The sequence below is a fragment of the Bolinopsis microptera genome, chromosome 3 (assembly GCF_026151205.1).
Source record: "Bolinopsis microptera isolate Bmic1 chromosome 3, MBARI_Bmic_1.0, whole genome shotgun sequence".
Lineage (NCBI taxonomy): Eukaryota > Metazoa > Ctenophora > Tentaculata > Lobata > Bolinopsidae > Bolinopsis > Bolinopsis microptera.
In genome coordinates, this window is record NC_087074.1 from 11,917,914 (window position 1) to 11,989,850 (window position 71,937).

At 39.3% G+C, this 71,937-nt stretch overlaps 4 protein-coding genes and 1 long non-coding RNA gene across 8 annotated transcripts in view; 2 read left to right on the top strand and 3 right to left on the bottom strand.

Annotated features, from left to right (window-relative positions):
- Nucleotides 1-2,232: 2,232 nt before the first annotated feature.
- On the top strand, nt 2,233-31,873 carry LOC134813074 (ATP-binding cassette sub-family C member 9-like). 2 transcript variants are annotated; one of them, XM_063820749.1, is made up of 31 exons: nt 2,233-2,478; nt 3,285-3,445; nt 3,553-3,739; nt 3,868-4,047; nt 4,231-4,398; nt 4,769-4,915; nt 5,087-5,183; nt 5,769-5,853; nt 6,059-6,166; nt 6,323-6,401; nt 6,621-6,777; nt 14,867-15,012; nt 15,270-15,444; nt 15,871-15,999; nt 16,175-16,275; nt 16,753-16,986; nt 17,175-17,302; nt 17,985-18,066; nt 18,226-18,410; nt 18,638-18,690; nt 19,105-19,262; nt 19,666-19,765; nt 25,285-25,439; nt 25,651-25,741; nt 25,980-26,081; nt 26,329-26,562; nt 27,521-27,636; nt 29,606-29,734; nt 30,709-30,824; nt 31,003-31,133; nt 31,251-31,873. In XM_063820749.1, the coding sequence occupies exons 1-23, from the start codon at nt 2,302-2,304 to the stop codon at nt 25,380-25,382; spliced, it is 3,135 nt and encodes a 1,044-aa protein (XP_063676819.1). In that variant the 5' UTR covers nt 2,233-2,301; the 3' UTR covers nt 25,383-25,439; nt 25,651-25,741; nt 25,980-26,081; nt 26,329-26,562; nt 27,521-27,636; nt 29,606-29,734; nt 30,709-30,824; nt 31,003-31,133; nt 31,251-31,873. The 2 variants fall into 2 exon arrangements, with proteins under 2 accessions (XP_063676819.1, XP_063676820.1); XM_063820750.1 differs by having other exon boundaries at nt 16,768-16,986.
- On the top strand, nt 26,335-31,448 carry LOC134813193 (uncharacterized). The gene is made up of 6 exons (XM_063820880.1): nt 26,335-26,562; nt 27,521-27,636; nt 29,606-29,734; nt 30,709-30,824; nt 31,003-31,133; nt 31,251-31,448. The coding sequence occupies exons 1-6, from the start codon at nt 26,335-26,337 to the stop codon at nt 31,446-31,448; spliced, it is 918 nt and encodes a 305-aa protein (XP_063676950.1).
- On the bottom strand, nt 31,710-34,466 carry LOC134813080 (uridine diphosphate glucose pyrophosphatase NUDT14-like). The gene is made up of 5 exons (XM_063820758.1): nt 34,274-34,466; nt 33,687-33,834; nt 33,461-33,540; nt 32,821-32,917; nt 31,710-32,621 (listed from the first exon to the last, which is right to left on the bottom strand). Exons 1-5 carry the CDS (start codon nt 34,445-34,447, stop codon nt 32,464-32,466), a joined length of 657 nt encoding a protein of 218 aa, XP_063676828.1. The 5' UTR covers nt 34,448-34,466; the 3' UTR covers nt 31,710-32,463.
- A 281-nt stretch (nt 34,467-34,747) lies between these two features.
- Nucleotides 34,748-52,994, bottom strand: LOC134813077 (palmitoyltransferase ZDHHC14-like). Of its 2 annotated transcripts, XM_063820755.1 has the most exons (10): nt 52,836-52,994; nt 46,963-47,074; nt 40,791-40,954; nt 40,436-40,597; nt 38,316-38,453; nt 37,731-37,888; nt 37,296-37,520; nt 37,079-37,118; nt 36,605-36,677; nt 34,757-35,954 (listed from the first exon to the last, which is right to left on the bottom strand). In XM_063820755.1, the coding sequence occupies exons 1-9, from the start codon at nt 52,864-52,866 to the stop codon at nt 36,649-36,651; spliced, it is 1,059 nt and encodes a 352-aa protein (XP_063676825.1). In that variant the 5' UTR covers nt 52,867-52,994; the 3' UTR covers nt 34,757-35,954; nt 36,605-36,648. The 2 variants fall into 2 exon arrangements, with proteins under 2 accessions (XP_063676824.1, XP_063676825.1); XM_063820754.1 differs by lacking the exon at nt 37,079-37,118 and having other exon boundaries at nt 34,748-35,954.
- A 10,672-nt stretch (nt 52,995-63,666) lies between these two features.
- The window catches only part of LOC134812976 (uncharacterized), a 9,259-nt gene continuing 988 nt past the window's right edge, over nt 63,667-71,937 (bottom strand). Inside the window, exons 1-4 of one of the 2 annotated variants that reach the window (XR_010159984.1) lie at nt 70,957-71,015; nt 70,706-70,812; nt 63,878-63,995; nt 63,667-63,716 (exon numbers count right to left, since the gene is read on the bottom strand). This is a non-coding gene — a long non-coding RNA (uncharacterized LOC134812976). Of the gene's footprint in view, nt 63,717-63,877; nt 63,996-70,705; nt 70,813-70,956; nt 71,016-71,937 lie in introns of those variants that run through there. The other variant, XR_010159983.1, reaches the window with a different exon arrangement.

Here is a 71,937-nt window from a genome sequence, read left to right on the forward strand (position 1 = left end):
CCGCCGCGCACAAAGTGCGCGGCTCCCCCTGTATCGTCAGGACGATAGTGAAACGACCGTGGAGGTTGCAACGTGATACAACATCAAATATGGCACCTAGGCGAAACTCACTGATCTTTCCAAAAAGGTATGACAAATTTGGTACTGTGAAAATTCTCACATTCTCTAAAAAACAACGGTACAAAAATTTTAAAAATCCGAGCAAGTTTATTTTGATCGTGCACCCCCTATTCTTAACAAATCAAATCTGAAATGTGTTCTGATATGATTTGTGACCTGACTGTCTCAGAGACACAATCTCAGATCTATTAACAATTTACAGAGCGGTCCCATACTTCACCTAGCCATGAGTCTACGCATACTGCGTGACACGCTTGTTTCACCTCCTGTGCCGCCTTCGGCGGTCGCGCGCTACCGCAAGCGAGAGGGCTCTGGATAGAGCAAGTCCCATACCTCAAGAAGTTGTGAAGACTTGAGAAACGAAGGATCTTTTCTCTGATGGAAGTACTCTCTCTTCATACAAATCTTTTTCATGCTATGCTCACTGTAGATCTTATTTAGTGGTTTAAATGTATTGCAGTTGAGAAATACTAAAATGGACCCAACCAGGTCTAGTTATTGGCTAGGGTTAGGGTTAGGGTTAGGGTTAGGCAATCAAAGTAACCGGTGACATTTGAAGTGGGATAGATCGACATGGGCTTGCTATAGTGGCACCCATTACAGTTAGGATGTGTTTTCTTTCAAAGGGTGCATACAATCTTCCAGCTGCAACATCAAGACGGGCTTCATTTTGGGTGTAGGTCTTTCTTGAGAATGAGCTTGGTTCACAGGAGGAGCAAAGTGCAAAGAAACTGCTACTAACTGCTACTAACTGCTACAAACTGCTACAAACTGCTACAAACTGCCACTAACTGCTACTAACTGCCACTAACTGCTACTAACTGCTACTAACTGCTACTAACTGCTGCAATCGCGCCCACGCATTCGCGCGCCGTTTGCAGCAGTTTGTAGCAGTTAGTAGCAGTTTCTTTGCACTTTGCTCCTCCTGTGGGTTGGACAGTCAGGAGTGCTGGTTCTATCCTTACATCTTTAGACTTTGCTTCTTTTAAAATGCTAAGTTCAAGCTGGAGCATTAACCAATTGAGTATGTCGTCAAAGTCAGCCATCAATCTTTTAAATAAATATCCTGCGTAGTTAAAATCTCAAAGAGTATTAATGGGATATACCCAAACCTTTTCAAAAAGGCCAGAAATGCTGCACCTCTCAGAATTACGACTATTGAACATTTTTAAACGTTTACAATATATATAATACAATATATATAATAAGTTGGAACATTGTTATAGCATTATTCAAATCAGAGAGGACATATTTCAGAGTTTTATGTCTTTATATAATGATATGCAAATTGTGGTGTATTGTAATTTTGATTGTACGACAGAGACGGCTCGTGGGAGGTGGCTGGCAGTTTTGTTGGGTGTCCAATCGACGGACTGGGGAGGGGAGGGGGTGGGGGGACTTGGGGCCGGCCCAAGCTCCCACCAAACTACCGATTACATTACACACAGGGCCTCATGTATGTAATGTGTCACACTTCACAGACGACAGCAAACAAAAACAAAAACTTATAATGTGGTTGAAACAAGACACCACACGGGTACGATCTCAGCCACGCAGTATGCTAGCAGCCGATAGTTCAAATTGCAAGGAGCAAATCATATAGATTACCTGTAGTAGATGCGCTTGATGTGCTTTGTACCCGTTTACAATTAACTATGTGTTAAAACTGCGCGGCTTAGTCGTCCAAAGTCCAAACGTAGGATTGGACGACCAACAACACAAAATTTCACAAAGATCATGCGTGCGCTTTCATTCGAACGTTTGAGTGAATAAAGAGCTTTATATTACGATTAAATATTTCCAAACACTATTACCAAGCACTATTTCTATTTTTAAGCACCAGCCACCAGATGATAATTTTAGGACGCCTGGACGCCCTCAATAGCCGCCTCTGTTGTATGATGGTGGATTTTAGTAGTGGTAAAGTGAACTGTGAAAGATAATTGAATTGCCAGCCAGTATCTCGTATTTATTGTAACATGTCCCAATCGAGATTGGAGAAGCTTCAAGTAAACTGATAACTGTTGTGAAACTTTATAAAGTTCAAACTTTATAATCATCCTTAACTTTTCTCTACATCCCTCCATCAAATCTTACTCACTGACATACCTCAGGATGTGAACTCTACCAGGATGATGAGTCGAACAGCCAAGAAGTCACGTGAATACTCTTGAGAATACAATGCTTAAATTCTGTGAATTTCCCAACATAAATGGGCTTGTATCCCTGTGTACAGGAGAACTGGTGTCGGTTGTGAGTAACATCTACCTGGTGGTTCTGACATTTACTGCTATTATTCTCGTTCGAACTCAGAAGAAATGCAACAACAGAAAATGGTCCTGCCATACTCTAATCTGGGTTCGTATGTTTGCTTTGGTCATGTACTTTTTGAGCACATAATATACCTTACAAGACATTTTTGTGGCGAACCAATTTGCGACGACTGAAATTTTGGCGGTCCGAAAATATGGCGAAATTGAACAAAAACCGTCACATTTCGGACGTCACAGAAAATAAGGGTATTTTTCATCATTTTGTTTTCTGACACAAAGGAAATTCAAAATTTTCTAAAAATCGGTAAAATCATGTTGAAACAAAATGAAACTTATAAATCGATTTCTTCATCTTCCTCTAACGGGTCCGGCTCGACTCTTTCAGTTTCACTTATTGAGTTTGGTATTAAATTGTTTATCTTGACTTAGTCTCTTATAAGACGTTTATGTTAGCACATAAATGTAATTTATTGTAAATTTAAAACGTATTACTTGACATTAAATTCATCATGGAATATTGTGTTTATTTGTCCCACCATCATATCACTAACTTTTCAAGAACAAAATGAATCGATGAAGCCACAATTATTGGAATAAGCTAAAAATAATGCGACGGATTCTATTACGACGACCGAAATTTTGGCGGTCCGAAAATATAATACGAAAATAGAAGGCGGTAACCATGTGAAGGGGACAAAAATTCTGCGCCAAAAACTAAGATAACTCTGAGAATATTTAAAGCATATCAGAGCATAAGTCATATATAATCATAAACATGGCTTTTGTGAACTTTCTGCAAGTCAAGCTAGCTCCAAATTTTAAAGATAAATCTGTGTCACCTCCCCATGGTTACCATCATCTATCATAACACTAGTCAACACAACATTTCAGGTGCTAATGATACTGAATTGTATTAGTATACTACTATACTCAACAGCATGGCTAATCATCGCTAAAACAGAGGCTATTGTCGTTTACCAAGTCCTCAACATATTGGCTTTCCTGTGCTTGCCATTATCATTTAACATCTTTGAACAGAGATTCCATCCGAAGTAAGATATTTGCTTTTTTAAAAAATTTGCTTTAGTTTTCAATCCCAATTGAATTGCATGATAAAGTAACTACCATACCTCACTCTACCCTCTATAATTTGTCACAGATTCAACATAGCCCTAACTGCGTACTGTCTACTAAGTGGAATATCTAAGATGCTGATTGTTACCTCCTTCTCCCGCTCCTTGGTCACATGGTCCTGGGTTTCAGGGGTTGACGTGCGCTTTGTGTGCGCTGTCGTTCAAGCTACTGTCCTACTTTTCCTTACTTTCATCACTTTCTATAACTTCTGGGTTAGTTAACACTTTTTCTTGTAACTGTGCACTTAATTTATAAGAATATTCCATCGGATTTTAACTACTGTATATATTAACAGTTAACACTCTGCATTCCAATTTTCTTAAAAACTGTTTGTCTCCAGATGCACTTGAGGAATGATTTCTCTGAGATCCCCAGTGATGACACAACAAGGAGACCACTGCGCAGTCTCTCCAGAGCGCTCTATTTGTGGTGCTGGGAGTTATTGGTAAAAGCAAGGAGCAAAACTCTGCAACTCAGTGATTGCTTCCTCTTGCCAGATGAAGACTGTGCTGATTTCGAGGTTTGATTTTAGATGTTCTTGGTTTTAAATCTTATCACGTGTTATGAAATTCATTGCTTGTTATCAGTGCGATTACTGAAAATAAATGCCAACCAATGCTTTCATATGCGTAATTCATATGTTGCATATTGACTGTGCAACACATGAAGATATTCATAACGACAAAAACTTCACACTCTACAGAAAACAGCGTCTTCTCTATTCATGCTGGTCCTTAAAGAACACGCCAAGCAACTCCTTCTTAGTGGTATGATGTACTTGGTATCTCTGGCATTAGAGTTTGTGCCTATATACATCACCTTCTGTATTCTCAGTAACTTTGCCTCCCCAAACATCACTGATACTAACCAGGTTTGTTGTTGGATTTTAGATGTTTTTATTTCTTCATCCTGAATTGTATTCCCGGAAATTCGGGAACAAGTTTACTTAGCTTCATACTGATGATAGCAATAAAGATTGTTTACTTGTCATTGTGGAAAAATATAAAATCTCTGGACTCTGACAATAATCATAGAGGGCCTCACGGTATTTCCACAAATTGGGAATTTCGGACATACTGTAATAAACATATTTTTGACCGTACTATAATCGATTAAAAGTGGTCCGGTAATGTGATAAAATTGATTTTTACGTGTATTTTGATTGGCTGACCTTACTGTATTTACAATTTATTAAAAACCACCAATTCTAAATCATTGCAATAAAAACCTCCCCCCTACAGGCACTGTTCAGTATAAAGGATGTATCTCATAATAACTACTGTCTGATAGTCCTCCTATTTATAAGCGAGACAGTAAAGTGTGTCCTACACCAATCTCACAGCTTCATGGCTGCAGAGATGGCTGCAAAAACACAGAAATCTGTGCAGGTACGCGGTCATATCATTCTTATATCAAACTCTGTGTGTATTGTATTACATCCTCCCATTCAGTGTTATGCACAATAGACATTTGTCCAACCTATTATATATCATATACTGATATACCATGCCATATGTTTTGTTACGTTGTATCGTCTATAAGCTACTCGCTGTTTACAGGGTTTGTTGTACTCTAAGCTAGTTAGGGTAGCACAATGGGAGCTGAATGATGGTCTGGTCGATGTCGTTACTCTACAAGTAGATCACGTGACAACAGGTACGTTCCCCTCTCATATATCTCTACTGTTTTACTAACCAGGAATTTATATAACGTTTGCGAACTATCTGCAATAATGCGAGTGATTGTAATGAAAAATGGGGGTCATTACCAGAATGTTGGTTGGAAGGAGGGGGAATATTGGGTTGAGAAATGTAATCACACATCAGAAAACAATGCTTACTCCCCGAGATCCTGTTACAGGGCAATTATTGAATTAAAGATATGTTCTAATGTAGTGCTGTATAACAATCCAATGTGGTACATTCGGGAAACACACAGGGTTCACAAATATCTGGATTTAGTGAGCCGGGGGACACAGGGGCGACTGAGACTGGGGCGGCTGTGTCCTTGACATCAGACGTTTATGAGAGTTTCATAGCGCTCAACGACATTCATTCTACACACACGGCTGCAGAAAGTAGTGACTGCGTTATAATATCCCCATATTCTGTGGAAATGTAGTTCATTCACATTTCATTCTGAGATCAATATTTAATATGTACGGAATGTTTATTTGTGGTTTAAAAAATATTTCAAAGGTAATTTTTACGCTATATTAATTTGACAGATAAATAATTTCAGGTTTACAGATGATCCATAACGTTTGGAAAATTCCCCTGCAGTTTACATTATGTCTTATTTTTATGGAGATGCTCATTGGCTTAAGGTAATGAAATCAGCTTACATAAATTACATAAGTTTTCGTCAAACCTTTAACAGTTGTTCTTTACTCCGAGAAGTAAGAATTTTGTTAATCTATTTTAATTAGTTTTAAACAAAGGCACGAGTCAGTAAGGCACGAACCAGGTTATTTTCAAGCAAATTGTTTAAAATATTTTGTAATCTTTAAAAACATATTTGCCTTATTTCAGCGCGCTACTGCCAATAGTTGTGCTGATCCTCTGTTTATTATTCACCTCCTGGCTACTTCACAAGCGGTCCTTCCTGGAATCTAAACTTCAAGCCTCAAAACAGTCATGGTAGGATGACTCTACTGACACGTACAGTTTTAAAAACACGACGACTGTTTAATTTCGGTTGAAATTTATTTGAGTCATATTCTTAAAAATTTACATTTTGTCAATAATTTGTCACTAATTTGTCACACCTTTGTCACCAATTTACGTTTTGTTCAGGTACTACTTAGTCCAAGAATTTATCGAGCATATTTGGATCCTGAAGATAAGAAATATTCACACGCTCTTCAAGAAAAAGGTACTTTAGAGATTCGTCATTATTCAAGTATCAAACGTTTTCTTTACCGTTTTACATCATGATAACTAAGTTGTTTCCGCAAAGTTGCACGATTTGAAATCAATCCCTGATTTGCCTTACGCCTCCACCTCCTTAATCGAAGTTTGTCTTTATTTTGTCTTTATTTTGTCTTTATTTTGTCATGTAATGTTATGTATTTCATAGTTTTATTATTCCCAGATTCTAGAAGAGACGAGTAAGATCCCAGAGAGAAAGGTAACAGTACTGTTTGCTCTGATTCAGATTGTAAAACACGGACTACCATCTCTACTTCTCATTCTAATGTTCCTCCTATTTTACCTTGTTGACGGAGATAGACCACTCACAGTTCCAGCAGGTACTATTTAATTTGCATTTTAGCGTATTTGTTATTTTGTTAAAAAGGCTATTTAATTTGGTACAGTATTTAATTATTTAAAAGCAGAAGCTGCTTCCGGAATCCGGACACCTTATAATTGTTATTGTTGCAACATGAAGCTGTCAGATTCGGGAGAATCCTACTAAATTGAATAAAATATAAAATGTAAATCAAGCCACGAATATGTTGTTGTTTAAAGTTTATTTGACATAAATTTATACTAAAAAAGTAAACATTAGTAACATTACTAGTTTTCAATATGAAAGAGGACATTTTGTTGGGTTCAAATTGGGCCTACGAAATCAAGATTTAAGTCCAAGAATGTCTAATTTAGAGCTGATTAATGATGCGTCATATTCCTTGTAAATTGGTCATGTGAATCTCGTGACAACAGCAGACTGGCTCTCAGCCCAGCTGGTAGACGACAAGTCGTATTCTCGCATCACTGCCATGCATCCAAACCCAGCTATGATCACAATTAGCTGGAGTAGTCACTTCTTTTTTTGAAAAGAATCTGTGTTGTCCCCAAATATAGTGTTTATTGGAACCTTCCCGAGACGGTTTTCCAGACCAAGAAATTGCATAATCATTGATAAAATTGTTTATCTTTAGCGCTAAATGCATGTTAGATACATCGACACACTGTTCATTAAAGTTAATGTCACTTGGGTAAAATTTGGGATCAATAACGAGATGTATATCAAATGAATCGTCCACATTTTCAAACAGAGCTGTTGATCGTATGATCAATCCGCATTTTTCACCGTCCTGACATTTTTTAGTGTTTGGGTGTTTAAAATAGAACTTTATGTCGTTATCTTGCTGGAAGAACTCTTGTGGACTGTAGTCATCAACTGATACTATTCGGAAGTAGTTCTTGTACGATTTAAACTCGGGGATCGTTTCCATTTTCTCTATCAGGCCCTTTAGACACGAGATATTTTTACTTTTCAGATATCTTGTCAACGTATTCAGCATTTTCAGGAATAATAACTTCGCCACTTCTGAATTTTTCAAAAACCCAATAATAAACTGCATCAAACAAAATGTAGCTATTGTTTACCAATGGAAGACCCGCTAAAAAATCTACCAACTGATTGATATCAGGATAGTCTTTGATGTGTCGGAACTTCAGGAATCTGCAGTTAAGTATTCTTGCATAATTCTGGGAAATTTTAGCTAATGACTTAGAAATGTCAGATTTTTTGTAGAGCATTAACATCAATTCGTAGTCTTCTTTAGAAGGTTTTTTGATAGCCTGTAGGTTTTCAAACATACTCTCATATAATAGCTGGTGGGTTGGATAGTTGGCTGTGAAGTTCACATTTTCAAGTAAATATCGGGTGTTTCTATCCAGGGTATCACTATTTTGTTCAAAATGAAGATTCAGAACTTCCATCAAAACATGTTTCTGCTCCCCAACCATTTCAATAATCACATCAAGCTGTTTTGTAGTATGAGAGGAGAGATTTCTCAAATACTGGGGAACAAAGAACTGGTCACATTTCACTATCTCAGATGAAAACCTCTTTATAACAACCTCCACAAAGTTTCTATTCTTCAGAATTCCCCACATGAACATAGCTTCCTCGAACAGATAGTTTTGCACGCAGTTAATAAATTTATTAAAAAAAAGAAAATGAAAAAAAAGGTTTATTGATAAAAACAAAATATGGAGCACTCTGTGCTTCCAACAGCCTTTCAGACTCGCGCTAAGTTTGTTAGGGACTGATTTAGGATATCGTAGATATTGCTATGCCATGCCATTAGTTTCGATATGTAGTGTTTGTGATTGTTGAAATCAATTAATTACGGTTTGTGCTGATAGGAAAATAGTGATAGTGGGGAATGTGGCAGTGTAAATATGGACCTGGAATTTAGGATGTGTGGCTTATCCATTAATATTAGTTGCCGCTAGTCTGTGATAAGTTTGTTCTGGTTTTTTTGTGTGCAAATATATATTCATAGTTTATTTTTGTAATATCATATAATATATAGTACTTAATAATAACCATATGACTAATAACTGATTTACTAATTAACTAATTAACTAATTCACTAAACTGATATAATGACCGTTGTGTCCAGTAACTTTCAGACACGTTGTGACCTTCTTAGACCTGGAATATTATGTAATAAGAAACTGGGCCACGTGTCATCGTCATTTTCACTCTGCAGGTTCAAGAGCATGCGTTTTGTAGCCGATTTAAAAAGGTTTATGGAAAAAAGTGTGGGTAGGGTGCTTACATTTGCATTTACAGCATAAATTGAGAGTAAAGGTCCTTTGAAAAACATCGAAGATCTGAAATGTGTGGTGTTGTACTCGGCTAACCAGGATGCTGCAGTCACGTGATCTGAGTTTGCAGTGGGTGCATTTTCTGGGATAGTCATACAGATTTGTTGAGGGACTGAGCTGCGGAAATGTTTGATTCGGTGCATGAGAATTAGTGTGTTTTTTACAATAACACTGTGCACCGTGAGTATACCATTGTTATTGAAAAATTGTTTTGTGTGTTCTGGCAGTCGACCGTCTTTGTAAAAGTAATTAATGTGACCTGGCATTACTGCCCTGATACCCTGTTTTTGTCGTGAGAAGAGTGATTCAAATCTTCAAAACTATCCGTGTTCATTTCATCTACCAGATTCTCAAAGTATTCAGAACACCTCTTTACCAGCCAGGCTACCTCGAATACGTTCGACATCTTGTTTGCATCCCTAAAATTTGTTCTAGTTATCTTCTGAAGTTTCCCAGAGTAACAAGATTCTAGGAAGCACTGCACGGCATCCTTGGAGAAGTCATCAACATCAACAGAGGTCTGCATCAAGTCAGTAGTGAGAGATTCTATAACAGGACTATTGTAAGAGATAATCATAGAGTTAGCTGGAATATTTCCTCCTTCTTTTAGACGGAACTTCAGGTTACCGTGTGAAGGAGACCCCAGATACTTCACCCCAAAATCCATGGGTACTTGAACTTGTGGAACCATGATATCCTGTAAAAATGTAAGTTATGCTATAATGAATCATGCGGTCAAATTAAAACGAGAATGAGCGATATTTAACATTAAACTGAAATTCACATTATATCGTAGAAGCATCAAAACTTTGCAAAGTTAACAGGAAACAAATTACACAATATGATGTATATATAATACAATATAATACATGTATGCTAGAAACTTATTAAACACATTCGGCAACATTCGATGAATACTTACGAAAATAATTGAAATTGGGTAAAATATTTGCATTTTAAGTCTTAAATTTATGCTAATTCAGATCCCATTTTGCAAATTTAAAAAAACACACTCACTAGGCTTGACATTGTAATCACACACTATTATTTGATGATGGTATACAAACCCTGCTAATTCAAACTAATTTCTGTATGGGAAATTGCTTCTTTTCAGTTGATGTAGTAAATGACCAGTCTGATCCTAGCGTCAGTTCCGTGAAACCTAAACAGTTTAAAATCGTTTTGTTCAAAAGATCCCTCGCCTTCTTTACTAAACCGGTGATCACCCCAAGCATAATATTTATTTGAACCATCTTTACATGGTTTTCCGTACCATGTAACTGGATAATCATAGTTGCCATTGTTAATCCGAAGGTTTTGTCCAAAAACCCAAATATCTAGAATCTAGATGATCACGGATGGTATTGTGTTTGTTGATCCGAAGTGCAAGGTGCATAGTTGCCACTTTAGTGCACTGGTTATTGAAGTGAATGTCACTGGGATACGATTTGGGATCAATGACGACTTTTATATCAAAAGAATCATCAACATCTTTGAACAAACCCGTTACTCTTACGATGAAGCCACATTTTTCTCCATTCTGACATTTTTCAGTGTTTTGGTGTTTAAAGTAGAACTTTATATCATTATCTTGTTGGAAGAACTCTTGTGGACTGTAGTCATCAACTGATACTATTCGGGAGTAGTTCTTGTACGATGTAAATGCCGGAATCTTTTTGATTTCTGCAATCATGTTTGCCATCCCCGGGCACTGGCTGCCTTTTCCTACTAGATATCTTGCGACTAAGGGTTTCTAACTACGTTCTCTTATCACTCCAGCTAGTTTGTTAGTGATGGGTGTTAAATTCCCGTCGATCGAACCATTGTCACTGTAAGAATTCTGAATGGCCCAACAAAGAATTGCGTCAAAGAAAATGTAACTGTTGTCTACCAATGAAAAAGTGGCCAAAAAGTCTATCAGCGTAATCATGTCAGGACAGTCTTTTATATGGCGGAATTTGAGGAATGATCGGCAGTTTGGTATGGTGATGCATTTTGGAGTATTCTGGATGTGATCCGACAAATATTTGTCAGATTGCTTGAATAGTTCAAGTATTAATACGAAGTCTTCCTTTGATGGACTTTTTAAACCAGAAAGTGTGTAAAATAATTTCCCCTTGTATGATCCCGGGTGATCGGTAGTAAAGTTAGAATTTTGGAGTAGATACCGGGAGTTTTCACTAATGCTGTCTGAGTTTTCCTCAATATCACTTATCAGAACTTCCATCAGAACATGTTTCTGCTCCCCAACCATCTCAATAATCACATCAAGCTGTTTTGTAGTATGAGAGGAGAGATTTCTCAAATACTGGGGAACAAAGAACTGGTCACATTTCACTATCTCAGATGAAAACCTCTTTATAACAACCTCCACAAAGTTTCTATTCTTCAGAGTTCCCCACATGAACATAGCTTCCTCGAACAAATAGTGTTGATCCTCAAAACTATTTGTGTTCATTTCATCTACCAGATTCTCAAAGTATTCAAAACACCTCTTTACCAGCCAGGCTACCTCGAATACGTTCGACATCTTGTTTGCATCCCTAAAATTTGTTCTAGTTATCTTCTGAAGTTTCCCAGAGTAACAAGATTCTAGGAAGCACTGCACGGCATCCTTGGAGAAGTCATCAACATCAACAGAGGTCTGCATCAAGTCAGTAGTGAGAGATTCTATAACAGGACTATTGTAAGAGATAATCATAGAGTTAGCTGGAATATCTCCTCCTTCTTTTAGACGGAACTTCAGGTTACCATGTGAGGGAGACCCCAGGTACTTTACCCCAAAATCCATGGGTACTTGAACTTGTGGAACCATGATATCCTGTAAAAATGTAAGTTATGCTATAATATACAATGAAGCAGTCAAATTAAACGAGAATAAATGATATTTAACATTTAGCTGAAATTTATATTGCGTCGAAGCATTAATTAAAACTTTGTAGCGTTTATAGGCAAGAAAATACACATGATGGATATGTTAATCAAACAAATCTTACGCATTCGGAAAAAATGATACTGGTGAAAATATTTCCAATGAATTTTAACTTTATGTTCATTCATATCCATTTTATAAGTAACAAAATACACAAAATACACTTAATCGGCTTGGAATTGCGACCAAATAATCAAAATTTGATGTTATTCAAATTAATGAAATCCATATCCTGTTATTATATTACAAATTCATTTCTGCAAGGAACAATGTTTATCTTTAGTTGAGGCAGTAAATAATCGGTCTGATCCTAGCATCACTTCCGTGAAACCTAAACAGTTTGTAATCGCTTTTCTTAAAAGATCCCTCGCCTTCTTTACTAAACCGGTGATCACCCCAAACATGGTATTTGTTCGAACCATCTTTACATGGTTTTCCGTACCATGTAACTGGATAATCGCCAGCACCGTTGATCTCCAGTGCAAGGTGCATAGTTGCCACTTTAGTGCATTGGTTATTGAAGTGAATGTCACTGGGATACGATTTGGGATCAATGACGACTTTTATATCAAAAGAATCATCAAAATCTTTAAACAAACCCGTTACTCTTGATCTTACGATGAAGCCACATTTGTCCCCATTCTGACATTTTTCAGTGTTTGGATGTTTTAAGTAAAACTTGACATCTTTATCATGTTGGAAGAACTCTTGTGGACTGTAGTCATCAACTGATACTATTCGGGAGTAGTTCTTGTACGATGTAAAAGCGGGGATTGTTTCCATTTTCTCTATCAGGCCCTTCAGACACGAAAACGCTTTACCTTCGAGATATTTTGCTACTAGAGGTTTCCAACCGCGATTGTATATAATTACGATAAACTTTTCAACGAATTCAGCATTATCAGGAATAATACCTTTGCCACCTCTGAATTTTTGAAAAACCCAACAATAAACTGCGTCAAATAAAATGTAACTGTTGTTTACCAAAGGAAAACATTCTAAAAAATCCATAAGTTGAATGGGATCAGGAAAATGTTTTATACAACTGAACTTCAGGAAACTGCAGTTAGGTATTCTTGTGTAGCTTTGAGAACTTAGAGAGATTAAACAGTTGTCAGCTTGCTTGAAAAGTCTGAGCATCAGTTTATAATCTTCCTTAGATGGTGTTTGTATTGCCTCTAAGTTTTCAAACATCTTCTTGTATACCATTCTATGTGTTGAAGAGCAGCCACTGAAGCTCACATTTTCAAGTAAATATCGGGTGTTTCTATCCAGGGTATCAGTATATTGTTCAAAATGGAGATTCAGAACTTTCATCAGAACATGTTTCTGCTTCCCAACCATTTCAATAATCACATCAAGTTGTTTTGTAGTATGAGAGGAGAGATTTATCAAATACTGGTAAACAAAGAACATTTCACTATCTCAGATGAAAACCTCTTTATAACGACCTCCGCAAAGTTTTTGTTCTTCAGAGTTCCCCAAATGAACATAGCTTCCTCGAACAGATAGTGCTGATCTTCAAAATTCTCTGTGTCCATTTCATCTACCAGATTCTCAAAGTATTCAAAACACCTCTTTACCAGCCAGGCTACCTCGAATACGTTCGACATCTTGTTGGCATCCCTAAAATTTGTTCTAGTTATCTTCTGAAGTTTCCCAGAGTAGCAAGATTCTAGGAAGCACTGCACGGCATCCTTGGAGAATTCATCAACATCAACAGAGGTCTGCATCAAGTCAGTAGTAAGAGATTCTATAACAGGACTATTGTAAGAGATAATCATAGAGTTAGCTGGAATATTTCCTCCTTCTTTTAGACGGAACTTCAGGTTGCCATGTGAGGGAGACCCCAGGTACTTTACCCCAAAATCCATGGGTACTTGAACTTTCCATGGCATGCTATTCATAGTTCTACTAAGGTATTTTACATTTTATGTTGAATAAGGTTCTTAACATTTAAAGTGTTTGATACTTAATTAAGGTGCGGAGGACACGACAGATAGTTTGTTCGTATGGCGACGTTGGTTTAAAAGCTTGTCGGAAATACTATACAATATGACTTGTTAATTTTATATACTTTAGGGCACTATACGCTGCCCTAATATACACTATACGCTGCCCTAAACGTTTAATAATACGAATTATTAAACGTCATTATAGAGTGAAATTTCATTAACAGAAACAGGCTTGCTTGTGAGGACGAACAATACAGCGTACTAATAAAATAAGGCTACGGATCACGATGTAAAAATGAACTTTCACTAGTAAAAAAGACTAAAGAACAAACTATTAACTACCCTTTTAAACTATTCATACACTGGTACAAATCGTTATAAACTTTTATAGCCTTTTTGTGTGCCAGTCAACGAAATTTCTCGTGGTTTTGACTGCTTTTGAGCGAATGATTAGCACGTTGAAATGACTAGAAGTCTAAATTAGACACAGCAACAATTGACTGTTAAATTGAGTCGTGATAAAAAATCACAAAAAATGAAAAAAAAGTATAGAAAATATGCTAACCAACAGGGAAGTTCGTGATATTGATTTTTCAAATACCTTAATGGTTCACCGAGTTTAAAATCAGTGTACCATCATATTCAACACAGCGAGTGGGCAAACGCGCAATAATATACAACTTATGACCCTTTTTAATATTGAACCATTTTATCAGTGCGTTCTTATCTTATATTTTTAACCTGTCCAGTTTCAAATTTCACCGAACAGACGGTGCTTTTCACAGTATCACAAAACATTGCAATCGCAAAACATGTTGTCTATTTTATATTATACTAATGTTATTTGGTTGATAAGAACATCCTCATAACCTATCTTATGACCAGGTGTGGGCGCGGTACTGCTGTTGAACATGGTTAGGATCCAGCTCAGCACAGCACAGACCTTCTGTAAACAGATTCTTCTCATGGCTGAGGCGCTTGCAGACATTTCCAATACTCTCGCAAAGGACGAAATCGAACTACCGAATTCGGTAAATCCTTTTTTTTCTTGGGACTGATCTTACATTTTTCAATGTTTCTTTAATTATCTCGAGTTATTTTCGGTAATTTTATTTCCATAGCTCACAAGTTTACAATATGTCTATAATCCCACCTGTTCACTTTCCCTAGCACTTATGATATAACCAAAATACCATACTTTTACATGGTAGTTAATTGTAGTTTTGATACAAACCTGTTGATTGTTTGATTTCGCGGTAAAGTTTACATTACCCCGCCGTCTCCTCAGAATATCTACCAAGACGTAGAACTAGTGGGTGAAGCTTCGACCTCAGCTCAAGAAGAGGAAACAGTAGCTAAGATATCTAATGGTACCTTCACGTGGGGAACTGAGCGCATGTCACCTAAAGTTCTGAGTGATGTTAACATTAAGATACCTAAAGGGAAGCTTACTATCATCGTCGGTAAGTGACCGTTCTTTTTACTATTTCAAACGTTAATTTGTGAATAAAATGTTTAAAACACTATAAAATATCTGGATTATAATATTTCTTAGTTGAGATTTACAACTGCAACACTATTACCCCGTTACACTATTACCCCGTAACACTGTCACACTGTTACACTGTTACACTATTACCCCGTAACACTGTTACCCTGTTACACTGTTTCACTGTTACATTGCCACACTGTCACACTGTTACACTGCCACACTGTAACACTGTTACATTGCCACACTGTTACACTGTGACACTGCCACACTGTTACACTGTTACACTGTTACACTGTTACACTGTTACACTGTTACACTGTTACACTGTTACACTGTTACACTGTTACACTGTCACACTGTTACACTGTTACACTGTTACACTGTTACACTATTACAGGTAGACCGGGTTCAGGGAAGACGTCCCTACTCTCAGCACTTCTCTGTGAGATGCACAACATGGTGGGGGAGGTTATCTGGGCCCCCGATACAAAAGTAGCAGTAGCTGCTCAGCAACCCGTCATATTCGGTAATAAGCCTACTTTTTAGTGTAGTTTACTGATATCTCTTAGTGTAGTGCTGTTTCTCAGTTGGTAACATACGGGTCAAATTGTCGTATAATATAAGCCTTCAAGGTCAACATTTACGATCCTCATTTTAATGCGACCTTTAAATTTTTGAGTTTTATAAGTATATTCCGTCAGGTGGAACAGTAAAAGAGAACGTGTTATTTGGAAAGGTGTACGATGTGGAACGTTACCTGAAGATAATCACTCTCTGTAACCTCAAGGAACACACTCTCAATGTAATGATGTAGTCATGTAGTGCCACTCTAACTGTTATATTTTGTAACTGTAACTGTTACTGTTACTGTTACTGTTACTGTTACTGTTACTGTTACTGTTACTGTTACTGTTACTGTTACTGTTACTGTTACTGTTACTGTTACTGTTACTGTTACTGTTACTGTTACTGTTACTGTTACTGTTACTGTTACTGTTACTGTTACTGTTACTGTTACTGTTACTGTTACTGTTACTGTTACTGTTACTCGTATATTTTATATCTGCAAATGCTTTATTTCACAACTTGTGGTTTACTAGTGGTGCTATTAATCTATTAACTAATATCTTCTGTTCCTCACAAAGTTTTCATATCAGTATATTTTAGGTAGTCACACTGTCTATTTATGATAAATTCCAGAACACTCGCCTACGATACTGAAACTGTAAACTATACATTTCACCTCCTCCCGAGAAAGTGACCATTAACCATAGCCCAGTATCGATATTTCCAGATCCAGGAGAGTAAGAGCAACAGCTACCACCCCATCTCCCTGGCACGAGCCCTGTACTCCTCCTCCCCGGTACTTATCCTGGACAACCCCCTGGCTGGGCTGGATACCCAGTCACGTGAACAGTTCTTCTTTGAGAGCGTGGTCTTGTTTGCGGCTGAGGAAAACAGGACTGTTGTCATGACTACTGATAATCCTGAGCTCGTGGAACATGCACATCAGGTAGGGAGTTTGGAATACTTGTTAAAGGATCGGAGGATTTGAGGGAATTTTAGAACTTGTGGCTCATAAACGGCCGGCCCTTCCTTAGGAAGAGGGTGTATTGCTCCTATATCAACCATTGCTCCTATATCAACGTAATACCTGTATTACTTAAGGGTATTAACTTAACAATAACACACAATATCCAGGTTATTCTGTTGGACCAAGGTAAAGTAATGTACGACGGGTCTCCAGCAGAACTGAACAGAGACTGTGACTCCTTCCTAGACCTGCTAGCTTCTCACAATAAAACATTACCTCCTCCCCTTCCTGTTAGGTTGGTTGTCAGGTTATCTTGGATTTTTGTTTAACTCTAGCATTTCTTCTGAATGGGTATAGGACGCAGCGGCGGAAGTCACTGCGGCGGTGTACAGTCCGGCGGAGGACGGTACAGCGGAGGTCGGTAACTTTTTGATTTTCAACAACTCAATATTCTCGATTTACATTGTCTGCAAAGCCCTGAATAAAAAAAATAAACAACTAAACTAACAAGAATTATACAAAATGATAAAGAGAAAATAAAAAATAAAACTTATAATGCGAATCTAGAACAAAACTTAGAAACAAGTTGAATGTGTAAGTTCTGTCTTAGGTACAGTTTCTAGTAGTAGTAGTACCGCCGTACTGTCCAAAGTAAAGTGGGTGTCATGTGATCCGCCGTACCGTCTAACCTTTTTGGAAACTACCGCCGTACCGGCCTCCGCTGTACCGTCCTCCGCCGGACTGTACACCGCCGCAATGACTTCCGCCGCAGTGACCGGTTCCCTTTCACAACGGATTTCATTTCCCTTCATTAAGACACCTGAGTTATAATGTTATTTATCATGTGGCGTTTCTAGGAGAAGGCTGAAAAAGCTGTTTGGTTGGTTCCTATGATTTAATAAACTTGATCATCCATTTTATACTTTCTTTGTGATTTATTGTTTTCTAGTGTAGTCTACTGATGGCTAATTCTATAGGAGAAGGCTTGAAAAAGGCAGAGTTACTGAGCCAGCGGATGAGATTAATATCAAGAGTATTCCCAATACCACATACAAGGAGGTACGATATCACCTTGTGCTTCATTGTAGTATTACTTTAGCTTTGATCGAAGATTAGATCTTCCTCTTCTTTTTTTAATAATAAAGTTAGACCCTATAATCTAAAATCTACCCCAAAAAACGCAACAATTACAGTTAATTAACAATCCCACCATTACAGTGGATTCAGAGTTGTAACACAGTGAAACTAACAATGCTGTTGATATCTCTCTTCTTCACCACCTTCCTCAACGCTATCACCTACTGGTTACTTCTCCGGTGGATTGCCAGTTACACCCCAACTTCCGTCGTACTGGTTCCTGAGAATGAGAATATTGCTTACATTACTAATGATGTCACTCCTAGGTAGTGTGTTTAAATGGGGTTTTCTTACTGACTTATGATTTATTTTACTGCCTATCTAAATTTACTGTTGGGTATCATTGTAAAATGTTGGTCTAATATAACCTAGTTATAGTTTTTTGTGGTGGCACAACTATAAGAGAGTAAAAGTGGGAGTTAATCACACTCATAGCATAGCTGTTCTAGTGTTCGTCCACATTTAAGTTGCTAACAAATAATGGCTTTTTCAGTTCCAACACAAGCTCTGCTAGTCCAGGGGAAGCGGTCCAGTTCTTTATCGCAGGTAACTATTATAATCTAAAAATAGAACTAAGAAACGAAACACCACAAGTACTGTAAGTTACGTGATAACGTCATGGTAAGGTGCACCTTCTAAAACGGATTACTCGGATATTTATATGCCTATATCAGACAAGCCGCTTCTTAAACATGTGGTCACGAATTGTAAACACGTGGGCACGGATTGTAGGGCTATTTGATAAGCCGCGCACTGCTGACCAACTTCACTAATCACACTATTTGAACTCAGCACTATTCGAGGAGCATCAAGCATTACAATTAGTAGATAAAAACCGTTGGAGCTGCTCACATTTCCCACTAACAAATAAAAAGATTCACCGACCTCTAAAGCTCTAAGAACGAATGTTTATCACTGCCCCCCGAGTACTTACATTTTGACTTGTAACTCAACTAACAGGTGGAGGTTTGTCTGCTGGTGGAGATAATAACGGTAATACTAGTGAACGTAGCAGTGGGGTCCGCTTGTTACACACAACTACACGATATGTTACACTCGGTAGCCACCATGTCACTTTACCACTACAACAAGACTTCCCTTCCTTCTGTTCTCGGCAGGTACTTATTGGGGTTATAGAATACCTTACTTACATACGTGGTAATGAACCTCTTTGAAATTTTTTCTCCCACTTTAAAATGTAGCCTCGTTATTTAGTTATTTTAATTTGGATATTGCACAATTTTAATGCTTCCAACGAATGCTTGTCGTCGACTGATGAGCCCTCATTATTTCAGTAGTTTAATTAAAAATACAACGCATATTTAAGCTATAAACCATGTTCAGGCATATCACATCTTATACATGTTATAAATTTGTCTCCGAATGGTCGCCTGACGCCTGTTAGTCTGCATTCGGTTTGAGCAATAATTCGATAAACAATATTACAATAATATGTCCACTATGCGTTACAATCTGTCCAGTATGCGTTACAATCTGTCACACAAGGAACTATTCTGCCAGGTTTACAGTGGATTTGGAGCTGATAGGTCGTCCTCTGATGGATTGCCTGGCAGCTGTCCTGTTTCTAGCTCTACAGATATTAGGGGCACTCATTGTACAGGTATGTGTGTGTGTGTATTGTCACTTGTTAATTAATTACTTTACACCATGTTAATTAATTACCGGCCCCCCACCACACGGGGTTAATGAACCTAATTATTTACATAATATGATGTTTTATGTGTTGCTGGGTTACGCGCCGAGCGTTAAGGTAATGTGCGGGGCATGGTTAAATTGAATAATTCTGAAGGATTGAGTGTCTGCGATAAGTGATCTCCTCTTTTCTCTCCTCCTATCCTCCTCGCAACACACACTATGACATCATGACCATGTTTATTTTGTATTTCACAAGCTCAGACTACAAATTTGACGTGTATTTGTCAAAATATGACGTAGAAGAATGGCGTGATAAGCTCTATTGAGCTGCTCACGATAGACTTAATTCTTGAGCGCCAGCATGCGATATCATAATATCGGCACGGCGCTAGGAGTGTTCTAACAGCTCCTCATAGATCACTCTTAAGTCTCCTAACTTTATAGATGTTTGAGATACTGTGATTTATTGGCCCACGTGACAGGGAAGTTACCACTGTTAGTAGATTTGTGGTTATAATCAATGTAGTTATAAAGAAGGGGTAATTTGCTGGGATTTGCCAAAAATCTTAGGTAAAATGTGCCAAGTTAGAAAAACGAATAATATGAGAGGCGCTAACCGTATACACTATACCTGTGCTAGGGTGCAGAGGGTGCGGGGTAGGGTGTCTGATCCGTAACTTTATATATTTTTGTGTGAGTATTTGAGTACAGAAGTGGCGTTATGATAGCGTTCACTCGTCTAAAATCGGCAGTGAAAATAGTAAGTATTACGTAAACAAACAGCTACAGGTGTCATAGAACTAGGAGTATCAAGATCTAGCATTATGTCACAATAAGTGTTCAGTTTTGTTCACAAATTAAAAGTTATCAAAATCTCACGGCTATCCTTTCCCTGCTTCTCACGAGTATAACGCGTCTCATTGTCCACCTTTCTTCAGAGATAAATGAGTTTTGCTGCCGAACCATCATATAGTATACAGTATACAATGTCATCGAATCGAATATATTATATTTCGTTAAGAAAATCGTGGTTTAAGTAGTGAGAAACTAATGAGGAAGTAGTGATAAAACACACCAGTCTATAAAAAGCAGTGAGAAATCACACAATCCTAGTCTTGGAAACGTGTTGATCGGCAGTTCAGGAAAACAAGCCACATCCACCTGCAGTGACGTGGTCTGTGGTAATGGTTTGGATAATTGTGGTTAAAAACAATTCCCAAGCAGACAGCCATATTATAACGAGTATCATCGTGTGAAATTACTTATTTTGTTGTTTCACTGTTTGCTACAAGATGCAGGAAGAGCTACAGTTTGACGGATTTACAGAATCACGTACTCCTGGCTACTCAAGAGCGAGTTCAAAGAGCTGTTTAATTATGTGAAGTATATTGTGTGCAGTATAAAGCTTTATAATTATGTGAAATATCAAGTTTTATATTATATTATTATTATATTATTTTATATAATATGCAGTTTTATACGATGACTTCTTAATTCTTACTGTCTAATCATGCCAGACACTAAATAGTATGACATATTAAGCTTAAGCTTCACTGCGAGGTCTGATAACATCAAGATAAGTGAGACTGTTAGTGACCATATTTTAAACTCTAGTAAATTCATTTGTGGTAACCATTTTCATAAACATAAAATAGGGGCAGTCCTTAAAAACTATTTCTTTATCACATTATCTCAATCTATGAATAGTCGTATACAGGGTGGCACCAATTCGAATTTTTACGTCAGATTTTTACATTTTCTGACTTATGTTGTACGTTCGAAAAAAATGTACTTTTTGGAATTCACTTTCCATTATCACTATGCATATGAATGTTAATTTTGCACACATAAACTTAAAAATTGACATCAAAATTCCTAAATCGTTCTGCGTGCTATCTTTGTTTGGATGATTAATCTCGTTGAGGTACAACAGATGATTTTTAGTCTAGATAAGGTCCAATAGGCTTAAAACTCATAAACATAGTCTGATAGTGTTTAGAGTGTATATACCGCGAAATAACACCGTGAAATCCTTTTTCTGATCCGGCAACACTAAAACCCCGAATATGGGTTTGTGATGAACGAGCACCTTTTGAAAAACACTTAAGCGGTGTAGATCAAGATTTTCCTGTGCTTGGAGGTTCTTGCAACCACTCTAAGACAAGGGTGTCCGTAAAAATAATATCAAGTCAACGGTAGAATTATGTTGAGTTTGGCGATTGACGCAAACGAGGAGAGAGCGTTCTGTTATCATCCACATGTGAAAAATCTTGCACCAACGCTGCTCAAATGACCTGGGGATCCATTTTTCTACTCCATCAAGACACAGAATCAAGACCACAATTCCAAGTATCAGCAAGATACTCAACGTCAACAGTCTTTGTATGATGGTTCATTTGCAGTAATGGGGCCACTTTTATTGAACACTAATCCATCAGATCTTCACCTCATTGAAGACCCTCTGCTGTTTAAAGCAAACATATCAGCATTACTTAAATCGTTTTCAGATCACCCATCTATGAGCAACTAGAGCTCAACAGCTACCCTAATGGAAATTCTTTGCTGGACTGGAGTATGAAATAGGCAGCAGCGATACTTTTTTTCTTTTTTTTTTAAGAGAGGCTGGGCCTGGTTGGCCCACAAGAGGATAGCATATGGATGCTTTGCCTACCTCTGGGGTGTGGCAGTCCTGTGGGAGGATGCAAGTGGAATCAAGATGTGTAATCAAGGATGATGGTTAGTGTTGTGGGGGTGTGTCATAGATAAACGCTTAAGTGGTGGTTGAGTGTGGAAGAGAGAGGCGAAATAAGACGGCGTTAAAGTAGTCGCTATGTTACACCGCAGCGATGCTGCAAGGGCGGTCGAACTATTCGATGAACTGCAGTAGAGGAATCTACGATTAGTAAGTAATTAGAACCACTACCATCCACACCTTGGTTAACGCACTGTTAGTACACACCTTACTATTAATCATTACTATTAAAATCAACCAATCAACCATCATTACAGAATGGTAACAGGTAAGAACTCGGACTCACCTTACCACAGGAAATTGAAAAATAAGTTCCACCCAAAGCTTGAAAAAGCTTTTAGCTGTGGGTGGGACTCACTTAGAAACTAGGTGTGATATACCATTAGCAATATTGGGCTAGATCAAAGGTGTCCCGGTCCTTAATACCATATAAAACAGTACAGGAACTAGCTCGACAAATCTATTTTAAATTTGTTTTTTCGGGTACGTTCCTGCATCCTAGTCATCCTTTGTCATCTCTACATTTCTACCATGGCAACATCAATAAACTCGGAGTACAAGATTCAGAATGAAAAAGAGCGATTTGTTTGGATCTCCTACTTTCTCCTCGTACTGATATCTTCCCTGGTCGGAGATTGTCTGGTCCTGGTAGCATCAATAAAAAGTGATGCTTTGAAACTGAACAAAATCCTTGTCGTTGTGATAAAGCATATTGCAGTCTGTGATCTGATACGTTCTGCGGGGACTGTAGTTCCAATAGTAGTGTCCCTCAGCTCAAACGGCTGGGTCTTTGGAGATGGTTTGGGTTATGTCCTGTTTGTTTGCGAATCATCCAGTGGGCAGGCATCTAACATTTTTGTTGCTGTTCTTTGCAGCTTTAAGTTACTTCTTTTGAAGTTTCCTATGAAATCCAGGAATTGGACCATGATGAGAGCTCACGTAGTTTGTGCTTGTGTTTGGATCTTTTCCCTCGTTTTTTCCACAATTATCTTTAAGAGAGACATTTTGTTTGACTTTATTCTCTACAAAGTAGTTGTGGAACTACCGCTAAACTGGGTCATTCCAATATTCACATTCTTTCCACTGGCCTCCATTATCATTCCAACTCTTGTTGTGGTCCTAACAACGATCCCAACTCTGTACTATCTGGTGGATGCAAGACGGACTTCTCGGCACATTGGAGGGCGGTTAAGGTGGCAGGGAATCCTCACTGTTGTTGCTACGGCGACAGTTTATTGCATTTGTACACTCCCAGTTATGCTTGTGGCGATGTCAAAAGTATTAGTATTGGAGCTCAAGGATATGGGAACGTATAGCCAATTTATGAGAGCTGCACGATTTTTGAATACTCTTAACATCACGTGCAATTTCTACATCTATTGTTTCACTGTAACGAGCTTTAGACTATTTATTAAAGATTGCCTGTTCCGATGGTATTCTTCGTATCGTTGTAATGTAAGACCAGTTGAAGATACGACAAGAACTATCGATACAGTGCTGAGCAATAACCGGAAGGCTGAAATTATGACAGCTGTTGACGCTGAAGTGTGGACTGGGATAGAAATGGACGAATTGGATTAAGACGTTGGACAATGGACATGAGACTGGACATAGGGGCTGATAAGAAAGGGCAAAGGTGACATAAAGACTGGAGAAAAGAGTAGATGTCATCAAAAATTGAGATCGAGAATTAAATGAAAGACAATTAATGCGATGGAAAACTATTCAGCTGAGTACGTGTTTTAAGGCTTTGACCTAAAATAGTAAAATGGGGATCTAAACGTGAACTCGAGCATCTGGGACTTGTCAAGTATGTTATAAAGGGCGTGTTAGCGTTCTTGTAAATCTAAAAAGCTTTTCAAATGTGTGGTGATAACTGATAACCCTCCTAACACCCCAGGTGATAGTCAGCCCGGGAGCAATAATGGTGATAACACCTCCTAACACCCCAGGTGATAGTCAGCCCGGGAGCAATAATGGTGATAACACCTCCTAACACCCCAGGTGATATTCAGCCCGGGAGCAATAGTGGTGATAACACCTCCTAACACCTCAGGTGATAGTCAGCCCGCGAGCAATAGTGGTGATAACACCTCCTAACACCCTAGGTGATAGTCAGCCCGGGAGCAATAATGGTGATAACACCTCCTAACACCCCAGGTGATATTCAGCCCGGGAGCAATAGTGGTGATAACACCTCCTAACACCTCAGGTGATAGTCAGCCCGGGAGCTGTAGTGGTGATAACACCTCCTAACACCCTAGGTGATGTTCAACCCGGGAGCAATAGTGGTGATAACACCTCCTAACACCCTAGGTGATATTCAGCCCGGGAGCAATAATGGTGATAACACCTCCTAACACCCCAGGTGATATTCAGCCCGGGAGCAATAGTGGTGATAACACCTCCTAACACCTCAGGTGATAGTCAGCCCGCGAGTAATAGTGGTGATAACACCTCCTAACACCCCAGGTGATAGTCAGCCCGGGAGCAATAATGGTGATAACACCTCCTAACACCCCAGGTGATATTCAGCCCGGGAGCAATAGTGGTGATAACACCTCCTAACACCTCAGGTGATAGTCAGCCCGGGAGCTGTAGTAGTGATAACACCTCCTAACACCCTAGGTGATAGTCAGCCCGGGAGCAATAGTGGTGATAACACCTCCTAACACCCTAGGTGATAGTCAGCCCGGGAGCAATAGTGGTGATAACACCTCCTAACACCCCAGGTGATAGTCAGCCCGGGAGCAATAGTGGTGATATTCCCCATGAGTCTGGTGACAGTACTGTGTTACGTGTTCTACAAGCCGTGTTGCCGTGTTATTAGAATACTTCACGCTGATTACAAGCAGAATATTTACCGTCACATTTGTGAGACTGTCAGGTTAGTAATATGATTTGTTGACACAAGTGCATCGGATTTCAAATTTTAAGTTATTTTTAAATGTTGCGTGTTATTTTGATTTTAAATCCAAGGGTTAATCAATACCTAATTGTACTATGAAGTGCTTATCTGAGTTCAGAACAGTTAAATACATAGCACTACATAAATATTTCACATTCTTCCAATCACGTGACATTGTTTCCTCTATTAGTTGTCTGACCCTGATAAGAGGATACGGAGAGCAGGATGAGTACATCTCTCTACTGGCTAATCAGACTAAAAACTTATACTGCATTAACATTGTAAGTTCCTCTTTGTTTTTGTGGTTTTTTAGGGGATTTTAATTCTGAAGTTAGCGCCAAATTTTCTTGTGTAATGCTAACCAAACAACCTAGGTTGAAGCCGCAAAGGTAACGTATCTTAAATGTGGTGAAAAACCACACGGCTTTGTTGACTATTACTAGCAAAAACCGAGTTTCCTCTGTTTATAAAATGTACTCCTCTACATTTATTTACAATGACTGTCTAATGTTTATTCAGGTGTGGGCAGGTATACAGAGATGGTTATCTCTCTACCAAGATACCTGTGTAAATATCATCGTTATGGGATCCTTTATAGCTACTACTTTCGTATCAGACAAGGTTCTTTATACTTTTTGTTTGATATCCGCCAAAAATGTCAATCTTATTTTTTGGGTATTAAGCAGAATTGAATAATGAATAACAATTCAGCATCCTACAATAATTCGAGATACATCTAACGCGAACGGATTGACGAGTTTTTACCAAACATTCGATCAGTGATCTCATCATTACAGATGGACAGCCTCATTTGATTATGACATCTTATCATTCCAAGTCAAATAGTTTTACTAGCACCCTCCTCCAGATAAGAATGGAGCTGTTAGCACTAGCCCTCCTCCTCCTCCTCCTATCCACACAACACTCCCGACTCCTCTGGAACCTTCTCGACTCCTGCGACGTTATCCTGACCTCTATAGACAACTGCGCGAGTCTGGCGTACCACTCCCCGCGCGAGGTGGACAACCCCAGGTTCAAACCTCCTGCGCTGTGGCCTCCTAAGGGAGGGCTGCTTTTCCAGGACGTCTTCGCTAGCATGTCCGTAAGTATTCCTCCACAGAGAGACACGCTCACTGCTCACTGCTCACTGCTCACTGCTCACACACACACACACACACACACACACACACACACACACACACACACACACACACACACACACACACACACACACACACACACACACACACACACACACACACACACACACACACACACACACACACACACACACACACACACACACACACACACACACACACACACACACACACACACACACACACACACACACACACACACACACACACACACACGTACACACACACACACACACACACACACACACACACACACACACACACACACACACACACACACACACACACACACACACACACAACACACACACACACAACACACACACACACACACACAACACACACACACACACACACACACACACACAACACACACACACACACAGATTTGTAAAGACAAACTTTCCCCTAGAAGGACGAACCATCAGCCGATGTCATTTGAACCTCCGAAAGTGTTGAATAGTTATTTTGCAGGATATTTTAGTTCTAATTGCAATGTTGCACGGGGTTTTCACATTATCTAAAAAACAGCTGATTATCGTTCACACAATAAAGATAATATCTACATTGCTTGTTCGCTGTTGCCTGTTGGAGTGCACAATAATAGATACACAAGCAGATAGGAGTGTACAAATATTTGCAAGCACTCTACAGTGTACAGCACACCATTAAATTGCTCCTATATTAGGACATGCCATATATTCGCGGTCTTTTAATCGACTTCCAACATTCTTCACTTATTCCATGATTACATTACTCACAGATTGCATATATTTACTGGTTCACAATGATCTAATGATTAACAAACCAGCGAAAAAATCAACATACCGATCAGGCTAATCATACGTAATGAATTCACATTATTTCAGAGTACTCAAATTTACCAATGTTTCTTTGCAGGTCGATCAGGAGCCGCAACTGAGGAATATTACGTTTAGCGTGAAACCTGGGACTAAGATTGGAGTAGGAAGCTCTCAGAATGGTGGCAAGAACTTCATAGTACCCCTCATTTTTAGGTAAGAAATAACGTCATAGTACCCCTCATTTTTAGGTAAGAAATAACGTCATAGTACCCCTAATTTTTAGGTAGGAAATAACATCATAGTACCCCTCATATTTATGTAAAATATAACATTATAGTACCTCTCATATTCAGGTAGGAAATAACTTCATAGTACCCCTCATATTTAGGTAGGAAATAGTTTCATAGTACCCTTCATAATTCATATCTAGGTAGGAAATAACTTCATAGTAACCCTCATATTAAGGTAAGAAATAACTTCATAGTACCCCTCATATCTATGTAAGAAATAACTTCATAAAACTCTTTATATTTAGGTAGGAAATAACTTCATAGTACCCCTCATATTTAGGTTAAAAACAACATCATTGTAGCCCCTATTATAAATTATAATAGTGACGCGGCAAAACAAAGTTGAATGTACCTTTTTTATCAAACATTATTATCCGCTATTACAGTTTGTTTAATGAATAGTCCCGTGAGAAATGTATAGATACGGTTCAGTTAAAGTTACAGATAGACATGTAGGTAGGTAGGTAGGTAGGTAGGTAGGTAGGTAGGTAGGTAGGTAGGTAGGTAGGTAGGTAGGTAGGTAGGTAGGTAGGTAGGTAGGTAGGTAGGTAGGTAGGTAGGTAGGTAGGTAGGTAGGTAGGTAGGTAGGTAGGTAGGTAGGTAGGTAGGTAGGTAGGTAGGTAGGTAGGTAGGTAGGTAGGTAGGTAGGTAGGTAGGTAGGTAGGTAGGTAGGTAGGTAGGTAGGTAGGTAGGTAGGTAGGTAGGTAGGTAGGTAGGTAGGTAGGTAGGTAGGTAGGTAGGTAGGTAGGTAGGTAGGTAGGTAGGTAGGTAGGTAGGTAGGTAGGTAGGTAGGTAGGTAGGTAGGTAGGTAGGTAGGTAGGTAGGTAGGTAGGTAGATGCCAGGTTTGCTCACCGTTTATCACAACCTAATAACAACATGTTGCCATATCAAGGTGCAGGCCCCGGGTTTGTCCCTGTTGTTAATAAGAAGCAGCTGCTGGTCCGGTGAGATCAGTCAGCGTGTCACTCACAGTGGGACCTAATTTCACCCATTGTACCGCTCCTCTAATGTAACACAGAGCTCAAGTTTGTTGTATCTGGACAAACATGATTATCAACGTGTGCGGTAGCCGGTATGTTGCCCTTAATGTCTGATTCGATACCCTTTTAATTTTTATAATATCCATCCTGCGATAATAATAGGGTATCATTAAATTCACGTAATGGCACCCTTTCCGTAATTGCTCGATGATCAGTACTTTGGCAAGTGGACCTTAAATATTTGGTGGGTCATGGGTATACCCAGACATAATGTTAAAAATAAAAAGGGATATATATACATATTGTTATCAATACAAGGGTTATAATATATTGCTGTAAAATGAGTTGGAATGACAGCAATTGGACTGCAAAGTAAGAAGATAACAATGTTAACTTAATACCTACAACAAGTACCTACCTAATACCGACACACATATTTTACTGAATACCTCTTTCTTCCCTACATGTTGAGCTTAAAATTATTGTAACATTAGTTAATGTATGATACATAATATTATTATAAAAATATTATGTTAAACAAATGCTGCAAAAAGTATTTTTGAAATTATGCTAAGGTTACAACACTAAATTAACCCCGTCGTTACCTTATAATATTAGAGCTAGTGTTTAAAAAGTGATGTAAGGTGAACCAACATCACGTTATACACACCCTCTATTCTCTGCACGCCGAAATATGCCCTGGTTCACGTGTGAAGTGTAACATACCGTCATAGCATAAAGATTCGAATAGGAGCATTTTCTGAGAACATCACATTCCCGACTAAATCTTTCCCTGTCCCCTTGGATGATTTTACCAGTGTTAAAATTCAAATCCACACCTAGAACTTCTCCACACGTAATTAGGTTTTCGTGTCGTGACACATTACAGTGACATTTTAAACATATCACAGGAGCCTGCATGTGCATAACGGTGACATAAAGATAGACGACTGGGACACGCAGTCACTCTCTCTGGAGGATCTGAGGAAATCTATTGGATTTGTTCCTACTGATCCGCCTGTTTTCAAGGGATCAGTCAGGTGAGAATTACTCTACTTTTACCTTGTAATTCTGATTTTGAATTTACTGGAAAACTTTTAATCATGGAGCCAGGAGCGCGCCCAAATATCTTGTGTGATCTTCACTCTTTATATAGGACACCTGGCCATGCCGCCTCCAGTGTTTCAAATGGTGACAATTTGGTCCGAACATTCAAAATTTCATTACGACTGCACGACGTTTAGTTAATTACTGCCAACCAATAATAGGGAAGGGTTTAAAGTATAGTGTTACATTGCAGAAGCCCCGCAGATGATCCTTTAATTGATTTATCAAATTATCCGTACCTGGTTTTAATTTTTTAAAGAAGTTTTTGTTTTCAAGCGAGGCCTTGAAGGCATCGCCTGGAATGGAACACCCTGTGTATTTAGCAACCGCGTTAGATCGTGAAATTTCAGTAAGCATCTATTTATATCGTAATGATTGGCGTGTTTCCAAGATGTGCAGCTGTGCTTCAGAAGTCCCACTTCTGGGTCAGAATCACCAGATTAGAATTACTGGACAGTGGGCAGATTGAATTTTGGAGCGGGATGTATAAAGTGGCAGATTCTTAGCTAAATTTGTATGCATTTTCTTTCTGATTCCCTCAATTATCAAATATCAATTTGTATACTCATTGTGCTTTAAGTCCAAACGAGGTGTTTTAATTGAATTTAATGGCCCCGTCGCATGTTTGAAGCTTCAAGAGATTTTATGGAGTGCGCGGAAATATATTTGCTGTTACTACAGTGTCTTCATCAGCCAGTACACTCGAGCGCCGCGCATATATACTCGTGAGAGTTTACCATGTGCGTTCTGCGTGCTCCAACCTATCGTGGTGTTATTGAAAATGCAGCGGCCAAATAGTCTGCTTGTTCATCTTGGCTCTGGCAATGTTATTCAATATTCGCTCCACTTGTATTCAGATTTACATCACTGTTCATTTTACCCATAATACAAAACTTCAATGATTCAGATACAATTTGGATCCGATAGAAAAGTTTACAGATGAAGAGATATGGGCAGCACTTGAGACTGTATCTTTGAAAGATTACATTACAGAACTTCCTGGTGGATTACAATCTGATGACGGTAATTCCCTTTACACTTTAACGATTTGTGATCCTGTAAAATATGATAATAGATATCCATGATCCACTATTTCGGGCTAATATAAGTTTAAATGATGAAATTGTGATCAATGACATTTTTTAGTGAAAACTAAGAATTCGTAGCGATTAGGGTGACCTGGAAAGTTTTCATATTTCAGTGTACAGTTTTGACCGGGAATCTAGAAGACTACTCTCCCTAGCCATGATGATTCTTAACCACTTTAACATAATTGTTGTCGAGGAACCTAAAGTTATCTCAAATACTGAGCTTCTCAACGCTTTCACTAAGGTTTTTATCTAAGAGATAAGATGAATCCATCTTGCTAGGTGATTATTTGTATCATATTTGAGTTTAAATTTAACTATATTTTGAGGTTTGAGCGGCAATCTAATTTCCCATTTCCAGGTGCTCGACGAAGACCTGTCCAAGACAACTAGAATAGTAATAGGACAGAGATCAGACACCCTCCTCTCCTGTGACACAGTTCTCCTCCTGAACCAGGGCAGAATAGCGTCACTGGGCACTAAGGCTGAGTTGGAGGAGGGCGGCTGCCCGCATTATGGGACTTTGAGGCGGGCCTCAAGACTTGTCAGCTCTTCTTGAGGAAGCACTTTTAGACTTGTTTGCCCTTCTTGAATCTTGAAGGACTTTTATTTTTAATAGAGGACCTACCTACAGACACGGAAAATGTACATCAGTTCCTAAAATTAGCATACATTAACAGTAACACTTATTTAACGTATGAGAGCCTTTTATGCACTCAGGCTTACATTTTTCTTTTAGCCATTTGAAAATTATCTAGGAATATTTATTATGCATCTATCAGCAATCTTTTGATTTTACCAAGTAATCGCAAACGTTTTATCATCATAATATTTCATGATTTATTGACAAGTTTTTAGCTTCAAATAATCTTTTTACGGTTTATACAAACTACCAATAATTTTGTAATGTTTTAATATAAAGCAGTATGTTACATTATAACCGGAATCAATCTATTTATCATGTTCACATGTGATAAAATCTTATTTCTGACTTTATATTTTCTTCTGGTTCCTGTAAATCCAAGCAGATAAACTATTGGTAATGACGCGTTAGTTTAAATGTAGTAATCTGACTACATTTATACTACAGTACTGCCGCGGCCGTGCTCAGACTATAACTATAACTATACGGCCTTAACATAATGTTAAGGCATATACTCAATTCCTTAATATGGCGTATCGAGTGACACCACTTTAGAGTTAGACGGGTTCCTGCTAGTTAAGATAATCCACAAAGAATACATTTTATTTTGTATGTAAAATCCTTTCAAATAACTCATGTCCAGTAATAGCATCTGATATAAAGTTTAGCCTTACAAACATTAAAACGGAAGTATCAAACTTCACTAAATAAATCAATGGATGTCCCGCATATTTGCATAATATTTGCATATTTGCATATTTGACATCATGCACATTGCACGGGTCACGGCACGACAAATATGCGGCCTTAGAAAAAGTCTGAAGCTAAAAATATCGTTTAAAAAAGATAACAAAACGTAACTTAACTAGCACTGAAAATGTTATAAATAATCTTCGAAAAACTCTACTTTCAAATCTAAAGTGTCTGTTAATCACTTGTTCAAATGACTGTGGTTGTTAAGCCACCACATGCAGGCCAACATACAGCCAGGAGGTTTTGGTTTTGTTTCATCAAAAGCGAAAGATTCGATCCCATCTCTTGGTATTTCCACTACTTCCACTATTTCTCCTTCTTCTACCAGTCCACCACCTGAAGTATAAATATTACTTAGACTTGAGTTGGAAAATGGGGATTTCATTCCCTGATGATTTCTAACCTCCTGCTGTTTTGAATTAGAGTTTAAACAAGAGCTTAAATGTAAAGTTCAATGTTTGGGGTCCAGATAGAATTAGGGTTACAACAGACTGTACAGTGTACAATACAATGTACATTGTACAATTGTACACACCTTCAGAAACACGGTCAGTATCCACAACCTCCGTGTAGTACATGTGTTGGAAAGCGCCACTAGTACCAACACCGTTTACAACTTTACTTATCTTTACCTGAAAGTAATGGTAAGTTTCTTACAGACCAGTCGCTTCAAAACAACAATTTTAGATGGGAACAAGAATTGCGCCCGTTGTTTCGTTTTGGCGGACGCTAGATTTCCGTTCACTATATTTATAAATATAAGCTCTAATCAGCTCACTGCATAATAATAATATACACATAGTACATTATACTACGAGTACGCATGCCACGTACAAATTGGGCTCATTACCTAATACTATACATTAATTAATACACTCACGCCGCGCATTTATTGACATGCTAGCTATATACATCATATCTCCGCAAGCAATACTCGCGCGCTGCACTGCGCGCTAGTTGTCATGGTAACTAACGAAAGGACGGACGACATATTTAAACCCACCTATCTCGTTCTCCAAAATCCACGTTTTTCTGCAAAAACGTCCATTCGTAACCTTTCACTATTGTCTTTTTACAAAAGAGTGTGAACGGAAAAAATTACGTAAATAAATGGACTTGTTATCTTTCTACTAGGTCATTAATGCTAAAGTCTCTAATAAGTTAATATAACTTACTAGATCTGTTATTGAAACTTTGTACCCCGTTTCCTCGTAAACTTCAGCTACAGCTATTTCCTCAGGACTGTCATCCCGATCTGAAATTGTGGACTTCATTAGAAATACAAATATAAAGTCAATTTCCATTTCTAATTCAAGAAAAAATAATTTAATTTAGTCCCATGAACAAGCCGGTGGTCACATGATCAGACATTACCATAAACCAGTCTGAAAATACCCTCACCTATGATCCCAGCACAGAGCTCCCAAGTTTTACCCGGATCTGTAGAGTACTCGTTAGTAGGCGGGGTCTCAGGATTCCAGGGTACTGACTTGGCTGCTTCACTCTTACAGAACACTGCCGGTCGGAACTGTCGTACCATTACAAACACCTAGAATACCTGCGTTACGTTATGACAAGGTATAATTCAAGCCGTCAGTTAGTTGTGGAACAAGAAAATTGAGGATAATCTTGTGCGAGGGTAGGGACCCAAATGTCGTTTCTAACCTAAATAAACTTTAAGGAGGCTTCTTATCAGTAGCCGCACCTCCTTACTCGGTTTCTGAACTGGAATTTATATAATCAGAAATAGAGTAGAAGCTAGTAATCTTGTTTACATAAAATGGTTGGTAAAACTATTGCTGGAAATCTGTACCGTTAAGTCACAGGGATGCAACGACTAAATTAATTTGATTTTGACATTAAAACTAAATTATTGTTATTTTTGTAAGGTCATCAAATTTGCAATATGTAATGACCATGGTTATTTTGCGAATTCTTGTCGGTTTTCCAGTCGTTACACCCCCAAATTACAAGAATAAGTCACGAACCTTTCTCTCAGTATTATAGATCATAACTGCCACGCTGTCGAATGTTTTGGCAAGTTCCCAAGTTTTTTCTATTCCGTTCATATTGAACTTCAGAGCGTAGGGTTTGAGGTATTTGGGGTTTTCTAGAGGGCCCAACCAGGCATTCTTGATTAACGCCATGATCCTTCCTCGCATAAAATAGGTAAATGTGTCCTGCGCTATGAATAGACAAAATGTTAATGTGAAAATATTGAATATTTTTTCTTTACAAAGTCTCATTGAATTGTAAGTAAAGAAAAAACTGCTGAAACAGCTATAAAAGCAGTGTTAAAACGCACGGAAAATTAGACACTAACTATAAACACGACTGACTTACATCCGATACTATTGTTATTGTTATAGTTGCGGTCGAGCACAGTACTATAAGAACGATGTATCAAGGTATACATATATAGTAAGAATTTATTAAAATTTGAGACGAAGAAGCAATAAAATGGGAAGTTTTGTGTATTTGAAACATTTTGAATCTAATATTAAAAACAGCAATACAATGGCAAATAACTACAATCTCTATATCACCATCTAGCTTAACCCTCACACTGTATGTCCCCGCTACTTGATAAACGAAAAAAAAAGATATTTATTACTATTTGATATCTGTTTAAGTTAAATCAGTTAATCTAACTCGCACTCTGCAAGTTAAAGTGAACTCAAGATGTTCAATTCAGCAAGTTAAAGCTCTAAACGTCGAGCTGAACTTTTGGGATTTTCAAATTTTACGTAAAAGCCCAAAACACATAAATCATGTTAACATTTATCAAAACTTTTTAAAGAGGTTTACTCAGCAAGTTATTCAACTAATTAGATTGTGGCGTGTGGCCCAGCCAAATTGGCTAGGTCACGTGACTCAATAATCGAGCATACTAAACACTTTCAATGCTAACAGAGACAGTCGATGCAGATCAATATTTACATAATAATTAAAAAAAGTATATCAAACAAACTATTTGCTACGAAAAGAGAAGCGATCACATAATAATACTCATCATAATATTAATTCATTAATTACAATCGGAAACGCTCGCTCGATACAAATCTTACAATTATTATTTCAGCGTGACTTAACTTTAATACAAATAAAAGTAATATTGAGTAGTCGGCATTAGGCAATGTTATTTATAGAAAGTATAGTAAATAGCGGACTAAAACTTAATGCTTGTCATTTTTCTATCAAGTATTAAATTGATAAATGACCCCACAACCTGTTAAATACATCATCAAACTCACCACTAAAATCATACTTATAGAAAGATGACTCAAGGCTAATTATATAACCAGATCAAAGCCATCATGTGCGCGGCTCAAGGCCTTCAACTGAAGACTGTAAAACAAGACAAATGATTATATTAAGATCAACTAAACTGATAATTCCAGCCGATCTGAGGCACATAATGATAAATGTGAGAGAGTCGAGTGTGTGGTGGAACCCAAATAGCAATCAAATATCTGAACATCCTTCCTGCTTATACGCGGACACAAATACAAAACTCATATCATCCACAAACTAACGACAGGCCAGCTTATCGACAGTTTTTTAATCAAATAAATCTGATCTATCATAAGATGACGCCGAGGTGTGTAGCCATGGTAACAGACTTTAGTCACAATCCCCACGTGACCCATCAGGAAGGCGTGGGCGTCCCTGTAACAGGTTCAATATTACAGAGTGTAATTACAAGTTATCGAGGCTAATACCCAACCTTATTTATCTTTATAGTCATTTTAAGAGCGATCCTTAGTAGATTTGTCCTTAAATAGCTTAATTGCTAACATATCGGCTGTACAACGTTAAATCGCAATACACAGTTTGGCAAACACCAGAAAAACTGTGTACACACCAAATACGATGGTTATAAAGTTTTTGTAACTTACTTGGTAACCAAGTTTGGATGTAACTTACTTGGTAACCAAGTTTGGATGTAACTTACTTGGTAACCAAGTTTGGATGTAACTTACTTGGTAACCGAGTTTGGATGTAACTTACTTGGTAACCAAGTTTGGACGTAAGTTACTTGGTAACCAAGTTTGGATGTAACTTACTTGGTAACCGAGTTTGGATGTAACTTACTTGGTAACCAAGTTTGGATGTAACTTACTTGGTAACCGAGTTTGGATGTAACTTACTTGGTAACCAAGTTTGAATGTAACTTACTTGGTAACTGAGTTTGGATGTAACTTATTTGGTAACTGAGTTTGAATGTAACTTATTTGGTAACTGAGTTTGAATGTAACTTACTTGGTAACTGAGTTTGAATGTAATTTACTCGGTAACTGAGTTTGAATGCAACTTACTTGGTAACTGAGTTTGTAGATCTGTGTGGTCCACAGGAATACCATTATGAGGCTGGGAGTTCGTCCAGTGACCCTGACAGATTTATTGTGATTGAAATAGGACTCATAACTTGAAGTTTAAACATAACTTTCATGTTTTCAAGTTAAAACTGTATCGCAAAAGGTTGGCAATGAAAATCTGGCGATAACATAAGAGACAAGATCACAGGATTGTGCCTTTGCAACACTCCAACGATACAAGAATCAAGACATGTACTCAAGGTATGTGTTTCACTACATATTTGAATCAAGAACACCACACGTGACGTTTCCTTTTACGGACAAAACAACGTGCTTCTGTGATGGATCTCAGAAAATATTGCTTCCCCTTATTTCATTCACAATTTGAATTAAAGGATCAAGTATTAAAACTTATAGCAGTTAGTTAATATTTGTGCTATTACACAGCTTTTCAGCCAAACATTGTAACTTTACCGATATAGCCAGAGTTCCAAATTTCACGGTATTTGGGGCTCTAAATTATGGAAGAAAATGTCATTGCCTAGATTTAATGTGCATTAAGGAAATCGTGTTAGGTAGGTTATACCGAAACAGAATAAGTAATTTGTCCCACAATAATTAATTTCGCCCCACAATAATTAATATTTGCGGAAATGAAGGGAATCAAAACAAGATTCGATGAAATAATTACCTGTTCATGGTTGTTATTGTTATTCTGTTGTTCAAACATTAACTTTTCTATCTTTTTCTTAACTTCCTCCATGTCTCGTTTTTCCTTATTTTTATCCTCCCTCAGCCGCAGTAAACTGTGGTAGGAAGGACCGCAGAGAATCTTAGTGAAGTTCCCGCAGCAGTTATTAGTGGTGTAGGGGTTCCGAACAACTTCGCCGTGCCTTTGGGCCCATGACCCTTTAATCTGAATTGAGTTGAGTGTTGCTTGCAGCTTTCAAGTTAAAATGTTAAGTGCTATTACGCGAACGGGTTTCCAAGAATTAACTCAAGAGTCAATTCTCAAGTGTTGTGCGCTAATATTCAAATAATTCTGAGCCACCCATAATATTTATGGAATTAGTGTCATGAAAATGAAATCAAACAAATTAGTACACCAGAATTCCGTTACAATTACCTCTTCATTAGTAGTCTGATTAGTACCAGCCAAGTAGCTGTGGAATCCAGCAAGACCTAACACTGACCAAACAGCAAAGAATGCGATGAGTGCCTCTATAACACTAGCTGGTGTTTCACTCATTGCTGATATCAACGTATTCTCACCATCTCGACTTACTGAGAGAGTTAAAAAGTGTTAGTGAACTTTCGTGGAACTCTGATGATCAAATCATTCCAAGCATGTTCACTATTGTTATCTAATAATTCTATCTAATCAAAATGTTAGTCCTAATTACTGATCTTAAGTTAAGAATCTGGCTTCGTGAGGTCACGAAACCAAAATTCTGTAACTTTCACTTCACAATCGAATTATTATAAATAATGTAACTTCCTCTGCCGGCCCTAAAACGTAACGCGCGTTTCAGATCGCGCGTGGCTGCAAGCGATTTCTCGCCAGATAATTGTCTCCGCGCGTTACGCAAAATATACTGTTCATTACAATTTAGTTACCAGGGCCAACTTGTGACAAACACGTAAAAATCCTTTTTCATGAGAATTAAAATAAAGTCACGATAAAACCCTCAATGAACTAGGAAGTACTTACATAAGACAATATGAGCGATACTGAATGCCAGGATGTATATACAGAGGACAGTTATAGTAACTATCATTAGGTAGAAATATCTGTAGTTTCGTTTTCCAACGCAGTTTCCTACCCACGGACAATGATGATCAAACCGTTCTGAAAAGCAAATTGTTAATTTAAGAAGGTCAAAACCCAAACTTTAGGATTAAAATGGTTGGTTTAAAAATGGGCTGAAATTTAGGGGCTAACTGCGACCGAAAGTGCAGGCATAACTCAGAAACAATATGCAAAGTTCGAGATTTTAAAAGAGTGTGCCATCGTTTTGCCAACATTAAAATGTATAATAATAAAGAATGCCATTATAAATACTTTTCAGTCACCAACAATACAGCTGCCGTATTTTAAACGGGGGTTTAACAATTGTACGTAAATATAGTGTTACACACTGTGCCAAATCGTGATGGTTCGCTATTTCCCTTTTCCACAGAATATGACAATGATCTAATGTACATTGTACTTTATGGGGTTTCAAAAGCAAACCCTGTCATCAACTCAAACATCAAAGCACCATCCGTTGATCTACTCGCAGCTGGCCTCTTTCATTTAAACTGCACCCATATCCAAAAACCCGCATTCTCGCATTCTAAGAATGTAGGAAATTTTTAAAAGTAGGAAATTTTTGACAAAAAGTAGGAAATTCGAGAGCCAACTCTGAGAATTTTCGATAATATTTCAGTAGGAATTTAAGTGAAAGAGCAGACTAAAAGTTGCTGGACCGTTATTTAAATGTCCTCAGTCTGGGATCCACTGATCCAGTCTATCAAATTTCGTTTCACAGACCAAAGTTTGTTGCTATTAGCTACAAAATCTGTGCATCAAGTAACCACTAACCAGATGCTAATTATTGGGGCATTTTCGCGTACACGACATAAATAGTTGTCATTATTACTTTATTAACATTTTACTATCTACTTATCTAGTCTATGAAAAGGGCTTGAAAGCAGAAAGTGATGGTAGTAGATGAGAAAACATTTTTGCCAAAATTATAAACTCTTGATACTTCATGCTGTCTCCTATTTCGTGCTTTAGTTAAGCCAAGTGTTTATGGATTCTAGAATCAAGACAATTTATCCCAATAAAAATTGAAATCAGAAAATAGTATGCTAAAATCGTTCTCTATTGTCAGATTCGTTCCAGGAGGCCAAATCTAGTTTAAATTTCCAAAATTTTCGGGGGCTTCGCCCCCAAAAGTAACCTAGGATTATCTATTAAAAAGCATTCCGGGCCAGGCACGTAGACAGGGGGGGGGGGCTAGGGGGCGGCAGCCCCCCCCCCCCGGAAAAAATCGAACCCCAGAAAAAAGATAAGCCCCCTAGTCCCCATGGTCGCCTGGTAACTGGGCTGTGTTTATGACTGCAGTCAGTCAAAGATTTGAACTGTGGATTAGTAAATATCTGTCATTAAATCCAAGCAAACATTCTAGAAGACTTCTATAAATAGTCAATAGTGTCCCCTAGACCGTAGGAAATGTAAAAATCTTAAGACGATGAGGCCTGAGTATGGAGTAAGTCGTAAATTCTGATTGGAGAATGCAGATTGCTGTTGTGAAGTTACCAAATTTACGTGAGTACTTGATTCTTTTCAATCCCAGTTTATTGCTGTCCTACAAATTTCTTTAATGCCAAATGTCGTCTAAAACACCCTATTTCGCAAAAATTTTCCGGGGGGCTGCGCCCCCCTAGCCCCCGCCAAGGGGCTCCGCCCCTGGACCCCGCTGGGGGCTGCGCCCCCAGACCCCTGCCACAGCTACAGCTTTCTCGCTCCGCTCACTGCGCAGCTGGATTGGACACGTCGGCTCGCTTCGCTCGCCAACAGCCCCCCTCAAAGAAAAATCCTGGCTACGTCCCTGTTCCGGGCCCTAAAAAAGTAAAATTGAGAATCTGGAATCCGCCATGAAAAATCTTTGAACCGCGCGAATACAAAGACTTTTTATGCGAGCGAAGCGAGCGGGCCACAGAAAACGAAAAAATTGAGAATGTAGGAAATTAAAATTTTTTTGGATATGGGAAACTGCAAGCAACACGTGGAATAGAACAGTGATATGGAGGAAGTGATTACCATGAAAAGTTGTTACTCACCAATACAGTTATCACACATTGAGCAATGTGATGCACGTGGCGGCCTGAATATCTTACAAGTAAAGCAGTATTTCAACTTTACTGTTTCCCCGTTCACTTGGACATCTTTAGTTCGCGGTGGGTTGCGGAAATTCGCGGAACTTTGTGTTAAATCCACGTTATCTGGGAAGTAGGGTAACGGTTAAATATTATGACGGTAATATGCAAGTAATCAGTTCGTGAAATGCAAAAGAAATTACGAAAGCAATTAGAGTGTAATTGAAAGACAATTTATGTAATTCTTGGACCATGTCAACGCTTAACTTCGTGCATACAAGAAAACAAATCTTATTTTAGAGCAAAGCTTGGGACTCACTGTCAGCGCCGCGGTCGTTGAAGAGCGCCTCGTCCCCGGTGGCGCGCGGCAAGATGCCGGGATCTGAGAAGGATGTGCGGAAAAGGAAAAGAAGGGTGAAGGCTAGGAGAATTCCCGCTATGACAGGTATCATCCAGTGTATTCTAGCTGACAAAAACTCGGAGCTGAGGAGGGGGAAAGTGTGTAAATGTTATATATGGGCATCACGTGTAAGTGGTCGGTATTTTCATTATGTCGGGAGCAAAAAACATTGAGATACATATTTTGTTTTAGATGTCCTCGAAACATTTGCATGACGGTTACTAGAGTTATACACAAGTGTTATTATGTGATGTAATGGACAAGCTGTTAGCCGCCTGTTACTTGACACAGTGACTTTACCTAGAACAGACGTGTAGAAATTAGTGACGTAACTTATGTCAAAACTTGAAACACTATAACTTTCACACACTTGGTGATGAGTAACTAATTGAGTAACTAATTGGCAACCAATTAGCAGCTACTAAGGGTGCAGCAGATGAAACCAATCAATACTTACAACAGACAACTACATACTAAGTACGTACAACGACACATATCATTAGTTCAGGTACACTGTTCTCACTACACCAACTTGTCACTACTAAGAGTGTACGGGAGAGATATGATTGTAGTGCTAGTCTCCAGATATATCCACTAAATTTACACCATTTGAAGTTCTATCACCTGATTTACACGTGATTTACACGTGATTTACACGTGATTTACACGTGATTTACACGTGATTTGCACCTGATTTACACGTGATTTACACGTGAAGTACTCATCTCTGATCAGGCTGCCCCTTCATATTATGTGGTACTAATTTACTAGATTAATTTGTCTGAACAGTTCAGGGCACACGTGATTTACACGTAATAAACACAGCTACTGCTATTTCTTACAACACGATCAGTAAACACTGAGCACTTGAGCAGCGCCCGTACGTGTAGGAGAGTATTATACCCGTTATTAGGGGACGATAAATAATAATGGAACTTAATTGTGGGGAATAAGTTTCATGAGGTTATTATTAAATATTGTGTTATTGAAAATAAACCTTGCAACTTGTTTATAACATAATGTAAGTTGCTTATCATTGTACTAGCCAGTATAAGAGTTCATGTTACATGTCCCCGGGACACCACGTCCCACAACTTACATATAATACACACAGTGTGTTGCAGCCCAGCTCTTTATATTGTTTTAGATAGTTATGGGGCTTTGTTTTCAGTTAGAAGTTCAGATGTAAACAACACTCAGATCTGGTGTTAAAAAACAAAAACACACGACGAATTCCAGTGTTTCACATTGTAGTGCCACTATTATAGCCTGGTGATTATCATTGTCACTGTTATACACAGCCTCCCTATCATTGCTAAGTAATTTGATGGGAGTGAAAATATTAAATAACACTTGAAAGAGAATACATTTATGATTGAATTTGAATTATAATCTGATACTTTTTCAGTCGTAAATAATCTGCAACATTCTACAGTGTGTATTAAATTACGAGGCTTCGTGAGTTTACGACTTTCGGACATGCATTTGCCAAAAATAAAATTTATTGTTAAGATAAATTTACATCTAAAAAAACGTGCTGTGCCTCAATACTCTTATAACAAACTACACATTTTCTAAAACAATGCTATCTTACATGCCATATATAACTGTACTATACATTCTATACTTCCCAGTAGCTCACTTGACGAGCTTATACAATTTGCACACAGCAGCAAAAAAGAGATTTTCAAGTGTACACCAGAAATACACATTAAAATTGAAAACAGTGCTTTATAATACTCGAATACAGGGATTAAATGTACATTAAATGTATTGTTTGGATCAGCTTGCAGTACACAATGACACGTGGCCTAAGAAAAGTAACATTGTACAATGTACAAAGCGAATTTATCTACTATATTATTATCATTGTACGCAAGATAATGGGCATACAATGTAAAAAGACAGACTAATTATACGTGAATATATCAATTGTGATCAGCTGTAACAATAGGTGTATCACTCTACGTACATAATGGTTCAGGCTGTACTCTTGTACAGCCTGTTGAGATGTTGTATGATGTGATTTTAGCAGACGAGTTACAAGCTGCTAACAGTTCTATATTTAGAAAATTACCTTATCACCATATTCAAACCTGATATAAAATATTCTGAGGAATATAAACGTTTTTACGGTAGAGAATGTTAGGTATTTGTTAAGAAAAGATCTCCGACGCGGTCGAACGACCTGATATGTGCTACATAATATTGTGTAGTGTACTTGCGAATGTGCATTTCCCACTTCTTGATATAATGGAGAATACGGCAGCCAATCAGCTCAGTTCTCCACTAGCACGTGACAAGAAAGAACCAATCAGAGCAGAGCTCTACTTTCTGAGGGAGTGGAACGGGAATGAAAAGGACCAAAATAACGGTTTTATAAAATAACTCTTTATTAGATATTTTTAGAGAACTCTTAAAGCCGTAATGGAATCCATTACAAACTGCAACAAACTGAGGCTATCATTCTATTACATACAGAATAATAGCTCTGAGCTTGCAGCATGAGGATCTAGAACATGTGTCACGTCGTCACTTGATATTTCCTGTTTCCGGACGTTCCACAATTATAACAAACGTCACTACAAATTGGACGAGGGCTTAATTTTCAGTAATCTTAAATCTCATAATTTTACAGCCCACAGGATCAGTTTATGTTTAAATTCCAACTTTCCAGAAGATAACTAATACTGTCGACTACTTACTGAGAGGTATTTAACCCAGGTAGGGTGGGGCTGCGGCCCGCGACAGTGGGAAGGCGGATTGAGGGGTGGGAGAGGTGGAGGGAAGTAGGGTGGGGGAGGCGGAGGGAAGGAAGGGTGCCGGTGGGAGAGGTGGAGGTGGACGGAGGGGTGGGAGAGGTGGAGGCGGAGGGGTGGGGGGAGTAGGGAGGGGTGGGGGAGGCGGTGGGATGGGTGGGTGAGGCGGAGGGAGGGGTAAGAGAGGTGGAGGCGGAGGGTAGGGAAAGCAATTAGCTGTTCTTTACCAACACATAGTTAAAGAGAAGAGACTGCGAATTAATAAGGTGACCTGGTTTCTAAACATCGGGTTGAAACAGTTAAATACAGTGGTAATGGTATTTAATTGAGCATTGCCAGAACAGTTAGATCGTAAAGCTAAATGTGCTGACTTAAATACTTCCTCAATGCCACATGCAGGTTCTATTGTAAAACCAGCGCATTGGGGTGCGATAAATTTAAGTGAACGACATTTAGGTGACATTGAGCCGTGCATATTCGCAAAATATTTCAACATCTTCTCGATCTGTAACCATAATATTATGTCAAGAAATTCGAGAACAATCTTTCGACTTAGCAGCTGTCAAAACAGTTGAAGGGTAGTTATAATAAGGTAGTATAAGGTAGTAACAATGTAGTATAAGGTACAGCTACAGCTCAGGGTGATCAAAAAGTCTGGCCGAGATTTACTTTTTGAATTATTCGAAAACGGTAGGTATAACTTTTCAAGTAAGATAAGGTAAGTCCCGGCCCCCGAACCCCATAAATCCGTAACCTGATTGTCTCGCAGTTTATTTTTAGGCAAGAGAGTGAACATATATTTAAAAATAACGCTGAAAGATTTGTGCTGAATTTAACTTTAAAACAATATTCATTTACACACACCTTGTTTTAATGATTAATTAAATTACTGATGAATCTTACTTCGAAAACTTTCTAAATTTCTACAGTCGCTTACTCACTACCGTAATTACATTTTATGACTCTATGTTTAAGTAATGTGTAACCAAAGGAAAGGAGCTGAGGAAGTTTTAAACTTATTCATAACTATTTCGACTACAAAAAATGTTCCAATTGATTCTATCGAATTAATGTGAGCTGTTTGATCATTATCTTACTATATATAAAGCGAGACGATATATATATATATATATCTGTGCCATTTTACTGACACCACGGCATCAACTTTAACGCAACTTTCCGCAAAAACCGTAAAAGATATACAACTGAAACTTTTTTGACTGGGTTAAATGCTTTAATGGCCTTCAAATCAGCATGAAAAAATAAAAAATTGGCCAAGGAATAATAATTTTAGTGCCCAAAATTTGGACTCCCAAGTGGTGTCAAAAACGCGAATTAAATAGGTAATAATTATTTTAGTCTCTCGAGTCTTGACACCACTTTAGGGTTAGACGGGTTCCTGCTAGTCCGTATAACGCTTTAACCTTTATTTTTTGAACACTTATTAGTTATTTGTTATAAACATTGTAAGAGTACGACTTTATTCCATAATCTCATACCGAATGACTCTTGTACGTAGCTAATAGGTATGTAGTGATGCAATTTAGAGCGAGGGGTCAGAGTATAGGGAAGTTAAGATGTTTCACACTGCACTTCTAGAACTGGGTATTATGAGGAACACAGAAATAAAAAGTTATTAAATTAATTATACATTATCGAATGTTTGCTAATGCCATAATATTATATACAATAAAATATCAATCATAGTTACAATCCCAATAACACCCAGTCTTGTTCTATGTCACGTTAATAAATAAGTCCATAATATTAATTATATCCTAAGTAAAACTTCTGATAATAGCACCAATATTTGTTAGCCGCCGGAGGAGATATCTTCTACAACTTATCATTGTCAAAGTGAAAGGAGAGCTGCTTGAGGGTGATGGTGTTTTCTCCGCTGGTGTAGAGCTATGCTCTCTGCTTCAAATCTGCAAATTATTTGAGTAGTCTCCGAGGCTCTTCTTCTATCTTCTTCATTTTCCTTCTATCAGCTCTCTCTTTGAGAGACCGATCTGGAGACACGAACACCTTCTTGATCTTAGCGCTATGTTTCAATGATTTTGCATATACTAAATCGGTCTTTACAACAAATTGAACTTCTTTCATTTTATGATCATGTCTTAGGATGGTGGGTTTCTGAGGCTTGATCATAGTGTTCTGATAAAATATTTGATTATTCCTCAGTTGCTCAATAGTCACCGCAGCTGACCTCATCACAGATCCACTTCCTCTCATGGCATCTACAAGATTCAGAATAGAATGTGCCAGAACGTCTTTGTTAGCTTCTCTCAGTGATCCCATGTTCAGATCTGATAAACTGGTGTACCCCAATGATCCCAACATGATTTTCAGAACAGTCTCAAAGTTCTTTTCCAAGCTGTACAAGTTGTTGACATTGAAAGTCATGCTGTTCAATATTAGAATACGTACACTATCAAATATACGAAAATGACGATAGAAACCCTTTGATTAACAAGCACAACGAAATAATAGAATTGAACTGAAATATTGATTGGTTTGCCTCTGCAAGCTGACTACCTATCCGCTCCCTCATTCCTCTTCTCTTCCCATAAGGTCACCGGTTTGTTTGCCTAAAATACGGGCCCCATCCAGGGGAGAAAATGTTTCAACCTTCTTTTTACATACAATAAGAACCCTCAAAAGGCTAGTGCCAACGATATTATATCATGTAAGTACTCGTTATAGAACTTGAAGTACTGGTATTGCATCTTAGAAGCCCCACTTGGAGACAATAATCTATATAAAAATGTGCTAAGCTATGTAGAATAGTGCAGCAACATTCGTCTCGTTTATTAAAATGAGCAGTTAAACTGTGATAAAACATCCTTGTAAACATTCCAACTACACGATACTAACAACGGCAACTTTTATTTATTATGTGATAATAAAATCTAGTAATTATTTTCCCTACAACATCATGCATATTATATTCTCTTTAAGAAATTGCTCGTAGGATTTTATTGTGCTTAATTTTCAATTTTTATATTTATGCATGCGATACATCAGTACTGAAAAGTGCAGACTACAATCCAGATTCCATTTTAAAATACATAGTGCATATTATAACTATGATCACGTGACATACAAGTTGGAGTTACTCCAGCGGTTAATTTTATCAGGGTTACTATTAGTATCATTATATATAATAACGAAGTTCAGCATTGTTATGGAGTGGTGAAAGGTTACAATTTACATGCATTTACGTTATTACAACATTACGTGCCTTGCTTCCCCACTAGTATCCACATTTTACATCACATAATATTATAATCAATTAAAATGTTATAAATTAGCTAAATAATTGAACTTACTCGAACACGAAGAACAGAACACAGACCCCAATGAGCAGAACTAGAGTTACGAAGAAGACGTTAATCTGCTTCGCCATTATAATTCGGCCTCCACAAAAGAAGCGATTCTTTCCTGAAACGTAAGAAAGTTCGTTATAATCATGTAAAACGTTTACATTACGGTTTATAATATGGTTTAACGTTTAAATTACGGGTTACATTATATTTTACAGTACGTGTTATGTCTAAACAGTAAACAACGATAATATACATGCTTAGTAAGTGTGTATATTGTCATGACGGATATGTTTATCCGAGACCGATAAAATATAAATCCTTGCATAAATGGTATCAGTATTACGACGAGCCATTTCTCTGCCATTTTGATACAGTTATGTAAAGAATTTATACTGTATATGGTGGTAGGAGTGATTTGTCCGGAAGTTTAAAGCACTATCTACGGAACTCTTAAGCTGACTGGTGACTAAGTGCTTGCAACATTCATAGGATTCATCATGATATAAAGTAACTACCATTTAACTTTTATCACATCCTGTAGTTCAGCATTATTATTAAGCCTAATAGCTGAGGGTCAACATATATATCTAAAAGTTGCAATATAATATGTTATATGTAATACGTATCTACTATATTAAATATTTACAGTAATGTGGATAGCATTCTCATGTCCAGAGAGCAGAAAGGAGCACATATTATTACACACAATGATATATTAAAAACGGACATATCACAAAATTCGTACTTAAGACGGTGTTCAACAATATTATTGATGACTTGTATAAACATATAAGTTGATTTTATCAGATGTTTACTTTTAAAGACCATGGCCAGTTTTGAGCTGAAAGTTTATACCTTATACGCAAAAATGATAACCAAACTTTTGAGAATATCTAAAAACACCTTGGTGCTGAATTTGATCTATTGAAATACCCTCACGTACTGTACTCGAGTCACCAAATAACATCAACTTTTTTCAACTTGTTCACAGCAAATGGGGAGCCAACTTTGAACAGCAAATGGGGAGACAACAAATCTAACTAAAAGAGTGGACCTCTATTGTACTGTTAGGTATGTGAGAGTCGGTGAAAAATAACATATATCTACAGAACCTGTAGGTGTTGTTTGGGTCGACTTATTAAAACATTTGACTGATCACAAATCAGGTAGGTTTCCATACTAGATTAAAATGATAAATTTCAGTACAACTCTAGACCTAACTGCGTTATATATTGTAATTGCAGTTTTTACTAGTACTCTGAAGCGAGGGTAAGTTGTGGTGAAATTTAGCGCGTGTATTGAGTATGACGTACAATTGAGTACTTACTAATTAGTCATTAAAATGTTAGATAGATTTTTCTTTATCTTCAAAGATATGCAGTCAAAGAGTCAAGCTTTTAAGTTAAATATGTAAACCCATGTCCTATAATCATATTACATTCAATCGTCCATGATTGATTGTAAATATTTAACACGAATTTAAACTGAAATCTGAATCCCTCTTCTGATATTATTCGAGATACTAACACAACTAGTTCTACCCAGCTGAGTACTCCTGAGTACTGGTCACTGGTGGGTGCTACTGAGTACTGGTCACTGGTGGGTGCTACTGAGTACTGGTCACTGGTGGGTGCTACTGAGTACTGGTCACTGGTGGGTGCTACTGAGTACTGGTCACTGGTGGGTGCTACTGAGTACTGGTCACTGGTGGGTGCTACTGAGTACTGGTCACTGGTGGGTGCTACTGAGTACTGGTCACTGGTGGGTGCTACTGAGTACTGGTCACTGGTGGGTGCTACTGAGTACTGGTCACTGGTGGGTGCTACTGAGTACTGGTCACTGGTGGGTGCTACTGAGTACTGGTCACTGGTGGGTGCTACTGAGTACTGGTCACTGGTGGGTGCTACTGAGTACTGGTCACTGGTGGGTGCTACTGAGTACTGGTCACTGGTGGGTGCTACTGAGTACTGGTCACTGGTGGGTGCTACTGAGTACTGGTCACTGGTGGGTGCTACTGAGTACTGTCACTGGTGAGTACTCCTGAGTACTGGTCACTGGTGGGTGCTACTGAGTACTGGTCACTGGTGGGTGCTACTGAGTACTGGTCACTGGTGGGTGCTACTGAGTACTGGTCACTGGTGGGTGCTACTGAGTACTGGTCACTGGTGGGTGCTACTGAGTACTGGTCACTGGTGGGTGCTACTGAGTACTGGTCACTGGTGGGTGCTACTGATATCTACGACAGTGTACAGTTTGGTCTAGTTAGATACTTGTAAGAAGTATGTGGAATAACGTACCAACGTGACGTACTACCACTATACAAACACCACCATGTATATATTATACACAAACTACGCCTTGATTATCTCAATACAGGCGAGTGCAGTGTGCACATGGCCCGGTCAGTATACAGCTTGGCCAGTACATGTGGTCCGGTAAGTACATGTGGCCTGATCAGTACAGGGCCCGGTAAGTACATGTGGTCCGGTCAGTACAGGGTCCGGTAAGTACATGTGGTCCGGTTAGTACAGGGTCCGGTAAGTACATGTGGCCTGATCAGTACAGGGTCCGGTAAGTACATGTGGCCTCATAAAGTACATTTCCTGGAATGTCTCATAAAGCTACCTACATTCCTCCACCAACATTCCTCTCCCCTCTCATTAATAGCGCACCTGTCTCATTTAAACTCATTTACAAAGCCTCGCATCACACAACTGGTTTGAGATATTAGAATGTGTATTGCAAGTAATGAACGTGCAATATTTCGGTGTTATTTTCGTGAGGTGCAAGATAATCAGAGCAGCCTGGCTAATTTACTAATTTCCACCCTCGTTAGGGGCACATAATAACCTGTAATGGGGCCAGCTTGGCCTTTTAATCACTTCCGCTATCTCATCATTTGGACCAAGTAGGTATAATCATCTAAACCGAGGAACGCTTAGAGATCTTTCAGAATCCTGACCCGAGATTAGCTTAACTCTAAAACTCTGGCATGTACCCAGGAATTTTGACGGGAACTTGCCACTAAGTAGACGGACAGCTACCATAACACACAGTTAGGGGGTTATGATCTCATGGGGTTCATGGCAAGAGGAATTTAGTAAAACCATTATATAGCAGAGGATTGAGGGAAATTGTGGGATAGCAAAATCAAGCATAGTGGTAATAGTGGTAATAGTGGTAATAGTGGTAATACTGATAATACTGGTAATACTGATAGTGATAATGCTGGTAATACTGGTAATAGTGGTAATAGTGGTAATAGTGGTAATACTGGTAATAGTGGTAATACTGGTAATAGTGGTAACAAAGCTGTATTAATAAACTAGTGACACACCCGCATTATATTTGTTGAGACTGTCTATATCAGTATATCATACACACAGTTAAATCAGCTAAAAGGATTACAGTAGATACACTAAAAACTAACACGATGTGACCAGCTAGAGAGCTAATAGCTTAAAAAACAATAGTGGAATTTGAAGAAGCTCGACTTAAACTGTACATACCATATTCGCTTTCAATTGGCTTCTTCTTAGAGAAGGAAGATTTCTTCGAGAAGAGAGGAAGCATCTCTTTTGATAGAAGCAATGAGTCACGGAGCCAGATCCATTGAAAGTATGAGATTCTACTGATGTATTTAAGTGAAATGACTACTGTTTAAAAGGTTTGCTAGTTAACTATAAAGCTCAAATTCGTGAAGCTCACCAACTAAATTAAACACACAGCTCGATAACAAGATACCATTTAAACATAACAAAGGCCCCGAAACATCGTGGCAATGTGGTAGAAACTGAAGAAAGTCAGCAAACTGAACATGTCCTTAACAATAGTAAAATCCATCTCGTGGAATGTCCAGGTTAAGAACGCACGGAAAGCAGGCGGAGTGCGGCGGAGTGCTGACCTATAATTGCTCATTTGGTCAGGTACAACCGCAGATACGTTGCTCCAGAGAGAAAGAGAGGAGGAGAGGAGAGAGAGCCAGATTAGGGCGGAAAGAGAGCTGGCGATTGGGAGTTTGGTCCTGTGCCTGCTCAGAGACGGGAAGCTAATTATACCTGCAATAATGGACGTAATGATATGTTTCATATGCGGATATAAAGGATTCTGAAGATTCTGGGATGGCAGGGTGTTTCGTCAAAAATTAAATCTTTCAATAGACATTCAATGTTGAAATCAAATCGTCTTATTGGTTCCCGGTTAAACAATTGAAAACCTTCTAAATGTTAAGTTGAACTCTGATATAAAATATCTCTCCTGCAGTTTTTTTAGAAATGCGTATCTATTATCACCGATGCACTCAACATGGCTTTTAGTTTGACCAGTTTTTTATCCGAGAGCGTTATCGCATTCATTCTGTATTTATGAGCGATAACGTAATTCATTTTTCTCAAAAAACGTTTATTCGAAATAAAGCGATGCTAAATTTAACATTTCTCAGAAAAACACAAATTTCATCTTGCTGGCTTTGCACGCTTATTTTGAATCTCATCCAACAAAGAAATTGTCAAAATTTTTCATAAATTGATAACATCGAAAACAACACGTGACTTAAACTATTTGGCAGTTCACTAAGCTTTGGAGGTTGGAGCGAATTTTAAAACCCAAGTTTTCAACATTCGAAAGTCGTCTTGAAAAGAAGAATAGAAGATTTATTCCACACTTCAAGAAAGTGTTATGAGAAGAAGTGGTATTGCAGTGTGTTAATTATACCTTTATACTCAATACTGCACTGGACATCCACTTCTTAGATCTGAGATTTCCAGAATCTATAATAATTTGGTACAGTGAGGCGATATGCATAGAGAGGGGGCGCGGGCGGGGGGCTTGCAAGAGAATTTTAACTACCTTACTCGGGAATATTATAACGGGTTAATTTATGACTGGGAAAATTAATGACTAGACCGGGAAAAATATGGCGGAATTTTCCAAAACCCACCAAGCATCAAAATGTATTACTATTAGTTTACCTTACTCGGGAACATTATAGCGGGTTAATTTATGACTGGGAAAATTAATGACCGGGAAAAATATGGCGGAATTTTCCAAAACCCACCACTTTATCCCAGTCATAATATTCCCGAGTAAGGTACATGCCGGGAAGTTATTTCAAATAAATGACTGAGGAAGAGTGGATTTCGATTTAAAATATTTATTTAAATTTAAATAAATGTGGTCTGTGAACAATATTGCAAGAAACTTACAATCTCATAGGCTGTCACAAAGAGGCAAGTGCCAAACTGTCGATGTAAAAAAGAGCGGAAACATTCCGACAAGGCCCGTGTTACTCTGAATCAAATTTAATGAAGACGATTTTAAATATACCCATGTTATTAACTGTACCTAAGTGGCTAAGTTGACCCAGTTTCACTATGTTTCACTATGTTTCACTATATTTCACCCTAGACACACAGGTGTATAAGTGATACGTGTCTTTATAGTGACAATTCGGGGATAGCGCGACACCATTACACAGTTGTGATAAAGCACAAAGTAAAGCACAAAGTAATCTGTCAGACTGCTAATGATATAAGTACAGACAGTGAATTATTAAGTCGGAATTAAATCTCACAGTGCATAATATATTGTACACCTACACACTACCAGCATGCACTGAAGAAAAGTGGTCAAAGTCAAGATGTCAAATAAGCTAAGAAAAAGTGTAATAGATACAACTGTACTATTTATTTTAAATTTGCAATTCATTTTTACCAAAATAAGACTAATAGTTATATTTTTTTCGCTCTTGTGAGTGCGTCGATCATACATACATATATTTGATAGTTTGGGACGAATTGAGAGTATCCAGTATCCACTCGGTGTATAAAACAAAATATTAGGGAATATTATCGACGTTTCGGCAAAATGCGGCTAACCTGGAAAAACCTGCCATCTCTTTTTTGACATGTTACATGAAACTCTGTCTCTGTTTGCAGCTTGTTTTCCCGGACTGGTGGGTTTAGGCCCTGGTCACGTGACTGCCTGGTAGAATGAACCTCCCGGTACTGATTTATCACTCCATCTCAAATCATCCTACAACAGTTCAACAGTTAATATCACAGTAAATTAAACATTATCATACAATTGTTTACATTTTGCGGCTGCAACAATCATTTCTCATGGGGATATGTACAAAGTACATTATATCATTTAATTCAGGCAGGTCATTTTAATTTGAAATAGTACACCAATTACAATGAAGGGAATCCGCGTGTTGCTATATTATATTTTATATAGTAACTTGTGTATACTGTATTGTAATATCGAACTACTCGCTAAAAGTCTTTGTTTTGAGGAATATTTCTTGGAATTTCAACTGAATATTCATCCACCTGCACCAAGGCACAGGCTAATAATGATTTATCGTCAATGAAACAAATTTATCTAGTATTACTAGTAGTAATGCAAACATCACATCTTGACACATTATAACCTTATAATCACAAATTCAGTTACCGTGATATTTATAAGTTAATTTGTTGTGCAAACAATTTGGCAGCATAATCAAAAACTGCTTTAATAAGTTAATAGCTTCATACTTAGAAACATAGAGTAGCTTATCTCAGAATACCCTCGAGGTAATGACGTTGTGTGCTCATGAATTTACAGGTCCAGTGCAAAAATATAATCCAAATTATGCAATGCTATTTATTTATTACAAAGTGGATCAATTTGATTGTCTTGTAAGTCTATTGATAGGTTTGTGAGATGCCGTGACGAGCTCGTTCCTCCCATCTTCTGTTTCCATCTCTGATGTGATGGAAGTAGCCTTGTTCCATTAGGTAAACCTGAGATAGATTTAAATTACTACAACTACATATTACGATGCAGTAAAACTGCAACACTATAATATGTCTGTTGGTGCAATTGAAGTCTGGTGAAACACTTTAATGGTTAAGTCAAAACTACATTCACATATTTTATACAGTGCAAGATCAAATGTCCAAATCACGAGTCTATTAACCGTTTGCTCTTGTCGGAGTCTATCGAAGAAGTAAAACTTAGACTTGATACCAAACAGGATGAAACCCACAGAAAGCACCCCCCAAACACTGAAATGAATTTTATCGGTTATTGTTTGAATTGATGAGATTGCATAGCCAATAGCCATGGAGGGCCGAATCTTATGTGAAGCTTATCGTTTAAGTATTACATTTCACTTTGAAAAGCAAACAAATTTAGCACACAACTTACTTAGGTTTCAAATGTGGTATAAGTCTCCGGACATCTTTAAAAGGAACCGATGGTGTGACCATACCTGGTCACGTGATCATTATTAGGATTATTAATATACAAATAACACCTAAAATTATATTTAAGCATATTAACGAAACTAGCCAATGCAATCATGATATGAAACAATTATTCAGTTCATATAATTCTTGCAACCATAATAAACTGCCAAATAGGTAACTCCCACTCCTCAACAAATGTGGGAACTCCCACAATAGAAGACCTAAAATCGACCTCAAAATCTAGAAATAACAGAATCAAATACGTAACATGAATCAAATACTGTAACATGAATTATTAGATAATTTTATGAAGAGTATTATTATTGCCCACTTGAAGGGGACGGCTGATCATAAGTTACATTATAATTAACTGATTTAAATTTAATAATAATATCTCAATCCTCAACCATAAAGTTGGTCATAACCTATTTAATGGCCAGTTTATTTTGCAGCTCTCAGCAACCTACAATATGCTAGTCCAGAGCACATATATTCTAAACACATGCAGACAGGAAGCAGATGTATTCATTGCCAAAACTGATGGCTCCATGCCCAACGCTAGAAAGTCGAGAATCCAGCAACCAGGTTCCTAGCAAAATCTTGCCTAAAATAATGTTTGAATCTTCATTTCAACGTTTTCCGATAACTCTGCCACCTCTCACCTCGACTACTTAGATGAATGTCAGAAATCACATTACTTCATACTTGGTAGATACAAATTTAATGGAAATTTTTAGAGCAATTTATTTTAAAAATATCAGCACGCATTCTTCAGACCCTGTGTTGCTGTTCTAAATTTATGTCAAGAGATAAGAGTTATTCAAAAATTTGCTAATAGCGTTATCATATTTTATACATGTGTGCATATATTTATATTTGATTGTAATTAAAGATTTTAAGGCGTTAGTGCTGAGTAATGCCTCCCTTAGTGCTGAGTAATGCCTCCCTTCATCAGCATATCCGAAGGAGCAATTAAGACGGCAGTAAAGGAGTACTTACACGGAATCTATCTTCGTAGATACAGGAACACGGCACTGAGTGAGAAAGGGAAAATCCCACTAACAATCCTACTCACCAAATATAAATACAGGAATCTTGGACTTGCAGGAAATCATCAAAGGTGGCTAACCTGGCTCTTCGCAGGACATAGCCCCCTGGCCTACTTCCAATACAAAGCAAACAATTTCACATCCCCCCGCTGTGAACACTGTCCAGAAGAGGAGGAAACCTCGGAACACGACATGTGTTACTGTATAGGATACATGACCATGAGGTTAAGAATTTTCGGTAATATATTTCTAACCTGGGAAGACATAGTCACAGCTAGAATCAGTACGGTTATAAAATTCATTGAGGCAACCAATAGACTATTAAATGAGGATCTTTTCGAGGATCCTATTAACCACTAACACAATTAGGACAACTTGCAGATTAATAGGGATTGACCGTCCCTGGAAGTCCCTGTCTCCTCATCGTTAACCCGTAAGGGGTTGCACCAGGGGCAACAGAACTTCAAGACTCTCAGAGTCTGTTGTCGATATCTATGTGTAATATAATTATGGGGGGGGGGGGGGGTGACATGTCTCCAATGTCTCCAATGTCTTTTGTCTTTTTTGAAAAGATAGGGTGCAGAGACATGTCCTGGAGACATTGGAGACATTGGAGACACAGCTTTTGGAGACATTGGAGACATTGGAGACATTGGGGACATAAGAGACATTGGAGACAAAGCTTTTGGAGACATTGGAGACATTGGAGAGACTGGAGACGTAGATGTATGATTGGAGAAGGAGGAGGATCTAGGAGGAGGATGACCCAGGAGGAGGACTCAGGAGAAGGAGGAGGATGAGGACTCAGGAGGAGGACTCAGGAAGAGGACTGAGGAGGACTGAGGAGGAGGACTGAGGAGTACTGAGGAGGATGGCTGAGGAGGATGGCTGAGGAGGATGGCTGAGGAGGATGGATGAGGAGGATGACTGAGGAGGAGGACCTAGGAGGAGGAGGACCCAAGAGGAAGAGGACCCAGGAGGAGGACTCAGGAGGAGGAGGAGGAGGACTCAGGAAGAGGACTGAGGAGGACAGAGAAGGAGGAAAACTGAGGAGTACTGAGGAGGATGGCTGAGGAGGATGACTGAGGAGGATGACTGATAGGGAGGAGGAGGAGAAGAAGGACTGAGGAGAAGGAGAAGGAGGAAGACCTAGGAGGATGAGGACCCAGGAGGAGGACTCAGGAGGAAGAGGAGGAGGAGGACTCAGGAGGACTGAAAAGGAAGAGGACTGAGGAGAACTGAGGAGGAGGAGGACTGAATAGGAGGAGGAGGAGGGGGACTGGGGGAGGACTGAGGATGAAGAAGACTGACGAGAAGGATGAGGAGGAGGACTGAGGAGGAGGACTGAGGACTGAGGAGGATGAAGAGGATGAAGACCTAGGAGGAGAACTCAGGAAGAGGACTGAGGAGGACAGAGAAGGAGGAGGACTGAGGAGTACTGAAGAGGATGACTGAGGAGGAGGAGCAGGATGAGAAGGACTGAGGAGGAGAAGGAGAAGGTGGAGGAACTAGGAGGAGGATGAACCAGGAGGAGGACTCAGGAGGAAGAGGAGGAGGACTCAGGAGGAGGACTTAGGAGGAATGAGAAGGAGGAGGACTGAATAGGAAGAGGAGGAGGAAGACTGAATAGGAGGAGGAGGAGGGGGACTGGGGAGGACTGAGGAGGAGGAGGACTGACGAGAAGGATGAGGAGGAGGACTGAGGACTGAGGAGGAAGAGGAGGAGGATGAAGAGGACCCAGGAGGAGGAGGACTGAAGAGGAGGACTGAGGATGAGGACTGACATGAGGAGGAGGAGGAGGACTGAGGAGGACTGAGGAGATTGGCTGAGGAGGATGACTGACAGGGAGGAGGAGGAGGACTGAGGAGGAGGAGGAGAAGGACTGAGGAGGAGAAGGAGGAGGACCTAGGAGGAGGAGGATCCAGGAGGAGGACTCAGGAGGAGGAGGAGGACTCAGGAGGAGGACTCAGGAAAACTGAGGAGGAGGAGGAGGAGTGAATAGGAGGAGGAGGGGGGGGGGACTGGGGGAGGACTGAGGATGAAGAAGACTGACGAGAAGGATGAGGAGGAGGACTGAGGAGGAGGACTGAGGACTGAGGAGGATGAAGAGGAGGAAGACCTAGGAGGAGAACTCAGGAAGAGGACTGAGGAGGACAGAGAAGGAGGAGGACTGAGGAGTACTGAAGAGGATGACTGAGGAGGAGCAGGATGAGAAGGACTGAGGAGGAGAAGGAGAAGGTGGAGGAACTAGGAAGAGGATGAACCAGGAGGAGGACTCAGGAGGAAGAGGAGGAGGACTCAGGAGGAGGACTTAGGAGGAATGAGAAGGAGGAGGACTGAATAGGAAGAGGAGGAGGAAGACTGAATAGGAGGAGGAGGAGGGGGACTGGGGAGGACTGAGGAGGAGGAGGACTGACGAGAAGGATGAGGAGGAGGACTGAGGACTGAGGAGGAAGAGGAGGAGGATGAAGAGGACCCAGGAGGAGGAGGACTGAAGAGGAGGACTGAGGATGAGGACTGACATGAGGAGGAGGAGGAGGACTGAGGAGATTGGCTGAGGAGGATGACTGACAGGGAGGAGGAGGAGGACTGAGGAGGAGGAGGAGAAGGACTGAGGAGGAGAAGGAGGAGGACCTAGGAGGAGGAGGACCCAGGAGGAGGACTCAGGAGGAGGAGGAGGACTCAGGAGGAGGACTCAGGAAAACTGAGGAGGAGGAGGAGGAGTGAATAGGAGGAGGAGGGGGACTGGGGAGGACTGAGGAGGAGGAGGACTAAGGAGAAGGATGAGGAGGAGGACTGAGGAGGAGGATGAGGACTGAGGAGGAGTACTGAGGATGATGGCTGAGGAGGATGGCTGAGGAGGATGGCTGAGGAGGATGGCTGAGGAGGATGGCTGAGGAGGATGGCTGAGGAGGATGGCTGAGGAGGATGGCTGAGAAGGATGACTGAGGAGGATGACTGAGAGGGAGGAGGAGGAGGAGGAGAAGGAGGAGGACCTAGGAGGAGGAGGACTCAGGAAGAGGAGGAGGATTCAGGAGGAGGACTCAGGAAGAGGACTCAGGAGGAGGACTGAGAAGGAGGAGGACTGAGGAGAACTGAGGAGGAGGAGGAGGAGGACTGAATAGGAGGAGGGGGACTGGGGGAGGACTGAGGAGGAGGGGGACTTGGGGAGGACTGAGGAGGAGGAGGACTGACGAGAAGGATGAGGAGGAGGATTGAGGAGGACTGATGATTGAGGAGGAAGAGGAGGAGGATGAAGAGGAGGAGGACCCAGGAGGAGGAGGACCCAGGAAGTCCGGAGGAGGACCCAGGAGGAGGACCCAGGAGGAGGACCCAGGTCCCAGGAGGAGGACTCAGGAGGAGGAGGAGAACGACTGAGGAGGACTGAGGAGGACTGAGGAGGAGGAGGAGGAGGAGGAGGAGGATCAGGAGGAGGAGGAGGAGTCTCCAAAAGCTGTGTCTCCAATGTCTCCAATGCCCCTAATATCCATTTTATGTCCCTAATGTCCCCAATGTCTCCAATGTCCCCAATGTCCCCAATGTCTCCAAAAGCTGTGTCTCTAATGTCCCTAATGTCCCCAATGTCTCCAATGTCTTTGTCTTTTTCGAAAAGATAAGGTGCGGGAGACATTGGAGACATGTCACCCCCCCCCCCCCCCCCCCCCCCCCCCCCCCCCCCCCCCATTATGGTATATAACTTGGGAGTCTCTCTCTCTAGCAGCGCGAGTTGGAGAATGGGGACGCGTTGTGAAAGCCACCGCAAGGTCAATCAACGTAACAACCCTCTCAATCAGATGAAAATCCCCTGTTGTAGCCATTCATTTTACGTTTTCACTATCATATTATATCACAATTAGTCATTATTATACAATTAGTCATCATTATACAGAAGTCATTTACAAAAGTCAGTCATACAGTCTATACTAGGTGGATCTCTAATTATGTCAGCATATATAAAAGGATGTTTGACAATGTTTGATTGAATTGATTGAAATAAATTTTCGTGCACATACAGAATGAATGGTTAATAATTTAATATATATGTAGACCAAGCTCTGTGCACGGGATGCTTCCTGGAAGAATCCAGTTCTTTTAGCGGGGCACCCTACCTAAAGCCAAATTGAGATATAATAATCATATTCCTAGGGAAATAATCAGAAATCGAATACCAATCAAATAATATGATATATAGGAGTAGTAACCATATTTACTATGCAAAATGCCCCAACCACATAGTGTAAATTTATATAAAATTCAAATTCCATATCATCATTGTCAATATAATAGCCCAAGCAAAATTAAATAACTTCTTACATACCTTACTGTCATACTACAAATTAATTAAACATTTGAAATCTGTTAACCAGAGAATAAATTTCTAAACCTAATGCGAGTGAAGTAATTTAGATTCAATAATGAATGCCTAATGTGAGTATCATCTGTCAATGTCCTTGTAAAACAGTCTGTACAAGAGATATGAGTAACTAATATAGAAAGAAAAAAACAGGAAGTTGTCGTCTGTTGGAAAATAAATAAAATATCTAGTATATAAATTAGAATATAAAATAACATTCAGTCAATGTGTCGTCAATAAACTGTACAATTATCAAATGTTAAAACTGGGTGATACGGTCACCAAAAATAAATACTAAGTATAATAAGTTAATAAATTAAATGTGGTCTGTAAAACTACCACTAGGTATAATAGGTCAATAGATTAAAAGAGGTTTATAAAACTACCACTGTGCGAACCCCACTGTGCAGCAGCTTAAACTATAAATGGTACAGAAATACTGCCAATAACACTACTGACTGATGAAAACTACCAGTGAATATTAACAGGATAATGTAAATGCAATAACCAAAGTGGTTATCTCCCTTGATCTTAATCTAGTCTGACTCAAACAAACGGGTTTAATTAAAGCTGTAAATTCGATCATAAGTTATTCTAATTAAGATGATTAAACTGACATATAAATGTAATATTTCTCAACTATAAATAAAGTACAAATAAAACAGTAAATGTACCTAAACGTAATGTCCTAATCTAGAGTCTCTAAACATAAAAAATTAGCCTTTTTTTTTAAATAAAATTATTCAAACAATATACACATAATATAGCAATGACCCTATATAAAATCTACCCTTTAAGAATTAAAAAAGTTTCCTAAACAATCAAAAATTACCCTTGGCCTTGTGGCTCCAAGTTAAGATCTAGACTGTTTATATCAACAATGTTTTTTCTCGCACCTCTGTCTCCACGGAGAGAAATCCCTGTTGTTCTTAGGATTTCAAAGCGAAGGCGCTTTCTAATGTATCCTACAGCATCCGAGTACCTCTGGCCAGTGTGGTACTCCATCTTACTGGCCAGCTTCTTAACCAGTCTTTCAGCTTCACCACCCATTCCACCAGAAGTCGAGAAAACTAAAGGTGTGAAGCTTCTTTTCTCCACTTCAAGAACCCTTAATTGACGATGTCAATTCATGGCAGCTCGGCGCGGCACAGTAGCGCATCTCGCCGATCTAGCCTGTGAGAAGCCTCATTGAGTGCGCGGCGCGGCACAGTAACGCATCGCGCTACAACAAGAACCCTTGCGTTGTAACATCGCTTTTACTCAGTTAAATTTGCAATTTGGCGGATGTTACTCGTCTAAATTTCTACGAAGTAACGCGCGCCGGGCAAGTCCATAAAGAAAGAAAATAACAACACTTGTACCGTATAACTGTATTGAACCTTACCTGAGGACCCCAGGCTATTATGTTCAATAAAGATTTGGCGGAATGACAGGCTGAGCGCGGCCCAGTAATATTGAACCATGGTCAGGACATATGCAATAAGGTGATTTGAAAATCGGTGTGAAATATTTAAAAAAGTTTTATTTGTGATTTGGTTTCAACTGGCAAGCTTTCCAGCAGTGCCTGGCCTTGTAGCGCGATGCGTTACTGTGCCGCGCACTCAATGAGGCTTATTGGGCCGCGCTCAGCCTGTCATTCCGCCAAATCTTTATTATGTTAATGAACATAATAGCCTGGGGTCCTCGGGTAAAATGAGGCTTCTCTAGATCGGCGAGATGCGCTACTGTGCCGCGCCGAGCTGAGATGAATTGACATCGTTAATTAATGCCTGGCCTTTATGTTAAGCTTGCTTGTTTATTGCTTGCTCTTCTCCCAATCATGTAAGAAGTTTGAAAAGAGCGCCGCGCATTAGGACTGCAGCGTCTAACTTATTATAACTATATTAAAACGCTCGTCAAGTTGGACTCGTCAACGATTTAATATTTGAAACAAATTAAATTTATATGCATAGAATTTAACGTATTATACTCGTATAATAATTTTGTAAATTGACGAGTCCAATTTGGCGCACGTTTTGGTAGATTGTAAACCTACAACATCAAACATGAAATAAAAATTGAAATACAAAATTTGTTCACCGCGCATATTTTTATTTGCACGCCGCGCACTTTTTTCGTATTTTAACTAAAATTTATACCATACTGTAAAATCGAGCACTATAAAAGCAACCATTTGTGTTATACTGCTTGTATAATTGTATTATATTTGTGATTTGATTTCTTTAAATTTTCAGATCTACTGTTTCTCACTTTTTTGGATTTTACTTAAATTGGGGGATGGCGATTTAAGGCTTTGTGTTTATAAACACACCAGTTGAAAATAATACGGTTGATTGACGATGTCAACCCATCTTACTGGGCCGCGCTCAGCCTGTCATTCCGCCAAATCTTTATTCTTTTATGTTAATCAACATAATAGCCTGGGGTCCTCAGGTAAAACCCATCGAGATCGTTGCTCTGTTAAAAAACAAATATTTTTGAAATAACAGTTGTTTATTGACGATGTCAATTCGTCGCAGCTCGGCAAGGCCCAGTAACGCATCTCACCGTGGTTGCGAGAAGCATAATTGAGTGCGCGGCCCGGTCCAGTAACACATCACGCTACAACAATAGTTGCTTCAATGTAAGCTTTGCAGCCGTATTATTTGGAGGACTTCTATTCGCCGCTTCGACGCGCCCCGCAAACTAGCATTCTTGCTTCGTCGATCGTTGCTTCACCTAACCATGTGCTTTAGCGCCACTTCGGGCGCGCTTGTTTCACAAGTCAAGAAAAGCACCTATCTATGAACGGATGATGATTAATCACTCTACACTCGACTGTCACGTGACTTTTTCAACCCGTTCTCTAGCCGGCCCTGAAAGACTATTCGAAACCCTAACCCTCTTATCTGATCCCAACCCTAACCCTAACCCAATCCTTAACAAAAACATATGCTGAAACCCTAACCCTAACGAGAAATTAGACTAACTTCCTTATACGGTCATATCACGTGATCGAGACAGTTTTTCGCCAATATCTCGTCAGGGGAGCATTTTAACCCTATGTCATGTGGGGTGATTCGGAATCAGCGTCCGAAAATACATCGATTGAAGTAGGTTACAACCGTCGGGGGCCCTTTTAGAACAATCTCGAAGATCGACTGTAGAGTGATTTAGCACGCTCGTCTATGAACCCCGATGGGAAGGTTCGTGCGCGCGTGCGCAGTGCTGACAATTCACCTAACCATGTGCTTTCGCGCCACTTCGGGCGCGCTTGTTTCACAAGTCAAGAAAAGCACCTATCCATGAACCCCGATGGGAAGGTTCGTGCGCGCGTGCGCAGTGCTGACAACAGCGTCTATGTAGCACATGTAGTCTTGGCACTTCTCCCTCCAGTATGCAGTAACCACTTTTCAGGTTTCTATCGTGCATAGTGACAGTGTATAAGGGTTAATTAGGTATAAACTACAGTACAGCTGTACTTAGGTGGCGATTACGTTTTCACCTCTTGAGGGAATCCTACGCATGTTGTTAACTGTCAGACTTTGGACGAGGAAATGTTCTCGCGCCGTACGTTTATTATGGTAAAGCATTTTGGTACCAGAACGATAAATCTGTTTAAAATAAAAAGTTCGAAAATAGAGTGTTTTAGTGAATAACTTAGAATATATTTTTGATTTTCTCAAGGTCTGACTGATAGATTTTCTTTAAACTTTCCAGATAGTTACAAGGCTATATGACGGATAATGTGTGAGAGTTTGGGAGAATTTATATGTGCCAAACTTGAGATATAATGACTTCAAACACAAGAAAATATATATACAAGATATTGCGAGCGTCCTGTTACTCTCTTAGATGCAATATCTGTAAAGTATTGGATGAGAACTGATTTTAAGTAAGGATTTTAAATTAAGTTCAGGATTATAAAAAAATTCTCCGATTTGCAGTTCGAATAATATGTGCTTGTGATGCATCCGGCATCAGCATAATCTCAGAGGAAACATCTCTCGCGTGCATATCTTTTTTATCTTTTTTAGCAGAACTCTTTCCTCAGAAAATCACCGAGTAAAAATGAAAAAGTCAGATGACTAACAAAGCAGCAGAAATCCCACACATTAATAGCCCTCTCTCATCACTATGCTGAAATTAAAAATATAATTTTTGACTGTACAATGGTAAGTAACTTTTCAAATCTCAATCAGGTTTTAATTATCTCAGTTACTCGCCAGATTTTGAACGATTACAGATTAGGCGCTAGACAGTATGATTCTAAAGATTTACAATCTTAAATTTTGTACTACCTTTGTTCATCCTTAGAACAACATTACGAAGTACTCCAGCGGACGAAGTACTCCAGCGGACGAAGTACTCCAGCGGACATCTGAGCAGAAACGATTTCACTCGACCAAGGTACTGGAGCTGAAAAATTTTGAGTCATATTTCTTTTGTAAACAAGTGAAAAAGAAGTACTAAATTACAAACAATGTCATTAAGCTTATTAGCGATCATGGATGAAGATAACAATGTAATTAGGAACAATGTAAACATGGAATACAGCATCGTATTGATTGAGTGGGTCTCAGAATTAATTTGAAGATAACACACTTAAAAAAAGTTTAAAGCAGTCGGTCGGATTAACAAGTAAAAGAAATACAGTAGTCCCGGTAATAAAGCTTTAATATACCACACATCATGAGGAACAGTGTGTAAAAAATAACATTAAAATAATTTACTGGCTAAACATTTCAGGTTACTAAATGATTGAAAGTGCCTGTGTACTACTGCATAGTACATAATACTGTGTAGTGTGTACTATTTACTGAGTAATATTAATATATCGTGTATTGCTGGGAAGGCTGTTAATTTAGGATAGAGTTATTGTGGCACTTATATCAGTTTGTTCTTTTGTAGTTGTTCTCAAACTGCTGAGTAAAAGTTTTACAACTTAAAAGCAGTGTTACTGACCCTTACTGAAAGGATCAAGAAAGCAAGATGGAAGATGCTTGGGCACGTTCTCAGAAGCGGTGATGACACTCCCGCCTTCTTATCTTTAAGATTTGCATGTTTAGGATGTTTTGACTACAAAGGAAGGAGGGGCAGACCTCGTTCAAAATTTATTTGATTTATTATTAAAAGACATTATGACAAAACAAATTATTGTGATTGTAAATAAAAGATTTAGTTTAAGTAATTTCAACGATTTAGTGTACAAAGCTCATGATAGACGTCTTTGGAGAAGTTATGGGTGAGTCGAGACTACTCGGCCACTCGATTTTATGATTTAATTTCTATTATCTTGTGTTTGCTGTAAATAGTTGATTAATAATAAAAGCAGTGTTTATAATTTAATTTATTATTGTTATTATTTCAAATATAACAAAAGCTTGGCGGTCGATCATAGTTTCGCAACGTCTACCCCAAATTTAAAATTATTCTACACAGCCCATCTGTATAACATCAACCCAGGAAGTTATTAAAAGCAAAGCAGCGTGTGCGAAACCATAGTATCAAAACTTCCTTTTCTCTTAATCTCTTAAAATATTGTACTAAGAACTAAAACAAATTCAATTGGGAATTGAAAGCAGTCTTCATTACGAAATTTAATACACATGACTCACTCCATGCACTAACAAAATTAAAATAATAGACCGAATAGAAATTACATCAAAGATCAATTAACAAGTATATTAATTGAGTGTATCATTAATTAAGTCCTCCAAATCCAGAGCACTGGAAGAGAGGCTGGGTTGAGTGATAAGTGAAGAAGTGAGGAAAGCTCATTATAATGATCACGTGAAATGTTACATGCTAGTGGAATGAGTATACTAGTATAGATACACCTGTAGGTACTTCAAGGGCTTTCCAGAGACTGGTGAAAATGGTGATGGGCTTATATTACAGTATTTCGGTTGTAGTTGGAGCTAGGAGAGAAGTTGCCCAGGGTTTGGAGAGTAATTTGTTGTTAAGGATTCAGACAGCCTGACAGGAAACAGTTACCAGAGATTTTGACGCTGCCGTTGGATTTATTTTTTGCACTTCTCTCCCAAGATGTGTATCGCGATTATTGACGTCCTCGGCGATTTTAAGTATGGTCTTCCTAATATCCGTAGAGTTGAACCAGAATCTGTTGGGGGTCGTTTCCACCACTAAATGCCCAGAGAAACCCAAAGCATGAGGTCCACACGAGAAGTTATCCGTCTGCTGTTGGCACAGCATGGCATTGATATATTTCACATTCCTTGCTGTTGGATGTTCTTCTCTTGAACAGACGAAAATCCGGTCACCATCCTCAGGCACTCACTAGATGATTTAGTTGCTACAGGAACTAGCAGGCGATTATCAATCTTCGTTGCTGGCTTATTTTCCTAAACTCTAAAGAGTGGAGGAATGGTAACAGGCTTCACTCCCTATTCCACTCACTGACTGGTCGAGAGGCCGACTTCCAGGCCCCCTCATTACTAGGGGGCCCAGGGAGATCAGATCATGTCACTAATTAGTGACGTATAAATTAGTAATGTGATCCATCAGTAGAATTTAACTAACCTAGAAATGGTAGAGTTCACATGTACATCATAGCTGTGCATTAAGAAGTAAACATGATCTTTAAGATTTTGACCGCTCGACTCGTATAACTATATCACATAAGGGACATGAGCTCTTGCTAAAGAGGGGTTCTTGTATCTAGGGATGTGAGACGTACGTGCCAAAGGCATGCAACGGGGGTGAGCCGATCAAGTGTTCTTAGGTATATTATATACTGGAAGAGATGATAGACAATAGTATCGCATTCTATCAACATGCCTACCTTCTCCAAATTCATCTCTGGTCGGACAGGATGTCAACAGCTACTCGACTCTGATGGATACATCTACTCCCGGAAGAAGGACAAGTAAAGGATTCAGCCCTCAAGTCTGCCTGGCTTTCACAGAGGATTTAAATCCCGAGTGCATCGCCCAAAGCCCTCTGTTCAAGAGTATGTGCGAGCTATCAAAGATCAGCAAGTTATTACCGACTTTCACATCGACAGGTTGAGTGTTGGCAAGACACCCGCTAAGAGGCGAAGGAATTACCATACCCAACTCCACGATATCTGTTCTTTTAGTATTGTGTGTGTACTTGTTAATTTAAATCAAAACTAAGGGGTAAAACTGGGCTAGATATAGGGTAGAGTTCACATGTTCTGTAAATCGTAGCTGGTGGATCACATCACTAATTATACGGCACATCACTAATTATACGTCATATAATGATCTGACAAGCAGCACTTGTCACAAGAGACAAAGGATCTCATCTCGGAGCGGAGTAAGGTCAAGCAGAAATGCTTGACCTTACTCCGTGATGGATTCAATAGATCTGAGTATTCTCTTGCTAATAAGCGTGTTAAGAAGAGCTGCAAGAAGGACGATGAGAACTGGGCTTTACGGGTTGCAGCCGATCTGGAAACAGCTTCTTCACACGGTCAGCAGAGGGAGGTCTGGCAGATGATCAAGTCCTTGTCAGGCAAGAAGAGTCGGAAGTCAACTGCTGTCAGAGATAAAACCGAGAAGTTGATTTCTGACCCCGCTGCTCAACGAAAACGATGGGGTGAGCACTTCGCTGAACTACTAAACCCGCAGATAGGAGACGTGGACCTAGACAGTCTAGAGGTCGCACCATGTTTTCCGTATCTGAGTGATAGTGATTTACCCCCTAGCAGAACAGAGATCTCTGAGGCTTTAAAGAGTCTGAAGAATCACAAGAGCTCTGGAATTGATGAAATTTCCAACGAACAGCTGAAGTATGGGGCTCCTGGTCTTTTAGACAGGCTTGAGAAACTGTTTGCACGTGTTTGGGAGACGGAGAATGTGCCAGAGGATTGGGTTAATGGTATCATTGTTATTGTCCCGAAAAAGGGTGATACATCATTCTGCTCGAACAACAGGGGCATTACCCTACGCTCCACGGCATCAAAACTCTATCAGATAATAGTGTTGCGACGGATGAATGCGGGGCTTAAAGAACTGCTCGGAGAGAATCAGTGCGGGTTCAGGAAAAAAAGGTCTTGCATTGATCAGATTTATTCGCTCCGTACTATTATTCACAACAGCATTGAGTTTAACCTCCCCCTGTACTTAAATTTTGTTGACTTTAAAGCTGCATTCGATTCACTTAATCGGGAGTTTATCTGGAAAGCTTTCAGTCATTATGGCTTGCCCTTGTAAATACATTCGCATAATGCAAGCATTCTTTTGCGGCACCGTCAGCTCTGTCAGACATAATGGTGAGCTCTCAGATTGGTTTGACGTTACATCTGGTTCTGGGCAGGGGGATATTCAGATTTCAGGGTCCACCTATCTTTAATGTTTGCATCAACCTGCCTGCGCAGCGGGCTGAGAATAACAAAGTGTTGTCACACGGGGCAGTGCTGCAGAGAGCTACCACCAGCTTTGGTCAGGATACAGTCGTCCTTGGATACTGACTATGCAGATGATTTGGCTATCATGGACAACACCAAGGACGGTCTCCAGGAGACGACTGATCTTTTATGCAAGTATGCGGCTCAGGCTGGCCTCAGAATCAATGCGAAGAAAACAGAGGTTATGGCCACCGGCAAGAATACATCACAGAGGCCGTATACTGAAGCCCAACGGTGGACATTACAGTGGGAGACACGGCTATCCAGCAAGTCAGCAACTTCACTTACCTTGGGTCGATTATATCAAGTGATGGGACTATTGACCGGGACTTGTCTGCACGGATCCAGAAAGCCTCAGGAGCATTCAATCAGCTCGGTAATATTTGGAAGAATCGCAATATCCAAACTAACACCAAAATACGGATATATGTTGCAGCGGTTCTAACAATATTACTTTATGAAGCGAAGTCTGGAACACTACTTCAAAGCAACTACATCGCTTCGAAGTTTTCCATCAAAACTGTTTGTGGAGAATCCTTCGAATTAAATGGTTCCACCGGACGAGCAATGTTCAAGTGTTGGAGCGGGCAAGAATAAACCCGGTTATAACCAACATCAGTGCCAACCGTCTTCGCTGGTTTGGACATGTTTCTAGAATGCCGGACACCAGGCTACCAAAGTATCTACTTGACTGGACACCTGCTCACGGCCGAAGATCACGTGGGCGGCCAAGAAAGAATTGGCGAACCTGTGTCCTGGAAGACGCAGTAACATTTACAGGAGATCCAGACATTGTATTTGATAAGGTCCGAGAGTTGGCAGGAAATCGCAAGCACTGGAGAGAGATGATACGACATAAGCGGCAATTCCTTGGTACAGGCCACTCGAATGATCGAGGAGACCTTATCAAGTATCAAGTAAGTAAGTATGATCTGACCCCTAATAATAGGGGGGCCTGGAATTCGTGCAGCCGTTTCTCATAAGATGTATGAATGTAACCGACAGCAGTAAGTTCATCCCCGACATGTTATATAATGAATATCTGTACCTATTAAGCTCCTTGTGATTTTGCTCACACAATTGATGTGTTTATTCTATTCCGTAGCAGCTGTGCACAAATATTCAAGCGATGAAATATATCTTATGGATTTTTAAAATTCACCTCGAATGAAATCTGTCAAATAAGATGTACTTATGGCTTACTGGGCGGCGCTCAGCCTGCACTGTCTTTCCGCCGAATCTCTATCTTTGATTATGGACATAAATATGGTAACTTGTGGCTTCACTTGGTTACAGGATGGTCTCTAGGGTTGGATTTCACAGATTGAACTTTGTGGTTCAACAGCTCATCGAAGTTTATAACGCCGCCGAATTTAATGAATTGCGGGATCTTCGGTTTTGAAGAGTCTGCCAGCTTTCCTCCGTATGGTGGCAGCATACCAGGGAACTGCTTCTCGGCATGGCGGGCCACTTGGGAAGCAAAGACCACAACAGATATTGACGGAATATGCTGCCATGATCTAAGGAACTGAACGTAATCCGATGCCCCTTCATGCAGGCAGAGGACCTTAAACCCTACACATATTCCATGTGGACACATGACTGTGAGAAGTCCACCACTCTTCCCAGCAATCTGTACAAACTTTTTAGTGAACGAATAGTGATCTGTGTTGTGTTCTATTATCCTCTCCACCCGTTATCTCAGTGTCCCCTTCTTGATTAATTTAAGCATGTCAATGCATACCGTTGATGACGTTAGATCCGGTTTTCTGCTTGACGATCGATGTTCCACAAGTCATCAAATTGTATGGGGTAGACATCAGGTTTGCCGTCAGAGCCTTTATCTATTGCTTTCACATCAAAGAGGATGACAGGGGAATGCCTCCCACACTCTCTACAGGACAGAAAGTCTAGAGGTGTCTCCTTCATGCCCATATAGAGTAGGAAGGGATCCCTTAGGGTGTTGTTGGTAAGGTGGGGACTGTCGGACTCCTTTCGGAAAGATCGACTGTCTCGGATATGGGGTGTCCAATTAACAATGTCAGTCTGGTGAAGATGGTTTCCAGAAGCTGACAGTCTACAATTGTATGGTCGTTGTTATTGAACCGTGAACACCCCTTCCGAGACAACGGTGTATCGATATGAAGTCTGACAGGTGAAACAGAAATAAAAATGTATGTCAACAGTCGTCACTGCCTCCTTCTGTAACCACCTCCCCTGGCTGGTTACAGTGTGTGCAGATTTGCTCGAAGTTTTGACAGGGATTTGACTGGTTCCGTCTTACACATGAGTGGATTCCACTCAGTGGAATGCGTTTGTTTTCCATCGCATGTTTGCAAAACCTCGGTAAAACTCGGCTTGGTAAAGTTTTTATCGTACATTTTGAACGTTAAGATCTGACGGTTTCGATTTAAATCAGTAAAATGTACTACTATGATATGCCTTCATACTAGTGATTTGACTTTACATACTGGTGATTTAAGTACTGTTAGTGTTAATCGACACTGCAATTCAAACATCAAGCATTTGTGAGATCAATAAACGTTGATAGAAGATAAACTGAAGTTTCACCCGGGTAACAGCTGATTATCAAGCCTGGAAACAAGTTATTTAGATGGATTTGAGCATGGCGAGTGACGACATATGTAACTCGAGATCACACATAAAATCGGCAATATCCAAGTATCCCGATGAGCGACACGTGTTCACGAACAGTTTTTACACTTGTACTAACCGATTTGACAGTGCTGCATGTCTTGATATCAGGTTTTTTGATATCAGGCTTCTTGATAACAGGTTTCTTGATAGCAGGAATGCTCTCAATCTTCGACTACTCTTTGGCTGAAAAACAATAGTTATTTCAATGAATGTATATACCAAATGAAAACGAATGTAGGATAGTACACATTGCTGCGATAAGTTATGAAGCGTGTAACAACATACTATGTTACATCGATTCTTTGACATTTGACAAGATATACTTACAGGAAGAAAATCATATGAGCTCGAACTGTATGTATCTTGGAGCAATTTGTTCATTTGTGATGAAATACTGTTCCTGGGAAATACTGTTTGACTTACATCTCAAAACTTATTTAATTTAACTGTTACTATACCTGCCGGCAGGTATAGTAACAGTTAAATTAAATAAGTTTTGAGATGTAAGTCAAAACCATGTAAATCTATTAAGTTGATCTACCAAATAATGGTATAGGTGTTGTCCAACCGTGTCCATGTCGATTGGGCGACATCTGTCCGACAGCCGAATTAGGGATTTCGGACAGATGTGGCTGTCGGACAGGAGTCGTTTTTGGCGACATCTGTCCGAATTTCGGATCATATTGTAATTTCAGTTCACATTCGTATTTCACAAGCTCACGGGTAATCTCGTGACGTTGCTCCCATTGTTCTAATGCTGATGTGATCCATTGAAATATAATCCTCGATATATGAATGACTAGTTGAGAACAGGAACGTCAGATCGTCCTAGCCGTAAACTTACAAGCTGTCGATCACATCACAGGACATGAGTACATATAAGACAGCGGTATGTAGATCAGTTATCGCAATCCACAATTGCAACCAATCTTCAGTTTATCCCTGGACGCAAACAAGGCTCGGCCCGGAGAACACTGTCCTGAATGGCTTCCGATACGTCTTCGACAAATAAAGAGACGATACCACCCACTGGAAATATTCGGATTTCCGAAAGGGTTGCAGAGCACGATTCTACCGTGGAGAAACAACTGATTACTCCTACTCCTGACCGCACTCACCCTGCCCACCATGCTGAAACGACCGTCCACGTCAGCAAACAGAACTTGAAAAGAAAAGCTTCTGGTGGAGATCGACCGACGAAATAACTCTTATCTGAATCAGTTGGTGGATTGGGTTACGAATCTAGAGCTGCCAGCTATCACCCCTCAACAGAATGGTACAGAAAAGCAGAAAAGCAGCAAACAGACA

What these genes read in the sequence shown, in the direction of transcription:
- LOC134813080 (XM_063820758.1), bottom strand. Translation starts at nt 34,447, where the DNA reads ATGCGAGGAAGGATCATGGCGTTAATCAAGAATGCCTGGTTGGGCCCT. An exon ending in GCTCTGTGCTGGGATCATAG is followed by an intron (nt 33,541 to 33,686) that starts GTGAGGGTATTT and finishes CCACAATTTCAG; the next exon opens with ATCGGGATGACAGTCCTGAG. An exon ending in AAGTTTCAATAACAGATCTA is followed by an intron (nt 32,918 to 33,460) that starts GTAAGTTATATT and finishes CATTACTTTCAG; the next exon opens with GTAAAGATAAGTAAAGTTGT.
- LOC134813074 (XM_063820749.1), top strand. Translation starts at nt 2,302, where the DNA reads ATGCTTAAATTCTGTGAATTTCCCAACATAAATGGGCTTGTATCCCTG. An exon ending in AAGACTGTGCTGATTTCGAG is followed by an intron (nt 4,048 to 4,230) that starts GTTTGATTTTAG and finishes CACACTCTACAG; the next exon opens with AAAACAGCGTCTTCTCTATT. An exon ending in ACCACTCACAGTTCCAGCAG is followed by an intron (nt 6,778 to 14,866) that starts GTACTATTTAAT and finishes TCTTATGACCAG; the next exon opens with GTGTGGGCGCGGTACTGCTG.
- LOC134813077 (XM_063820754.1), bottom strand. Translation starts at nt 52,866, where the DNA reads ATGTCAAAAAAGAGATGGCAGGTTTTTCCAG. An exon ending in TATCGCTCATATTGTCTTAT is followed by an intron (nt 37,889 to 38,315) that starts GTAAGTACTTCC and finishes TAACTCTCTCAG; the next exon opens with TAAGTCGAGATGGTGAGAAT. An exon ending in TCTACAAACTCAGTTACCAA is followed by an intron (nt 35,955 to 36,604) that starts GTAAGTTGCATT and finishes AACCTGTTACAG; the next exon opens with GGACGCCCACGCCTTCCTGA.
- LOC134813193 (XM_063820880.1), top strand. Translation starts at nt 26,335, where the DNA reads ATGGAGCTGTTAGCACTAGCCCTCCTCCTCCTCCTCCTATCCACACAA. An exon ending in ACGTCTTCGCTAGCATGTCC is followed by an intron (nt 26,563 to 27,520) that starts GTAAGTATTCCT and finishes GTTTCTTTGCAG; the next exon opens with GTCGATCAGGAGCCGCAACT. An exon ending in TTCTCAACGCTTTCACTAAG is followed by an intron (nt 31,134 to 31,250) that starts GTTTTTATCTAA and finishes TCCCATTTCCAG; the next exon opens with GTGCTCGACGAAGACCTGTC.